The following is a 71,399-nucleotide window of genomic DNA, read 5'->3' on the forward strand; positions in this document are numbered from 1 at the left end:
GGTCTGGCCCTGGCCCGCACGCGGTCTGTGATGGTCTGTGATGTCGTGGTGGCACGTCACTGTGGTGGTCTGTGACGTCGCGGTGGCATGTCACCGTGGTGGTCTGTGACACGTGCTGCATGGGGGGTATAAGGAGGGCTGTGGCAGGGCCAGCAGCCCCACTCCCAGCCCCCCGGTGGGGTGTGGAGACCCACAGGCTTTGCGGGGGGCTTGGAGAGCCCCGGTGCAGGGGCCTGCCCGGAGGGAGGAGCGGATGCCCACACCGCGGGAGCCTGGGCTGGAAACACCCTGGTCTCGCTGCTTCCTCAGGGTCAGTGGAGGAGCGTCCGGAGAAGGAATCCTGGCATGACCACGGAGATGCCCACTTGCAGCTGGCCTTTGTGGTGTTGGCAGTGAAGCCGAAGGCCCCCAACCGAGGGAGGAGGGTGAGAGCAAAGTGGCTCTGCGGCTCCCGGCTGGGCGCAGGGGTTTGGGGTGGTCCACGTGCAGCTGCGGCTGGTGGTGGTGGGGAGGCAGGAGCTGCCCATGCAGGGCCTGTCCTCTCCTTAGCGCGAGGCCCGGAGTGCAGGGAGTGACATGCTGGGAGGGAGGGCTGCATGGGGAGGCGCAGTGCTGCCCGGGGCTCCCCAGGGGTGAGGGGGCCCACGGGAAGGGGCAGAAGAGGCTGGGAGAGGAACAGCGAAGGCAAGGGCAGGTCGATGGTGAGAGGCGCTGGGGCCAAGGAAGGAGCTTTCCAGCCTCCCTTTGGGTCAGCGTGGGGCTTGGCTGGGAGCAACAGGGGCAGGAACTGGCATGGGGAGGGGATTTCCGCAGAAGCAGCATGTGCTGTGGGGCAGACAAGGACCGTTTAACCAACTCGACAGCCTTGTATGATGAGATGACTGGCCTGGTGGATAGGGGTGAGAAATCGATACTGTTTACCTTGACTTTAGCAAGGCTTTTGACACTGTCTCCCTCCCATAATATCCTCATAGACAAACTGATGAAGTATGGGCTAGATGAGTGGTCATCGAGGGGGACTGAAAGCTGGCTGAACTGCCAAGCTCAGAGGGTTGTGATCATCAGCACAAAGTCCAGCTGGAGGCCAGTCACTAGTGGTGCCCCCCCTGGGGCTGATACCAGGGCCAATATTGTTTAACATCTTCATTAATGACATGGACAATGGGGCCAAATGCTCCTTCAGCAAGTTTGCAGATGATACTGAGCTGGGAGTGGCTGATATACCAGAGGGCTGTGCTGCCATTCGGAGGGACCTCGACAGGCTGGAGAGACAGGCAGAGAAGAACCTCAGTAAAAAGAGGAGCGCAGAGTCCTGCAGCAGAGGAAGAAGTATAGGGTGGGGGCCAACTGGCTGGAGAGCAGGTTTGCAGGGAAGGGCCTGGGGGTCCTGATGAACTGCAGGCTGACCATGAGGCAGCAATGTGCCCTTGTGGCCAAGAAGACCGATGGTATCCTGGGGTGCATCATGAAGAGTGTTGCCAGCAGGTTGAGGGAGGTGATCCTCCTCCTCTACTCAGCACTGGTGAGGCCACATCTGGAGTGCTGGGTCCCCCAGTACAAGAGAGACATGGACATACTGGATCAAGTCCACTGAAAGACCATGAAGATGATTAAGGGACAGGAGGATTTCTCATACAAGGAGAGGCTGAGAGAGCTGGGACTGTTCAGCCAGGAGAAGAGCAGGCTCGGGAGGATCTCATCAGTATACAAATAACTGATGGGAGGATGTAAAGAAGATGGAGCCAGACTCTTCTCAGTGGTGCCCAATGACAGGACAGGAGGCAATGGGCACAAATTTAAACACAGGAAATTTCATCTGAACATCAGCAAACACTTTCACTGTGAGGGTGGTTGAACACCAGAACAGGTTGCCCAGACAGGTTGTGGAGTCTCCTTCTCTGGAGATATTCAAAAGCTGTCTGGATAGGGACCTGGGCAACGTGCTTTAGGAGACCCTACTTGAGCAGGGGGTTTGGACCAGATGATCTCCAGAGGTGCCTTCCAACCTCAACTATTTTGATTCTGTAACTGGCTGTGAGAGCAAAGCCCCAAGCAGTGTGGGGACGCACTCTGACTTCTGATACCCAGAGATAGCCTTCCCCAGCCACTCTCATTGCTCCTGCCCAATTCGCGCCTGGACACCTGTTGTGACACATTTCTGCACTACCACCTTTCTCTCTAAAGCCACAAAGTACCCTTCCCGCAGCTCCAGCCCTGCCTGTCACCCAGCAAGGCAGGGACAGAGTGGTCTCTTGCGGGGAAAATCCCAAGGACAGAGAGGTGCTCAGTGGCTGTTGCATTTACTCTCCCTCTGCCAGTGTGTGGGCTGTGTCACTGGGCAGATGCTGACCCTGATATTTATGGGCAGAAAAGCTAGAAGGATGGTCTCTGCAGCCATGAGAATTGCCTGCTGAGTTTCCCTGGGGCTGCCCTCAGCTTTCCCCTGGCACCCCAGTCCAGCAGCCTGTGATCACCATCCCCAACCTGGCAGGACCACGGTGTGGGCGTGCACCTTGGTCTGTGCCTGTGGGAAACCCCATCCCAAGAGCTCTGTTCGTGTCAGCTCCTCCTCTGAGCAGAGCCAGCACACACACTTCCTAGAGACCCTTTCCTGAGCTCAGCTCAGGCTCTCCTCATCTGTGCCAGCATTGGCATCTGCTCAGCACAGCATGGCCCATTAGGCCAGCTCTGTGGGACTGTCCCGTCCCTCTCTAGGGCATTCTCAGTCAGTGCCTTCCCAGGCCACAGCACACTCTGAAGAGGCTCCCACCTCTCTAGGTCTTTGTGCTGCTTTTCTGGACCAGCTCGAGGGTAGGACATCCTGGATCTGCCTTATGCTGAGGGCAGAGGAGGCTCATGACCTTCTTTTCTTTCACCTGCAGAGAACCATCAGGGGAGGCAGACATGCCTTCACAGGCCTGTATCAGAGACACAGCCAGTGTGATGCCAGCTGGTGCCCTTATGCACAAGGCAGGAAGCAGGCAGAAGCGGGGTAAGTCACCAATGCAGCAATTTCCCTACTACCTGTGTGGTGGTGGATGCCTTAGTCCCAGTTTCACTAGATCTTGGAAGGCTTTGCTAAGAGGAGCACCCCCCCCCCCCCCCCCCCCCCCCCCCCAGGGATGAGGGACAGGGAAAGGGACAGCCCTGTCACATGGGGACGCTGAGCTGCCAAGGGAAGTGGGTTGCTCCTGCTAGCAACCCAAATGAGGACCAAATGGTCCTCAAAGAAAAAAGTGTGTGTGTGTGTGTGTGTGTGTGTGCGCGCGCGCGCGCGCGCACGCGTGCTTCTGGGGCTCAGCCCACACTCTTTACCTCCCCAGGGGCTCTGGGAGCAAGGACTCCTGGCACTCAGTGGGAGCCAGCTCAGGGAGGTCTGTTTAGGCAGGTTTGGCTGCCTCCCTGGTGTCACTGCCAGCCCTGTCTGCCATGGCCATCAACCCATTTGCTTTCCCAGACTGCTCCCTTTGCATCTTCTGCTCCTCGTGTGCTGCCAAAGGTACCTTCTGATGCTGCTCTGCCTTGAGGGACACTGCAGCCATGTCAGACCATAATGACTGTAGTGGCCTGGGCACTGACCTGGGCCCTCCTGGGTCTGCAGGTGCTCGGGGTGGTGCTGGCAGAGGCTCTGGCCCATGAGAGCTGGGGGCACTGATTTGGCCTCTCCTGCCCTGAGGCTGTGGGGCTGTGCTGTCCTTCTTGCTTCCTCTTACAGTCTCTAGCAGGCAGTTGGAGCCAGCCCACCCCAGCACCACCAGCCGGGCGGTGTTGCGCCACAGTTTGCCAATTCCTAAGAGTTCACAGTTAAAATGCTGGTCATGAAATCATTACTGTTGGCCCTGAAGAGCTAACACTGCCCAGCCCTGATGCACTGCCTCATCCAAGAGGGACACTGTCTTCTAGCCATGTCAGTAGATAGATACTATTCTAGTTTTGCGGCAAGAGCTGTGAGATTTAAGTTACAAGTTAGATATAAGGATGAAAGCCAACTTTGTCCTTTGTGTAGCTGGGAACATGCTGGGTACCCAGGACCCTAGGTGGCCCAGGAACAACTCCCCAGCTAATCTCTGCACTGGTGAGACAACGGCCTGATTCCAGCCAATGGCCCAACCTGAGACAAGGTCACTGACTRAACCCCTAGCCACTGGCACAACAAAGCCTTTGACAAATTGTTGTGTTAGCACGTCAGTGGGAATTTTGAACAGTCCTGAAGAAGCTGTGAACCTGTCCTAGGAGGCCACCAAGGGTGCTGCCCCCCCCTCCTCCCCRGGCCAGCGCACCTCCCCGTCATGTGCAAAGGAGAGCCCAGTCCTATGAGCTGTACTGAGAAGCCCCTGCATCCAGCACCAGCCCGCCAGGATGACCCTGAGGTGTTCCTGGGCAAACATTAGGTTTTGCATGGTGCTGCAAGATACAGGCAACACTGTCCATGAAAATGGAAAACCAGAACAAAATGTCAACTTCAGAAGAACATGTGCATGGGGCCAATAAGGAATCCCCCCCCCCCCCCGCCTCCAAGGGGATTCCCGCTCCCTCCCCCAAAGCCCATGTGACCCAGAAGACCTGGCCAATGGCCCTGTAACTAAGAAACTGTACTTTGAGGTAAATGTCACACAGAGAGGTGTTCTGGTGCTTTGGGGGAGGCGGGTGCTCTCTTCGTCCACAGCTGTGGGGGCTCTTACAGTACCTGTAAGCCTATTATGAGTGCAGGCTGGTGCCAGCTGAGGTGAGTACCCAGCCCACATGAGCAGAAGAGGGGCAGGACTTCTGGGCAAGTGGGACATGCAAGGGCCAGTAGGTGGAGGACTTCCCCTTGCTCCAAACAGCACCTGTTGCTTCTTTTCTTAAATAAAAATGTTGTCCTTACACTACTTAGGCCAGTTAGAAAATTTGACAGAGAAGTCACAGAACAAAAAAAAATTTTGCCTCATAGCTAGTGGCCTGGAGACATCATGGTCTGATTCTACTGCATTTGAAGTGCTGCATCTCAGTGAGAAGCTGGCTCCTGAAAATTTCAGACAAGAAAAGGGCAAATAGGCTTAATGATTTTTTTTTTTTGAGGAGTAGTATTTAATTTTTTAAAATCAGTTAAAACATTACATTAAACCAAAAATAGGCTTTTTGTTTGAAGTTAATTCTCAGGCAAAAAAATACATGCAGCACGAGGCGATACTATTTCCTGGTCTGTTGTCAGATTTGTATTTTTGTTTAGGAAGATCTGCCAAATACATTCACTCATATTTAGCTTCCAAATTAATTGCCTGTATTCTAAGCTTAAAGATTAGCTTCCCAAAGGCCTTATTTTGACTGTTTTAAGCCTGAAGCATTCAGTTAGGCTATAGCTTCATATTATACAGAATTCAGTGGCAACAGTGGCTTAGACTTTTAGAAGGAAACACTAGAAGCTAGCATTAAAGTATCTCTTATAAGTGCTTCCTGACCCATCTGCTTGCTCCCACATCTGCATTGTAGTTCACCTTCCTTCTCACCCACCATGCTGTGACTTGGACCGGGAAACTGAGCTCCGAAAATTAATTATTTTTTTTAATCCTAGATGTGCTTCCTGATTTCCTCAAACATTGCAGTGACGTGAGCCAAACATGCCACAGTGCTATAAGAACAAAACGCAAAACAGACAGGAATCTCAAAGCTGCTATATCCTGCTTAGAAAACTGGACAAGATCTGGTTCATCATCCCTGGTAGTCAGAAAGGGAAAACAAGTGGAGGACAAGGTGGGTTATTCTATTTTCCTGCTTGTAAAGATAGGTTACTAGTCCAGTAAAGTCTCACTCATACATCAGCTCAGCTTAATATGACTATTTCAATGCATAGGCTAAAAGCAGGACTGGATTTGTTAAGAGGCTTTTATGCATGGAAGCCCAACAGTTCAGATGGTAAGATGAGTTAAGTAAGTCTGCAGCAATAAATGACTGCAAATTAGCAGTTTTAGTGTCTGAGCATTACTTTAAAAATTTTTTAAGACACTAAAATAGGATAAAAAACATCTAATGACTAAGCAATCTGACCATAGGGCTCATCTCAACAGCATAAGAGTTCACAATTAGAGAGACTTATTTTTTAATAATATTCAACAGAAACATGGCACTTTACATCTTCAGGGCACTGAACATACAATGATTATTCCTCACAACATCCCTGTGAGGTAGGTGTTAGATTGCAGTTACTATTCAACACGTGGACAGTAGCAGACAAGTATGTAATCAATCTTGCACAATTAAGTTAACAAATTTCAACCCACTTAAACATGGACAGGCCCTCAATGACTTGACTGAAAGCATAGGAGTGGGGCAAAGCTGATATTTGATCAGCTCTATTCTTTTATCTTAGTCAGTTACAACTCTTAGAGTCCAACCCTGTTGCTCCCCCATATCACCCTGCAAAAAAACCCTTGTTAAACAAGATAAGCATGCAGAGATTTGTTAGAAAGTGAGATCTGTAATAGAAATAGGAAAAAAACCCCCAAACTTGAATTCAGCCTAAATTTGAATAAAAACAAGAGAGAAGTTTGCCTACCCAGTCAGATAGAGCAGTTTCAGCTTTAGTCATTTATGTCTCTGACACAGCATTCCAACCTTCAGCTCTGAATAAAAGTATTTGCTTGTCCTAAGAACATCTAGAGGAAAAAGTCTGGTAGACTGTGATCACTGTCTCACAGAAATAATGCTTATTTTAGGTAAATTCTTCTTCTGAAGTCTGAGGGATTCTTGAGTAGGAGGGGGAACTTTTGGGTTTAGCTCTAACTTTATGTTTTTAAAAAGCCCCATTAGTATACCAGTTAATCGAGTAAACTTCTCCTTTTGAGTATTTTTTGTTGGTGTAGGGCTACCACAAAATAGAATTTTTGTAAGCTTTAACATAATTAAAAAAAATAATCTAGTTTTTAATATAAAATTATTGATTCATTTTATTTAATARCATTCTACTGTAAATCAACTTTAGGAAAAAAAAAAGTATACCTGACAATATGTCTATTGTGATCAACTAATCTTCCTATCCCTTTCAGTTGAGAGATTTCTGAAAAGTTAAGACTCTTTCCAGGAAAGGTTCATATCCTCAACCTGTAAACTGTCAAAGCTCAGCTGAAGTCAATGTAGTTGTTACAATTTACACAGGCTGAGTAGCTAATCCATTGATTTCTTCATGTGCAGTATCTGTGATAAYGGTCTGTCTCTGAGTTGAGAGATGACAATGGCTAAAGAGCCTGGCTACACATACTCTGAAAACCAAAATATATAGTCTTCCCCAGTAGATAAATCTTCATTCTTGTGTAATGGAAGATTAATTCTGACAGAATAATAATTGTGCATTAAGATGGGGCAAGAGTAGAAAGGTGGCTTGTGGAAGAAACATCTTCATTTTGAGGAAAAAAAATGGGGAGGAAGTGTTGACACTATTAACCACTGGACAGATGAACTTCTAATCTGAGATTCATTTTTGCTTTTATAAATGAAAATTTTGTTACAACTACCCTCCCCCAGGGAACTTTAGCCTTGGTGAACATACAGAAATTTTTAATCCACAGAGCAATTGTAGTCTCCAGACAAAAAAAATGAAAGCTCAGAAGTGCACTTTGTATCTCCTGCCTCAAAGGATTAAAGTGCTAAGTTTGATATATCCAATAATTAAGCAGCTCTCCTAGTCCTTTATTTTTTTAAATGAAACTTTATCTTTGGTTTCCTGTATCTTCTCTGTAATTTTATCCTTTGTTTCCTCCATCTTCTCTGTAATTTTATCCTTTGTTTCCTCCATCCTATCTTGCAGATACTCCTTTACTGGTGGTGGTGTGGACATGTAGCCACTTTTACGTAGATACTTGACAGTGATGGATGTTCCTCCTAAAGTCACAGTGTATCTGGCAGGAGTTGCAATCTTAAAGAAACCAAAGAACACACCATATGAAAAAAAAAAAAAACAGGAAAATATTATCTAGGAAAAGGTATTTTTAATATTAAGAATTTATTTTGGCCAGCATCAATGTCACATACTAAAAATTCCATTTATAAGGAAATAAACCAATTTACAGTACATTCTCCAGAAACACATACCTTTTATTTAAGGTATCCTTCTGAAAAAACTAATGCAGGCATTATGCTTTCTTTTTAAAAAAAACAACTCCCTATGCAGCTTGTGGAAAGAGCATTAGGTATCTCAGAATGCAATTCAGAACAGGCAGCCTGTGCACATTAAGCCATCTAGGCAAACAGGAAATACTGACAACCGGATATGCTTTAAATTCCAAACTTCACAAGAGTATAGGCATTTACCTTTGGGTCCAAAAATAGGAACCACATATAGAAAACTAAGGCTAAAAGAGACCTTGTGAGGTCAGCTAATCTGAACACAGTGAACCAGGTTTGTTATTCCAGATAGATTAGACTAACCAGTTCTTTCAGAACTTCAAAGATAAAGCCTGCACAATCTTTCCTTTGCAGCCTATTCTACTGCTTCCCCATCTTGAAAGTTTCTTTCAATACTGCCAGATCTCCCAGCTATAATAAAATCTTTGCATTCAACCACATGTATATATTGGTTTCCTTTAGGCACAGGAATAATTGGCAAAATCAGTGCTTTCACATTTTGTTTGGGAAAATAATCCCTATAAGTAACAGATAAGAAGTACATCACATTTCAGAAACCAAATAGGATGTATTGCAAGTGAAGACAGTAGTTCATTTTGTTGCATAACATCTGACATTTTTAACGTCTCCCAAGCATGGACTGTGCACATGCAAAGTCAAAATGATACCCAAGCCTGACTGCAAATAATTGAATCAAGTGGACAGTGAAAGTCCTCARCAACAATTGAGAACTAAGGCAGAAAGAAAAACTAAAGAATCCTCAAGGAAAAAAAATACCTGTACTTTTATCTGAAAATCACAAAGTATTTAAAATTTACCTCTTTACCCCTGTTAATATGTAAGGGATATAGAGGAAAAACTTAATTGTAATTAAATCTCTGAGGGCAGGCAACCATTTGGCAGCAAATGAAACAGTTATTTTAAAAATACAGATGGGCTCCTTAAAGCTACACAGAGCCCATATCAACTTGCATGTGACTATTTTTACTACAAGAATGAATGCTGAAATATAAATTTATATCTATGAAAGGGAGAAAACAGCATTAATTCTTTCTGATCTAAACAAATGAACCCTGTTTAGTTCACTAGGCAAGATTTAGAGCTTATTTACAAGCTATTATTATACTTACTTTATACAATGCATATGCAGTTAGTGCATTTCCACTTTGGGAATTTTTCAGGATGTTTACTATGCTGTCTGGTAAGCCAATCAATTCTAGGAATGGAACAACATTCACTCCTCTATCAAAGAGAAAAAATTTTTTTAAATGAATAGGGTGGCATTTGAAACTTGAACAGTGATTTACAGTACCATATGCATTCTTATATTCAGTCATATAAACTTTGTAATTTGATAGCAAAATGGTCATACAGGCAAATCAAATTTTGTTTTCAGCATTACCCCTATAGATGAGCCATTTACGTTATCATTGTTGGGCTGAGCAACTACTAGCATAACTTGTGTCCCAGCTTTCTGTGTTTGGAGGTAAGTAGATATAGAAKTGGGAAGACAGCTACTTTGCGTCCAATTGTGCARGTTAAACTTGATGTGACGAAAGATCTGTTTTGCCTTAAAAGAACTTTTCTCTTTCTTTTTAAATTTTGGACTAATCTGCAGCATGCCCAGAAGTCTAGAACCCAGAGTTTTCCATTCCCTTTCCAATATATCAAACAAAAGGAATCTGGCAAGGGAAAGGAAGGGACTGGTATATTCACAAGACTTCAGGGCTCTTTTGCCCATCTGTTCTACCTGGTCAATACAAGGGGGCAAGATGGGCCAAGGGGGCTCCTATCACAGTTTCTTTCTACTTGAAAACCAGGGAAAGCAACAGGAACACCAAAGAAAGAGAGTCCTTCTTTACAGGAGAAAGCGACATGCAGTTATGGAAGACTTGACTTTCCAATATTCAGGAATGTTGTATTATTATCCATTTCTATCAAATATTTTAAGCATTTTAGTCTTCTGTGCATGTGATCACTTTATTATCAGAAACAACAATGGGCAGTAATTTATTAATAGCTACTAGAATCTACAAGCTAGATGTCTATCCTCAGAGCAGAAAACAAAATAAAACCTAACAAAATCTGAAAGACAGCAGTATTCAATGTTATTAAATAAACGACCATGGTTTAATCTTGTATCATGAGCAGTTATTCTGAAAGTTATTTTTCACTTCAAGAGGTGCTGCTCCTCTAGCATGACAAATTGAAGCTTTGTTATAATTAGTTTCTAATTAAATATTTCAGTTGCTTTCATTTGTCAAATATGTATTTTAGCAGCTAACTAAAATATTTCAAGAATAAACTATATACAATCTGAAATGTCTGGATGCAAGCATAAACTTGGATTCACCTAAAGCAAAATATTTTAATAGCTCAAGACCTTTATTCCTCTCATATGAGCTAAATTTAGAATGACATTTGGATTTATAGCTCCTAGAAAGGGCAATTATGCCAGCTGGTTAGAGTAACTAAAGCAAATACTTGTGTGGTAAGGCATTCTGATGTTAAAGCCCCATCCTTGCCACCACAAACTGCCATTGTTTCATGCTTTCTATTATTAAATATACAACACTAGCAATCCAGAGATAAACATTTACTCAGATTTTGCAAACCGTTTGCAGATGGATAAAATCTCTTTCATCTGAACTAACAGCTCATAGCTGATGTAGTAGTTTTTTCTAATAAATGCCATTTTCCAAAATGGCATCTGGCACACACTATAGCTGAAAGAAAGAAACTAAAATTAGAACTATGTAATATATATACTTTTTTTGCCGAATATTTAGATTTCAATTCAAAAGTGTGGCCTACAGTAGTAACTTCTTCAGTGGCGTAACAGGAAAGACAGGAAACAGAAATAAAAAAAAAAGAAAAAAACCACATGGCTAGTGAAAAGCTCAGAGTGAAGTGAAAGATTTGAACGACCAGTGATGGGGGCAGACTGAGGTTAGAGCGGAGGAAGTGGTGATATACCTTTCAAGTCCAAAGACAAAAAAGAACACACGGATCTTTGTCTACACAGATCTCACCTAGCAATTCATAATCATGAGTGCAAACCACTACCTTTACCTTGTGACAAGTTACTAATCGGTTCCATACTGTTTACATCCATGTCTATTTTGGGGGGATTTGCATTCCTACAAATGTTAACAAAGTATTTGGTATACAGCAATAACTGCATGCTAATAGTACTTATATGACACTCTCATGAATACTATATATTTTTAATATCAATCTTGGGCTTTAACTAAAAATGTAGCCTCCCTTCCCTATTACATATAGAGGCGGTTTCTGACATGTAATAATAATTTATATTGCAGAAATTCTTTCTTTTCACCTGTGAAAGTCAGTCTCAATTTAACAGCAGTATTGGGCACTGCAACAAAATATCAACTTACTTCATGGCTGCATAGTAAAAGGATCCAAACCATACAGTGGAAGTCAAAAGATGCACTGGAATCATGACTTTTCCATACTGTTTAAAAGTTTTCTTGAATCGCTGAAAAAGACTAATTGATTTGTCTTGTAATGGATCAGGGTCTGAAGAATCTGATTCTACAGGGCTCTGCTTGGGTATATCACTGGCTGAAGTCAAAGCATTTCTCTCTTCTGGTACTTTGTGAGGAGTGTTTGCTGGCTGGGATGAAAATACACTTTTCTTTGAGGCAAACAGTGCTGCACCTGCATGGTGACATCGTTTAGGAGGGCCCAGTGCCAAAATCGCTTTGCATCCAACATTAGATGAGACTGATTGTTCTTTTAAGCACTGTAAGATATTAGTGGGAGAAAAAAACAAACATGTCCCATGTGCCAGCTGAGATGCAGTTTGTAATACGCTCCTTTGCATTTTGATGAAGTGTGGCTGAAGTTCCTATAGAAAGGAAACAAGGACAGAGTGAAGGAATTGCATTTCAATAATCTTATTTGTAATTGCTTCAATACTACTTGAAAATATCATCAAATTTTAAATTGCTTTCTATTTCAGGACAAGCAGCGCTAATTCTTTTAACTATTTTAAAAGGTTTTCCTTATCTTGCTTTACAGAAATGCAGTTTCTTCTAGAATTAAGCACATCAATTCAGATCTCACTTCTTCAGTATTCTGAATTAAAATGGCCCTTTACTTAACACACACGGCCCTTCACAGTTAAAATGCTCATTCTGCTCCTCTAAAACCATGTTTAGATGTTCAGTGGTAAGTATTGCTTTCATTTGGTTAATCTGGCACAGTTGTTGAAAAGTTACCCTTGAAGCTTCACTTTTAGTAGCAACTGACAGTTCAAGTGATACCTCCAGCCTAAATAAATGTAGCRCGACCTCACTAAATTTTTCTAATAATTATGGGATGCTCTTGAAGACAGAATAGTATCTGTAATATAACTAAAACTAAATTTTAAGTGTCAGTACATTCTCAGATTCAGTACCCTTTTTAATATTCTATAATATTCTGAACTGTAAGAGTAAAAATTCACACAGTAAAATCAATGGAGTTTTAACAGTAACAAACCTAACAACAGCAGCCTGCTAGTATATATCTGTAAAGAATTGGGATGGTGCTGTTGCATGTCAAGCATTAACAAGAGCAAATTTACACTGCAATCTCAGAAATATTACAATGAAAAGAATATTTTAAAACTGCGGACAGCCCTGTTAGCCTTCTGATTTTGAGTACCTAACAGTTATTTCTGAAAGTTCAAATGAACTGTATTCCCCACAAAACAGAGGGAGGAATTTTGTTTGGCATGTATAGACATGGAGAAGTCATTTTCTTCCACAGATTGGCAAACTATGAACTAATGAACGCAATACTAACCCTCTTTCCTTTCATTTATACAATGACCACAAGTTACATAACTACCACATTTCRTTCCCTCCAAGAAAAGCACCACTGACTGATTTTGTGTAACAAGTGCTGGCTAAGTTAGTTACCTTACAACTTTCAAATCTTTTTGATGTTTTTAGATCTTTTATTACCATAACACTTCTTAAGCCAAACTAGAAATCATTCAAGTTTAATTCAGTCCCCACTATCATCTTCATGTCTGGCTTCCCCTTCACCAATAGCCTTGGCTATATGTCCATCAGGTGTTTTGATAGCAAATTTGTCTAGACTATTGAAAAAGATAAATACTTCATAATGTAAACAGTTTTCAAAAAAATATAAAAGCATACATACCCTTTATTACTTTACAGATATACAACAAAAAACGTACAAGTTTTTGATCTTTGAAAACTTTTTCTTCTTCTGCTAATTCTCCACCTTTCAAATATATTTCTTGAACATATTGAAGACTCTGCCAAAGTAGAAAAAGGCACATTTAGAGAAACAGAAACAGAACAGCAAACTAGTATTGAGAAGATTTTTGGTCAGCCTGAAACCTTTCTTCCTGAAAAGGGTATCAGTGTAATATCCCATTTGGATACTAGTAGGCTAATGGCAGAGTTTTTCTGGGTAGCTTAAAGTTCCTTAACTGTGAACTACTGCCTCTTTCCAAGTGATAAAAGTTGTATAATCCAAAAGCATTCTTGTTAGAACATTTCTGCCTATATGTTTTCTAGATGTATTTGCTACGATCACTATGCTATAATTGCAATGCTTGACGTGGGGAAAAGACTGGAAGAGTGGTACTGAACTCCCTGGAAACCTCTCTGTTCTGCATGTGAAGCACAGACACCCACTTTTGTTGAATTCACACCAACAGAGGAGGTATTGCCTCATGTGGGGGAAAAGTGGACTCTTGTCTCTATGTAAGGAAGCTGTTACTGACTCCTGCTGAATTATAAACTCAGTGGGAGCCAACGAATACTGCTGCTTATAGAGCAGTAAATCAACTAGAGGTACTGCCTCTCAACAAGTCAGTCTGTGCCAAGGTACCTGTAAGAATTCACTAGAAGTAAAAACTGCCTGCTGTATTTCTGTTTTTATGAGAAGCAGAGGTTTTTATTGTGTTCCTAGATTCAAATGCAACCATTTTTCAAAACAAAAAGTGATGGAAACGCTAACATTCAAATAAAAGCGTTAAGATGGTGATGCCACGCACCAACCACCTCTCTGATTTATAGAAATAACAGTAAACTGGGAAAAAGCAACCGTTACCATTTATACTACCTTCCTGGGGAATAACACTCTCCACAGAGGATTACTTTCCCCTCTCGCCTAGTAGTGCACAGCATTCTGAGCATTTGCCCCAAATAGGCATTCACAATATCCAGCCAGCAGACTCAGCAAGGATAACTATCCATCTGCGGAAATTCAGGAGCTCCTGAGTCAGACTTCCACTGTATCTCATAATTCACCTAGCTTTCAGTGGATGGTATCCTACCCAAAAATATCTGTTCCAAACAAGCTTTGGAAACTATCACCATACAGCATGGAAGAAATGATGCTGACCACTCTGATTCTGTTTCATTACTGTTAACAGGATTCTGCATTCCAACAGTCTTAGAAGATGGTGAGAATTGTCACTATCATTCTGTGTACAGAAATTGATGGCAAGAGGCAAGAAGAAACTGAACAGCTATATCTGAGTTTTCCCACCGTTTGCATTTCTCAGAGCACCACTTCCAGGTTTTGCTGTCCAGCATCTATTTGATGGTGCAAAGGTAATATTGTACCAAGCTGCTGATTAATTGCTACTGTTGCAGAACATTAGGATATGAAATGGTTCCAGAACGCCCACCAAAATTGTAAGAGAATTCCCCTTAAGAAGCAGCAGCAGGTGAGCATTACTATCTGTTCAACAGTCCCTAGTCAGTAGTTAACATACTGGTGACTGGTAAATGAGTTTCAAGGCCTTTGCTCACAAAATTAAGTGCACTATATCATGAAACCTAATAGTCAAAATGTCACTGATGTCTCTGAAGTAGGGGCATTACCAGAGTCACTGTAAGACTTACCATGCCATTTTTTTGTTCCTTTCTCACCAGACAGACTTGAAACTCATCAACTAAAGCATTTCTCCAAGATGCAAGACCTAGCTGGTCAAAGGGAAGATTCTAACTGTCGGGGGTAAATCCTGAAAAGATTCTGAACCTTAAAAGCATAGATGGCAGTATGATTCTAGCTATTATTATGAGAATCAGCTTATCTTTGTTTCTCTGCTTTAGAAAGCTTTTTGCTAGATACTTGATATATACAAAAAGGTTAAAATGCGAGTCAAAAGTGATAGTGCTTACATTTGGAAGAATGAACAGAAAGAGGTTTTTCATAACAAGACTGTAAATTTCCAAAAGATCCTAATGTATTTTATAGGTACTTGCTTTATTTTGCACATTGTAATGAACAAAGAGACTTTTGAGGTGTCAGCAAGTTGGAGAAGATGCTACTATTGAATAGCACTACTGACCTAGAGGAGGAAAGTGTTACATTTATAATGGTGACAGCAGAGTGTAGGAAAGGCAAATGAATAAAATAACAGATTAAAGTAACAGATTAATGTAGCATGTACTTTGTAAATCAATTTTATTAGAAATGAATATTTTAAGAGGAGATGGGTGCAAATGCTCAACTGTAACTTTTTAAAAATTACTTGGCAACATTGCAAGAAAATCTTAAACAGAACAGACAGCTCAAAGCACACAAATGTGGCTCTAGCTCACAAGAAACATGAAACACTCCATAGGAGAGTTCCCACTCAAAATCCATGAGCCTTTTCCACTCCCAAGGCACCATTCTATGAAGTCAGAAAATTAATTTACATTCTTGCCATTTTTAGTGTAAAATCAAGCAAACTTTGAGGCTTGGGTGTGGTATATACAATACAATTTTGAAAGGACACAAACCAAGTTTTTGGAAATCCATTTAAGAYCACCTTTGCATGAAAAAGTATAAAAAAAAGGTAGAGATCTCATCTAAGCTACTCAGTAAAGCTTAATAAACCAGACTTTATAATGCTTTACTAAGTATATATTTTTAAAATCTTAAAACTTGTTTTCATACTTAAATTTGTTCCTTTCAAGACCTTACTGACAGTATAGTCTTAAAAAAAAAAACTTGCCAAACATTAAGCTAATAAAACAAAACGAGATAGACATAACTGAACAGAAAACATACTTGGGTTGCATAAAAGCTGGGAACACATTTTAAAAGCATTTTAACAATAGTGAATACATGCAAAGCATCACTGTTTTTTGAAATTCAATGTAAAATACAACCAACTATAAATCTCCTAGTAACTGAAATGGTTTAGCATAGCATGCAGTCACTTTCTATGGATGTGAAAAGGTAATGTATTTGCATTTTTTATTCTCTGCATCAGTACCTCAACAGTATCTGAATGAGCATGTAGAATTCACATTTTGACCTTAGTTACATCTGCAATGTCCCTGGAACAATCTGTTACTTATTCTGAACTATGAAATTGGTTGTAATTTGAAGTTTTGGTACCACTATCTGTCTGATCTTGTCAACCATTCAGGGCAGTCCCAAAAATTATCACCCTACATTTTAGGCTAAAGGCAGTAATGCAAAATAAATCATGGCAAATTTATTAAAATCTTTGTCAGAATCATCTCATCAAAACACAATGCAAGGATAAACTCTTGTAGACAAATTATCCTAAAACATTAACCCCATTACACCCCCATCACATCTATTTTCTACAATAGCTTCACTTAGTAAATGCTATGCTATTATTTTTTAATTTCTGATATTACTACAGTACAGTACTGATACAAGAAGAGAAGCGTCAACCACCTTTTACCCTTATTTTATCTAAGCTACTCTTGTTCTTACTAAAACTTAGTCATACGTTTCTGGTAAAATAAACCTACTGAGATCACAGAAGTAGAATAAACCCTCAGACATGGTCCCTATGTACTTAGCAATCTTTACTACTATGATCTTCTGATACTTAAGTATTAGAAATAGAAAGCAGAACAAAAAGTAACTTTAAATAGAAGTTCTTACAGAGCTTTAAAAATTCTGAATGTTTAGATTCAGAAGGTAAATAAAGCAGGAGAACCTCATACAATGACTACGTGTTGAGTTAGAGATCTGGAATGCTAAATAGGAGGCTTGACAGCCAACCTGCTTCCAATCAAATGTGACAGTGGTATCCCCCTTTTCCTCTTCCATCTATTGAGCATGATGTAAAAGTATGAATAAGTTATCTCTCTAATTCTTCTAAAAGAAAACATCACAATTGTTTACAGTGCTTTCTGCTCTCCAGAACTATTTTTTTTTATTGACTGGTGCTATTCTATCTCATTAACTCCATATTCCAGCTTTGAAGTATTGAACATCTATGCTGGGTTCTTTCCTTCAGAAGTTCCATTCTGCCCTCTACTGATTTTTTACATAAATACACCTCATACACTAATACTACAAAGGTCTAATTAGCAGCTCTTCTCACCACAAACAGTCTTCCCAACAAGTGTAAATCTGCTGGATGATCTTCAACATTGGTTGCAGCTCCATAAAAATAAAAGGCAGATGTTGAGGGTGGGGGAAAAAAATCATCCTGGAAAATCCAAGGATGGATCTTAACACAAGTGACCAATTTTCCAAGCATATCAGTCTTTTAACAACTTAGAAAGGAATTAATTTTTAAACGAAGTAATAGGTGCTTTACACCAGCAGGGATCAAACAGAGAGGGAAAGGTGATAGGGCAACAGTACCTATGTTATTTCCAGTTACAAAATTTGTACATATCATTCTTTTTCTCAGCAGGAARAAACAAATATATGAGAAACACTGATAAGGGAATAGATCTACAAACAAAACAACCTGCCTTTTAAAATGTCATTCAATTGGGGTTTTTGTCCATTTGTCACTCTACACACAAGTGACTGTAAGAAGCGAGCTGGAAAGTTATGCTTTTAGAGGTTAATCGAGCCCTCCTCAAAACTAGGCAAACATGTCTATGCTAAAAAGGTTAAAAAACACTCTGTTAGGTCAAAAGAGGGATTGTACTCATCTGCTTATCATTTTGCCCTTCTGTTTATTACTTTATAATAATAAACAAAATCTTCCACTACTCCCAGATCAAATTCTATCTCCTTTCTACTCCCTTTGGTTGTATGTTTTCCCAAGCAACCACTAATAGCATCTTTCTTCCTTATATCTTTCAATGCATCATTAGTTCATTCCCCTCAAAACACCTGTGTATTTTGTTCAGAGGGTTTTCAACTAGAGGGCCATTAACATGGGGAGCAGGGGTGGCAAAGTAGTGGGAAGTTTCTACTAAATAACCCCAAAGGGCTGCAAAAGATAATTTACAGAAGCAAGCCTAATGCCAGCAGTTTCCTACATATGGCTTTGAACTCCCTTGGGAAAAAAAAAAAAAATCAGAACTGGTGATGAATAAATACAGATCACTTTTCTATACTTTACTGAAACAGATTATGATTACTGAAAACTGATGATGATTTCAGTTTTACCTGTCTCCATGACAGTTCATCCAACTTTCAGTTGGCAGATTCCTCACCCCTTTCAGCTTTCACCAAGTATCTCAGAGTTCTCTGCACTTCAACACGCATCGGAAAACATTAGAAACATGACTATTATTTCTATGTCCATGGTTCAGGTATTTCTTTTCTCAAGCTCTGCTACTTCCATGCACATCTCTTTCAACAACAAAGCCATCAATAACAATCAAAAGATTACAGTCCAAACTGAACTCCAGCTTGCTCAAGACTTCCTGCAAACTCATTTTTGAATTCATAGTTCAGACACCAGTATGCAAGCTCATTTTTGGATTCATAATATTTCCAATCAGTCAAGACTTCACTGACATATAAAATTTAGATTACAATACTTAAACAGCTCTTGGAGTTATAATCAAACATTTATTCCTGCAAGGAGTAATGAAAACTGCAGACACATTGAGAATATTGCAACTTTCACTATGACAACTTGTGCTAACCCTAACAGAGTTCAGCCTTTGACCGGACCATAAAATAAGAGCACAGGTATTCAAATACTTTCTCTTGACTAATTTTAGAAGGTAAAGCTAAACAAAAGAATTTGGAATACGCTTAAATTTAGACCTTAGTATCAACTTTGTGCAGCGTTCTCCCTTGTTTTGCATTGTGGCTTCCAAAACCATTTACTTTCTGGTCTTGGCAAATGCTATTTTGCTCCCTCAGGTCTTTGCATGTTGTCTTGTCTCATAGTTCTGTGTCCCTGACCTCAGTAATCCAACTGCAATCAACAGTACTAATTGTAATGCAATTGTTACATCACATATCTTGCATTTAAATTGTTACAAACCACTTAAAGTAACAACCCCCAGCAAGTTGACAAGTCTTCTACCTTTCAAATTCACTAGAAGTGCTTCTAAGACTTTTCAGAAAATGTGCTTACAAAAAACCCTGAAGCCTTACAAACTAGCAATATACATAAAACAGCCCCAAACCGCAAAAATATCAATTTCAATATGAACAGAATTCACAGTGGAAGCATTAGATTCAAGATTTTCTTTTATTCCCTCACTACATTTATTTCACATTTTCAAACACTGCAAAGCTGTCATTTATTCAGTAAAAAATGTTCAGCTTTCAGCAGAATCCTGTTGGCAGAAATCCACTTCCAGTATAAATCTTTTCTAAATATTCCAAAGCCAGTGTTGAATTCTCTGTTGTGAATTCAAACTTGCCCATATGGGGAAATATGTGTAGTATCAATCAGAAAATCTTGAAAAATTATGTGTGAAGAGGCTGATCATAACATTTACAGAACACACACATGCTCAAAAACACACTCTTCATCTAATTGTTTTGTAAGTGCTATTCCCCACATTTCTACAAGTGAATGTGACTGTTTTTATGAAAGAAGCATTATTGTTACTAAGGTCTTGTCTACATGGAATGGTATTTTTGATCGCTGAGTGGATAAACAATCTTGCCCACCACTAAATTTAGTACCTTCTACATCATCTTTTGCTTGGTGAACATGATTGCTAATATCCCCACCCATGTAAAGAACAAAATGACACAATCTGCAAGTGTCTGAAAGAGCACCAGAAGCACGGAGCAGTGACTTCAGACCAGAAGGAACTCTGACAAAATTTCAGTAATAGGACCCTAGGACCTCTTGCTCAAGTCTTACTAGGTATTTTTAGAATAGGCTACCAAACTCCTGTATGGGCTTCCTTTCAGCTTACAAAGGGGTGCCTCAAAAGAACTCAGACAATCCCATAAGCACCAGCAGGAGCCTTTCAGTCAATGAGGCTCTCTGCAGCTTTCTGACTTAACCCTTCCCATGCAACACCAAATCTTTGGGCCACTATCGGGACAGGAATCCTAAGGAAACCAGATTATAGTGGCAAAAACATTTACTGCCTTCAAGGTGGAAAAGGCAGATAGTAATGACATTTTAAAAACTAGGAATTAATTTCTCCAACCTAAAAGTCTAGTAAAAGATTTTATAAACTAGGAGGATAGAAGTAAAGCTGCAATGCTAGGAGAAATTACATCATCATTAACCACAGAGAAAAACATAACTTGATGTTTTGATTTTCTATCCATCTYAGTAGTATGGAAATTTTTAGAGAACCCAATATGAATAGTAAAAATACCTCCATGGTGAGTGGACTGCTTTCTATTGATATGTTTAAAGATTTAAAGGGAAAAACAGGCACATGTTTAGCACAGGACTCTATCAGTGATTCCACACCATTCAGAAACCCTACCTGTTCAAATCTAGAAATAGAGTCAGGCTGTGAACTCTATACAAACTTCAGACAAAATTGCTAACGATTCCAAGACAGCAGGCATTACCTTTTGCCCTCAAAAAGTGCTAACTGCAGAGCCAAGCGAAGAGTACATGATACRAAGCCATGAATATGGTCCTCAGGATTAATTCCTCAATGCCATCTACCCAAATCATCTAACTTCACAATGAACTACTGTTTCTATGAGATATCTTAGAAGGTTATGGCAGACTTCTGACAGGGTAGAGTAGAATATGAACCATGAGATACCTCCCTAAGCGCTGGATAGTTACTGGAAAACACCACATGTGCCTGACCTGGAGCTCTGTGAATTCACAAACTTATGACTGACACAGCTTAAACTGATGAGCCCTATTCACAGCCTACATATTGCTACTACTATTGCTTAGGAAAGAATACATAGTCAAAAGAAGACTTTCTAGTCAGCATCTGCTGCATCTAAAACACCTCTTTTAAATCATTCCTACTAGCTATGGAAAATAAGTTATTCTTGTCCTTGTATGGTCTGCTGCAATACTTACAGGTGAGACTGTACATCCTCCTTGTTTCTGTCTCAGATACTGCCCTCCCTCTTTTTAAGAGCAAGAATTCTTGACAACAGAACCAAGGAAAATTGACTTCCTATGGATTTTTGTCACAAGGTTAAATTTGCTGGTGTCAAAAACCCAAGAAATTCAAGTGAGGTTCCTTCTATAGTTAGGGCATGCACAATACCTCTCTCATGCATACTCCTGTGTTTGCTAAAGACCGAATTTAAGTTGTAGACATTTTTTTCAGAAGCATCACAATAGGATCTCTTTCTTCTACTTGACTACTTTCATATAATGTCCATAAATTCTGTGATTTCTACCCCTCTGTCAAAACTATTTAGTATTATCTGCTTGCCCAGTCCTCCTAACTTTCCCTCCTAACTCTGGTGACCACATATGCTTTATGTTCCTAGGAAATTATGCTCAAAATTAAAATTACCATCCATCCAACTTCATACCTACCTCTGCTGTCCAACACTTTCAAATGCCTTATTATTTACAATCACGGAGTAGCATAAACTATGCAGAGCTGTATACCTACCAGCACAGCAGAATAAAAAATTTATCTTTTGAATGAGGAAAGTCTGCATAAGTTTGTTTTTGATGAGTTATCTCTGTAAACACAAATTCTATGACTTAAATATTTTTGAAACAAATTCTAAATAAATTTGCTCACGTTTCATTCAAGGGAAGTAACAGCAAGCAAATTAATTTTCCAAGTCCTGTATTATCCATTCTCAATTTTAAGACCAGATCAAAGTAATATGGATGATGCTAAAGACATAAATCTCAGAATGTTTTATACACAGTAGCAAGATCTACTAGCGCTACAGAAAAGAATTAAGCAGAGTGAAGCCTCTGTTTACCTACCTCTTGAAAAATGTTTGCCTATCCTATATGAAGGGACATAGAGACAAGTTCAAGTTTACTATGTTACTGTACTCAGAAGAATCCCTTGACTGAGACACTGTATCCTTTGAAAGCACACTGCATTCTAGGAGTTGTTATCAACAAAAGCCAAGGCTTGTGTTTCAATACAGAAAAACCTCTTCTTCAGAAAGAATTATCCTATGGCCTGGGATAGTGGGAAGAAAAAGATGTCATCTAATTTTATGATTAGTAAAATCAGCTTTTAAATCCACAGAACATTAGGAAGAGCAAACAGCTAACTGACTGGCAAATCCTGGGTCAAAACACTACCTTAACAGTTAAAATAAAAGTGCCTTCACATTCTATTAAACTCTTTCATCAGTCACTTTTGGAGGAGACTTACAGAACAGATGTATAGGTATTTATTTTATTTTTACTTAAAATCCACAAAACCCATCTATCTAAAACCCTCCTGTTGTCTCTCATAATCTGTTCATGAGGATTTGACTGCATAACCACTGTTCTCTTCCCTCCCCCTACTCAATGTTGCAAGAGCAGACTACCCAAGTAGTTTGAGAGAAGGGGGATTATCTGTTACAACTCCCCAGAGCCACAATCACTGCTATTCAACTTCTGGTTTCGTTTGTTTACGTAACAACTGTTACACATGGTCAAGGGCAGTTTTGGACAAGATCAAATAGCAGATCCATGGGATTGAAATATACAGCCCAGCTAAGTGGCACTTCTATTTTTCAGTGCATGCAAACAGTCAAGACCTTTTAATGACTTTGTTTAGAAGGAGCAGCATCATCTCTGGAAGCATAACAAAGTTGTTTTCACTTTTTGTTGAATCATACTATGGTAGCTCGTTTGAAGATGACTGGGGGAGAACTGAGTGATGGGGGAGAATGGGGAATACATCTCCCAGAAATGCAAAGTTCATGAGAGCACAGATCACTACTGTTTGCGCTACAGAAGAGTCTAGACACCAACCTGGCCAAAGCCCTATTGTATAAACCCAGTGCCTCAAAGGAAACAATTTCTCTTTTGAATTGCCTGCTTACCAAGAAAAACAGACAAAAGGTGGCATACATAGACAAGTCAATGTGGCTTGCTAACATCCATTAAAACCAGAATGTTCCTGAYGGTTTGAAGCAATATACTCTTGATTTAATAAGATGATGTCATGTTGAACTGATCACACACATGCATGTGTTTTTTGCCTTATCAAATTCTGAAGCATTCTTACTGTCCAGGAAGATTTCAAATATTTTGTACCCAGGTCTCAGTGATTTTATTCCATTCTCAATACTGAAGTTTCATTGATGTTGAATTTGTTTCAGCATGTAATTTTCAAAATACATTCAGCTTTAGCTATTTGGGTTTAGAATATATCAACACCAACTAGAACTCTATGTTGGATCTCCCTCCCAACATGCAAAACTGACTGCACGGAATATTATGGATTCAGCCAGTAGTTTCACAAACATTTTAAAAAACTATACTCCTTCTGCTTCTGCCATTGTTCTAGTTGTGTCCTTATCTTGAAGGCCAACACTGAGGTCAGAGCTCCATCTAGGAACATGACAGATGCAAACTGAGGCCAGTTATCAGAGATAAAGGGACATCAGGAACTCCCTGTCTTGCAAAAACAGACCTTAGTTTCCTAATGTGCATATAAACAGAGCCATGTCAGCTTATTTGGAGAAGAAAGCAACTACAGCAGAAAAAATTAAATGGATTCTTTTAGAAACAAAAATCACATCACACCTTTTCCTGTCAGCTACTATGGTCTGCAGGGTAGATTTGTAGGTAGTCATGACTAGACAAATGTTTTTAAACTTCTTACATGCCTTACACACTCAAATAGTCTGAATTTGCCTACTCAGTTTTTGCCAAGTGCAAGCCAGCTGATATTCACCCACCCAAATCACTGAGTGATTGTTTTTCCCCCTTGATGGAAATACTTCTCAAAGTGCAGTGAGCGCACTTTCTCAATGCTGCCACAGAGGCCAGTCATGTCCCTTTTACCTCAAACAGCCCTGAATAGAAAGGGAGGTAAGCACCTGCTGTCAGCTCCATTGGAGGAGATGGGTGGTGGGGACATATCCTCTGTGCATGCATTTCCCGCACAGAAGCAGCTGCAAGTCAAAAAAAACCATTGGCATAGGCAGCAATATATATCCTAAATTAGGAACCTGCTCCCTGCATCTCCCTAAACTAACACGTAATTTTGGCAAAATTTTAAAGTTTACACTTATAATAGCAGAAACACCTTGGGGTTTAAGTAAGTTGAGCAATACTTTCAGTTGGAGTCTGCTTAATGATTAGGTTCAGTAAGAATTCTGCGACATGTAACATGCTGCTTTCCGAATTTATGCTTCTCTTTTGGGCCAGCTTATAGAAGGCACTTCAAAAATGGACATGAATGGCACTGAACATGTAGGTTCTTTGTTTTGTTTTTTAAGTCTGGCATAAATCCACATCCTATCTAAAAGTCAAAGATGATTTAACTGATCTAACAGTTTTATCATAAAGGCTTATGATTTTTAACAATGTGATTCCCTGGATAACTCCCCTGGCTGATTACCAGTAGCAGATGCACACCCTAATGCACACAGAATCACAGAATTGCTGAGGTTGGAAGGGACCCCGGGAGATCATCTAGTCCAACCCCCCTGCTCAAGCAGGGTCACCTAGAGCACATTGCACAGGATCATGTCCAGGCGGGTTTTGAATATCTCCAGAGAAGGAGACTCCACAACCTCTCTGGGCAACCTGTGCCAGTGCTCTGTCACCCTCACAGTGAAAAAGTTTTTCCTCATGTTCAGATGGAATTGTCTGTGTTTCAGTTTGTGCCCGTTGCCTCGCGTCCTGTCACTGGGCACCACTGAAAAGAGTCTGGTCCCATCCTCTTGACACCCTCCCTTCAGATACTTGTACACATTGATAAGATCTCCTCTCAGCCTTCTCTTCTCTAGGCTAAACAGGCCMAGCTCTCTCAGCCTTTCCTCATTAGAGAGATGTTCCAGTCCCCTAATCATTTTTGTAGCCCTTCGCTGGACTTGCTCCAGCAGTGCCACATCCCTCTTGTACTGGGGAGCCCAGAACTGGACGCAGTACTCCAGATGTGGCCTCACCAGGGCTGAGTAGAGGGGGAGAATCACCTCCCTCGACCTGCTGGCAACACTCTTCCTGATGCACCCCAGGATACCATTGGCCTTCTTGGCCACAAGGGCACATTGCTGCCTCATGGTTAAATTGGTGTCCACCAGCACTCCCAGGTCCTTCTCAGCAGAGCTGCTTTCCAGCAGGTCAGTCCYCAGCCTGTTCTGGTGCAGGGGGTTATTCCTCCCCAGGTGCAGGACCCTGCACTTGCCTCTAAAGCTGTGCCAGTTGGCAGAAAGGATTCTGTCTAGTTCAGCCAGCCACTGTCTCCTATGGATTCAGAGACCTCCAAAGCTAATCCAGCAAAATGTAAGAGAAGGAAGTGCTAAAGGCTCAAGATGGTCAGGGAAACAGAATTCAACTAATGAGCAGATAAGAGGAACAAAAATTTGAAGATTTCTCAATTCTGAGGCTCCCCTACTGGGGGAAGGCAGCCCTTTGCTTGCACTAGCCACATGCCACAAGTGAATGACTAAGAAACGTGCAAAACATTTATTAGAGAAGGAAATCTTTGTACAAGCACCTTAAGCAGAGTCTAAAAAGTCAAGGCATATGCAGATGCAACTGTCTCAGGAGAGAAGCATCCCAAGGAGTGCAAGCTAACTACAGACCTTTAACAGTACAACTGCCAAGAGACTCGCGCCTAACATTTTTCACGCAAGACAAAGCAGCCCTAGAGTCTGCAGGAAAAAAAAAAAAAAAAAAAGCAGCGAGGAGGACGACGCGGAGCTCCGACTAGGGGCATTCAGGCCCGGCGCCTCCGAGAGGACCGTCCCCTCTGGACATCAGCGGCCGCAGATCAGTTGGCCCAATGCCCCGCCAGTGCGAGGGCAAAATCGGGCTCGGGACCCCGTGTGCGGCGGGGGAGCCTGCCCGGCGGCTGCAGAACTTGCCACCCCCCACGGCGCCGCCAGGCCGCGGCTCCCCGAGCGCCGGTTGCCCCCGCGCAGCGCGGGCGGCCCCGCCGCGAGCCGCTCCCCTCTCCCCGCCGCCAGCGGCCCCCCTCGGCACCCGCTCTTCGCCCGCGGTCGGGCGGCGGCCCCTCCCCCTCGGCCACACCAAGCGGGTACCTTGTGGCTAAGCCACTGCTCCTCCTCACGGGCCCGGAACACCAAGCGGGTACCTTGTGGCTAAGCCACTGCTCCTCCTCACGGGCCCGGAGCCATGGAGACGCACTGGGCGGCGGTTGACCCAACGGTCGCTGCTGCCGCGCGCGCGCGCTCGCTCCCTTCACCTCCCCCTACCCCCCTCGCGCGCGCGTCAGGGCAACGTGCAGCAACGCCCGTCCCCACCATCACCTTGAGGCCCAGCGGGGCCCGACTGCGCACGCACGCCACCGCCCCCCGCGCAAGGCCTCCTGGGGCTCGTAGTCCTGTCATTCCTCAGACCGAGACCGAGGGAGAGAGAAGTCACGTCCTAAGCGTGCGCGGCGTCGCATTCTCTCTCCCCTTCCCCGGATATGACGCGACAGCCCTTCCGCCGCGTTGCAGGAACGTCACTTCCGCAAACAGGATGGCGGAGCGCTGTGCTCGGTGAGTCGTGCGCGCCCTCCTCCCGCACGGCCTGGCGGCGAGGCCGTGGGGCGCGGACCGGCCTGGCGGCGCGTCGGAACGCAAGGCGGCGACGCGGGCAAGCCGGCGCGGGCCCCCACACCCGCCTCGCGCCGTGGGGCCTCCGCAGCCGGGCGCTTGAAGTGGGCGGGGCGGGACAGAGGGGGTGGGGCAAGCCGGCGCGGCGCGGGGGGGCAGCATGCTGTGCGGAGGCCCCCGCCGCCAATGGGTGGCAGGAGCGCCGGAACTCGCTGCGTGATGTCGCGGCGGCTTGTGCTTCTTCCATTGCTGGCGAGGGGAAGGCCGGTTAACGGCCCCGAGCGGCTCCCCCTGAGGGGAGGTCAGTGCTCGCTGCGCGTCAAAACCAGCTCCCTCGCTCTGCGCAGCCGCCCCCCGGCCTAGCGCGGCCAGACGTCTTCAGGGCCCAGTCCGTTAACGGGGCGCGGGGGGGCCCCGGCGGCTTCCAGCTCTTCTTTGTCCCATCCGACTTCACGGGCCGCGAGTGCAGTTTCCCCCCGTTGTTTGCCTTGGTGATTTGAGCCCTTCGGCTTTTCTTCTGACGGGGTCTGATGCAGCCCCGTGGGCACTTGGTTAATTTAGTGGCAGTTTTAAAAGTTTTGTGTATTTCTGAATTTAGGTCAGAGAAGCAACTGGTATAATGCTTGGAACAGCTGAGTGAAGATAAGAAAGAATATGTTTCTTGGAGAGCATTAGAAATAGATATTTCTAAAAATTGTGCTTAGAGGTGGTGCATTTTGAGGAAAGCCTTTCTGAGGCCTGTTTATGACCCACTTAATAGGTCTCTTGTGGCCCTAGTTGGGAGGCATAGGCCTAAAGACAGTGAARCATGCATGTCCTTCATTAGACTGAAATAGGTTACTGTTTTATAAATGGAATGGCCAAATTATCCCCTCCTATGCCCTGCTGAAGAGTGGGTGCCCTGCTTCCTCATCATGGTAGAAAGAAGGCTGGGATGTACTAGAGCGTAAATGAGCTTCATACCAGTGGTTTGCTGCCATACAGAATGTATAGATATTCATAAAGTAGAGAAACAGAAAGGCAGTTACAGCTGAAGAATCTTAGTGTTAAGCTTGAGACATAGTGGTTATTCCTGGCAAACTTGAAAATCCAGAATTGATACGAAAATTTGCTATGAAGAAAACTTGATTTTTTTTTCATCTGTTTGTTTAAGGGTATTCCCTTTGAAAACATACCAGATTAAAAGATGAACTTGAGGTATTTTATCAGCTTGTGCTTCTAAACAGAAAATGATTTCTAGGTTACATTTTACTGGGGGAAAAAAAAGGAGGGAGATTGCAAATTCCAAAAGACAAAAAGCTTTGCAGGTGAATAAATAAAGATAGCTATGAGAGACTCAGACGTGAAGAACAGAGGTATATCTTCATTGGTCTTATTATAATGAGAGTACTTTGAAATTCTGTGTATTTTATTTGGCTATCTATTAAATTTGGAGTCTGTGTGTTATATGTTATCTATGCCAAAGGCCTGTCTTATTTTTTCATAATAGTATTATTATGATTGAAAATCATTACAGTAACTGAAACTAAGCTAAATTCAACAGTGAAAACAGTATTTTTTTTCTCTGTAGATTTCTGTTCTGATCAACGAATGAGGAGATTAACGTCTCAAAAAATGGCTGATTTAACCAAGATAGAGGAGGAGGAAGTTGAGAAGAGTTTGTCTGAAGAAGCAGAGAGAACATCTCGTACTTTAGAGGAAGATTCAGGTATCAGTTTGGAAGGCAATAGCTCAACTTCAGGTACAGGGCACTCCACTGAAAATGAAAAAGAAATTGCTAGTGATAATCAGGACAACAGAGCGAAAAAGAGGAAATTAGATCCTGAAGATGAAGCTCCTAGGAAAATAGTGAGTATCATTTGTTTTGAGCTATGTTCAAATTCTTGTTTCAAAGCCTTGGCCCAAGAAAAGATTGAAAATATTTGCACTAAGCATGTGTGAACAAGTGTGAACCACCAGATGTCAAAATTAATTCTGTGGATAGCTTCCAAGYAAAATAACAGATGCAGAAGTTATGTTGGACTCAACAAAAGAGAAAAAGGGGTAATAATTAGAATGTTTAAAAAGTCTGATCTCAGGACATGCTGGAGATGGAAATGAAGTCTAATTCTAAAATTATCGTTCTGTCCTCTATGTGGTATCAATCTGGTAGTGTAGCATAGGATTTACTGGTCTTAGTCCAAGTCATGTATCTTGAATTAGTATGTCTTGTGTTTTGAGTTATCCTGTGTGTTAGTGTAGTTGTCTGTGTGTGGAAGATTCTTCCATGAGATATTTTGTCCTTAATCTCCTGAATAAGGTATAATTTAGAAAACTCTAGAAAGTGCATCTTCTGTGGTATAACTTTAGTATGATTTGTTAAGAAGATGAAGGACTGAAGGCTTTACGGGTACCTGATATTTCATTTTGTTTAAAACTATGTGTGAGAACAACTGAAAATACTTCTCCTTCTAACTGGGAGGGTGAAAAGGGAAATAAGGAACAGTTTTATACAAAACATTATTATGTATGCACTTGTAGAAATTGATGTTATAATGTCCAGTCTAACTCTGACCTTTTGGGATGTTTAAGTAATTAATTAATTTGAGAATGTATTTGATCTCAAGATTTGTTGAATTTATGGCTACATAATCTGGTAAAATAAAGGGTGCTTTTTGTTGTGGTTGAAGCATTATTAAATCTTGTATCTTTCTAATAAAGAGCAGTTTTGGGGTCAGGTTTAGAAGATCAAGAGAAACATTTTTTTTGTGTAACTTAAGGGTGTAGAGAGGTGATTACTTTGGATGCAGCTGCCTGTGCACGTTCTGAATGTTACCAAAATTATCTGAACCACTGAAGAATTAATGTAGTATATTAAAGCCAGTCAAACCTTCTTTTCCCTTGAGAAACTGCTATTTTAATGATAAGGTGTCTGGATATTGACTTCTGAAGTGGATTACTGTTGGGGATACTGTTTAATTGTGTGAACTTGTAGTGGCTGGACCTTTGTGGGATGCTTGTGAGTTTTGACTGATGAGAAGCTTTCATTCCTGTTTGTACTGTTATTTCAGATGCTTTAGCCCACCTCGCACAAATTGTGTTGATTGATTGTCTGTTCTGTTACTTTGTAATTTATGTATAATTTACTTTTATTGCATATTATGCATAAAACTGACAATTATTTAAAAGGGGAGAAAATCTTAAGAGGGTAATACCCAGGTACAGAATGCTTCTCTATATCATATGGGGCAGAAATCTCTTGGACTGATTACATTTATGGCTAAAATGGAGACATTTCTACAGCTAGCTGTTGAGTATTGAGTGGAGTACTGTCATCAAGCTATTGCTCACATTGGTAAGGCAGAGAAAGTAAGGTAGTTGGACTCTGGAGTTACAAATGGTCTGTTCAAAGCTTTAGCATTGTGATCCTTCACTTAATGGCTTTGAATACACAAAATCAGCAGACTGGCATTTTGGATAAATTGGCAGTGTGTACGCTTCTGTTAGATGTAAATACTGAATTTCAGATGCAGGATTTTTGAGAAAACTTAAACCTGAAAGAGTTCCTAGAGAAGGTACATCCTCCTCTTGAATCCCTGGCTTTTGGGTGAACAAAACTACTTATCTGAGAGTGATGGGAGTATTGTTAAAGACCTGAAACTTAAATATTTTCTGTGAATGAATGATGCTGGGCATCATCCTTCAGAAATTACTTGAACCAATGGAAAATGAAATTAAATTTTTAAGGGAGTTGTCTCTGCTGTAATTGAACTACTGAGATCAGTACCAGGGCAGATACAGGAGATGTTTGTATGCAAATAAAGCTGGTGATCTTCATGTCATTACTTGTTTACTTTCTTAAATCCTTAAAGTGAACATATTTCTTTTGATTACATGAAAAAATAATAAAAAGAAATCACTTTTTTTGTCTGTTCTCTTCCTCATCTCTACAGCATGAGATAGGCCATGGGCAAGCTGTAGCTGCACATTATAATGAACTTCAAGAAGTTGGATTAGAAAAACGCAGCCAGAGTCGCATATTCTACCTCCGAAACTTTAATAACTGGACAAAGAGTGTCCTCATTGGTAAGATTCCTTAACTGATTGCATTAGACTTTAACAAAATGTACCTAATGTTTGTACAAAAATGTAACTATGTTCTGCTTTCTGATGCTGATTGTGGCACTTACTTTATGTGTGTTAATACAGTAAGATCTTAAAGTGGAATAAAATATCTTTATTTGGTTTTATTTTGCATCTTTGTGATGCTGTCTTATATTGCTGGAGTGCCAAATAAATCCTAAAGTTTCAAAAATCAACTGACCTGAAAACTGGAAAAAGTTCATATTGGAAACTGTTCTTCTTTCTGCCTTTTTTAAAGAAGAAAGGGTCAGCTTGCTTTAAACCATAAAGAATTTGTGTGTGTCAGATTGAGCTGTTCTTTTTATTTAAATCCATCCGAAATAATTTCTTAACATTTTTCCCAAGGCAATTTGTCTTCAGGTCCAGGTTAAGCAGAAAACTTGAACACACATTTTCTATGTTACCCATAGTCAATGGTTTAAAAAGATGAAAAAAATAGAGAATATAGTTCTTGAGGAAGAAGATATAGCAGCTTTTTATAAAAGACAACATCTACCATCCCACAAATCTAATTCCAAAGTGAGGAAACAAAGCCATCAGATATCTCCAAAGAAAGAAGAGAATTATTGGCAGAGCACCATAGACTCATGAAGAGGGAGCTGTGCCAGGAGATGTTGGCACCATTTGTCTTAGCATGCTGCATTTTGCTGTGTGGTATCAGAGCAGATAGAGGCAATATTTAGGTTTATATAAAGCCGTTCACGAAGCCTGTGTTGAAGCCTTTTAGTCGTAATGAATTTAAATAGTGTAGCATTATAGTGCTTGTATCAAAACATATTTCATGTCTCTTACTGTGAAGAAAAGTTGCTAGCATGCTGATATGTTTTGCATAATATGCCAACATCAGTCAGAGCAGAAATATCTAGAGAGAGTGGAGATAGAAGAGAAAATGAAATTAGTATATGTAGGATAAAAAGACAGCAAAGGAATATCTAGTTATTGCAAGGCCTAGGAAAGACTGAGTGGAGAACATTCTGCACATCTGTAATGTGACAGCAAGAAAAGGTTGCACCTGATACGTTGTTTTGCTCATGTTTCTTTTGTGTTTTCTCTTCTGCAGAATGCTTTCTCATACTTTTAGGTAAAATCTGCCTTTATTTTAAGGATAGTGAAAGGGAGCCCTGCTCTTTGCTCACACACAGGTTGCTGTTAAGCAACTGTAAAGTTTTGCCTTTTTCTGCCAGGGAGACAGTTCAGAGCTCAAGTCACACTACCTGCAAAGCACATTAAGTATGGAAAGTATTCATTATCTTTTCTATAGTTTTAGGAATTTGTAGTTGTTGTTTTCATTAGTGAACTGTAGAAAGAGAGATTTAAGTCTGTAATGCCAAGAAGGCTTRTAGGCAAAGTAGATTCTGAGGTATATTAAAATTCTTGAACCCTTTAGGGTTCTCTATACAGGGCCCTTCAGGGATCTCTGTACAATAAAAGTGAATTACAGAGGCCTGCATATGTATTCTCTCTTTTTATTTCCATAGGTGAATTTATAGACCGGGTACGACGGAAGAAGAGTGATATAACTGTTTTGGATCTAGGATGTGGCAAAGGTGGAGACTTACTTAAATGGAAAAAAGGCAGAATTAAAAAACTTGTCTGTACAGGTAAGAAGACACAATAACTTTCTAGGAAAAGTACACGAGTGTTTTATGGAAGAACAAGCACATCTCAGGTCTTTTATTCCTTCCTTTGTTAATAAGTCCAAAAATGCGGTGACATACCTCTTGTTGCAAAGTGGGTTTTTTTTGTCTTTTAACCTGAAAACCTCAACTTTATTGCCAACATAAATATAAGAACAACCGTTGTTTTTTTTTTCTGTGTAATCAGCATTCATTTCAACTCAACTCAAAGTTCGTATAAGTAAAGAAACACAATTGCCAGCAATTGTCTTTTTGTATTTCGCCATATCTTTTCTCCAATGTCTAAACTTTTGCAATGTTTTTACCATTCTGAAAATAAACATGGAAGAGTTGCATTAAAAAGAAAAAAAGCTGTGTTATGGAAGAAAAAACAGTGGTCTTGGATACTATCATCAACTAAAAATTTTCAGAATCAGAAAGGGGAAGAGCTGAAAGCTAATGAAATAATCTTTCGCTCTTAAATGAATTGCATGGATGTTGGGAAGGAGACACCATCTTCCCCTCCCTAGACAAAAAAGCACTGTAAGGGTAGTCTGGGGAAGCAACAGTTATTAAGTAAATTAATTGCTCACTGTTAGTTTTAAAATTATCTGAACTGTCAATATTCAGTGAAATGAACGCATGAGATAGGAACAGTCTTACAAGAAAAAAAAAATCCATGAATATATCAGCATATATCACAAATCATTGCATTTCAACATTTTTTATATTTGTAAGACTATGAAGAGCTTTCAGTACCATTTTGAGAAACTGGGAACTGAACTGTTCTAGCTAATTCATATTAGACAATTAATGCTAACTGCACTTAATCACCTAGTATCTATCACTTCAGATTTTGGAGGCTTTCTTTGCACCTTTAAGGATGGGAGCATTTTAAAATCTTCAGGTTATGACTTTTGTCTGAAATAAAGACAGAAAACTACATAAAGAGTTACAGTCCCAAACAAATTAAATTCTTTTCCTGCAAGTTGTAAATAAAACTTCCTATCTGAGTGTAACTGAAGACAACTTTTATCCATGCCCTAGCATGTCTGCTCTGCTCAATAATCTTTCCAGTTTTCTTGTTTGAGGAGAAATTTGCATATTTATTTATTTATTTATTTTTAATAGATATTGCTGACATTTCTGTGCAGCAGTGCAAGCAGCGGTATGAGGACATGAAAGCACGATGTCGCTATAACGAACATATTTTTGATGCAGAATTTATACAAGCGGATAGTACCAAGGTACAGTTGCCATGCTTTATAATACTTTGGAGATTTGACATTCTTATTTTAAGCAAGTATAGGAAGTGATGGTAGTGCTGTGATGTTTTGGGTATGTTATATAGTTTTAAGATCAGATTGTTGCGCTAACAGGAGAATCAACCATATTTTACAGTTCCATAAAGCATAGTTATATGTGTTTGGCTATTGTTTTCCAGTGTAACAGTTTTGCAGCTTGAATGTCTACTTTGGTTAACAAGTCTAGTGCTTTCAATTCTTTTCACCWGACAAGGGGAAAGGAAGGAATACTTTTTTCTGGAATACACCATGAGATGTTGGCAATTGGTCAATGTATTTTTTATGCTGGAGTGAAAAAAGGACATCTTGTGATTTGACTTGTACATTTTGCTTATCTCAGTAATTTTTCTAGTAGCATTTTAACTCCTGTAGTACATATCTTTAACACTTGTGTGGTAGAGCAGATTTCTTAGACTGTATGAACCAGTTGTGGAATGCATTGCTGAGGCTTAGGAGACTGTCTTCTACCCAGCACTGCCTTTGCTTCCTGGAGATGAAGTCTGAGCGTGCCCTTCTGTCACAGGCTGAGCGGCAGAGCCTGGCTGGTTCCAGTGTGTTGATGGAAAGGCTGAACCTGTTCTTCCCAGCCCTACAGAAGGGGTCTGTGGCTTGAATTCTTGGTTGCCTCCCCTTATGAGGAATCCAGTCAGTTGCAGGCTTCCCATATGATCTCTCCCTTGACTTGAAATTGCAGTCAGGGAAAGGGGAGAAAGCCTTGGACAGGAAGAAAAGGGATATTTTCACATTGCTCTCACAGCTCAGTCTTGTATACAAGTGTATTGTCTGTTGTGCACTCTGTTCTGTCTGTACACACACAGGTTCATCTCCCTGACCCTCCCTCCCCCTCCCCCCCGGGTTGTACATTTTATGGGTATTTTCTGAGCAAGAGAAATGTCACTTCTGATTACAAAGACTTGATAGACAGAAATTTCATTTTATTATGATATTTGTTTCCAGCTAAATTGTGGCTGGTTATAAACCCTGAACAGCAGAATATCTTTGGAGACTATTAGGTAGCCATTAGTTTTATTTTTGACCTCTCAGGTGTAGAGATGCAGTTACTTGACCACTTTAAAATAATGTTGAGGAAATGATAACTTTGAAATGTATATGTGTATTCTTGTTGTTCCTGAATGTTGTGCATGGTTTTCTTGTAGCTCTGGGCTTCTTAGTCTCATCTCTGATTGTATCGTTTTTGAAGGTGTGAAGGTGTGGGGGCTGAAAGGAAAAACTTCAAAGAATKAAGTGAATCGTGCTCGTTTCTTTAGCTTCTGGCACTTTTTTTTTAATCCATTTCAGGATCTCCTGTCTTCCAAATACAATGTTCCACATATGTGCTTTGACATTTGCAGCTGTCAATTTGTTTACCATTATTCATTTGAGACATATGAGCAGGCTGACATGATGCTTAAAAATGCTTGTGGGAACCTCTCTCCTGGGGGGTATTTTATTGGCACGACTCCAAATAGCTTTGAGCTTGTGTAAGTACTTTCATTTTCTATTAGTCTTTCAAAAGTGTGTGAAGCATTATTAAGTGATAGTCGTTCTTACAGTGCTCTGATATGTTTGTGCAAAAAMCCCCCAAGTTTTTCTGCAATGGTTTTGGCTTCTAGTCAGGAAATCTCACTCATGAACTTGGATCAAATAGATGAAGCTGTACTAACCCTTGTCTTGTGCACCCAGGGCTCTTTTCGGTTGAGTCTAGATCCTGTGTAGACCTGCACTGACTTTAAATAGTGACAAAACAGCCACAAACTGGAGAATACCTGTTAGGGTTTTGCTATGGTAGTTCCAAGAAAGCCTCTTCCCTATAAACTGCCTGAGCTGCAGGTTAATTTCTGGGTCCGTTTAATCCTTGGTACATTGTGTAGGAATGATGAACTGTTAAAACCTAGTATGCCTCCTTGCTTAATTTCATTGTTTTGACGTCTTATTTAATAAGGGGGCTGGGAGAGTACAGAGATCACTGAACTCCATCCTGTGTAGCACTATGAAAAATACTTTCAGGTCTCTTATGGATTATTTCTCTGTCTGTAAAATTTAAAATCTGGTCAGTCAGTTACTATTTGTTTATATCTCGTTTTATAGAAAACGACTTGAAGCTTCAGAAACAAACTCATTTGGGAATGATGTTTACAGTGTAAAATTTGAAAAGAAGGGAGAATATCCCTTGTTTGGCTGCAAGTATGACTTCCACTTAGAAGAAGTGGTTGATGTTCCTGAGTTCTTGGTTTATTTTCCGTTACTGGAACAGTAAGTTAAGTTTTTAATCCATTGTATAATGCGAACAGTGAAATGTGAATAAGCAGTTGTTTAGCTTGTGTATTATTGCACAATACTGTCAGAAAATAAAAACATTTTGACCTTCTTAATATATTTTTCTCTCCTTCCTCATTTTTGTTGTTGTTGCTCTAATTTGAGAAGTTCCTCACATTTCTATCCAACAGTTCACGTAATCTGGCTTCTGACCATTTTACTCAATTGAAGGTGTTCTGGTCAGAAGCTGTGAAGACTTACACTAGATTTCACATAGGAATTTCAGTACTTGTTGGGCTTGATACGCAGCCAGCCTTTAATGCAGTTATCTTTCTCTTCCTTTAATCTTAACTTTTTTGGTTTCATTCTACCTCTCTTTAGTCCTTTAGAAAGTCCTCTTGTGTATCCTCTTCATTATGGTGTCTCTTTCTTGTCTTCCCCAAGTTTTTTTTTTCGGATGTTTAGGAAGGATTTTTCCTACAACTTTTATTTTCCTTCCTCTGCATTTACTTCAGCTGTGAACATACTTTTTTTTCTATTACCTCTGCATGAACTCAGATTTGGCTTTCCCAGCCTGCCTCCTTCTGAGGTATAGTCAGATGTTTCCATGTTGTGTGTGTGGTTTTTTTTTTTTTTTTTTCTTTCCTCCCACCGTTCAAGCTCAGGATGGATGTAACACCAACACTGAGCTTTCTCTTCAAAGCTGTATCTTTTCACCCACTTTATTTCTAGATCACTATGAAGAATATCAGCATCTGTCACTGAGGCCTGTAACTTCAGTGTTGTTTGACCACAGTGCCTTTACATGTAATTTAAATGTAAATCTAGTAGAAGGTGGGAGTCTCAACATTTCTGTAGTAGCTAATGTGGCAGGATGGTGATACTGCAGGGGCAATAACTTTGTTTATGTGGAAACTCAGATGGAATTTATGAGCTTGTGTGCGTTGGGAGAAGAGATGTTTTTCTATTGAAATGTTTGTATTGAGTTCTTTGAAGATTTTTGTTGACATAAATCTAAAAAGTACAATTTGCAGTAGTAGTGCAGGCTCTTTTCATCTAAGTTCCTTTACTAAACAAATTATAGAGAGATTGTAATCCTAGTGAATACCATAAGATGTCACTGTGGCTTAAAACTGGTCCTTTGTAAATAAAAACGTAGTAATTTTGTGGATTCCCTAACTAAGCATATTATTTTGTCAGAATGGCGAAGAAGCATGGTATGAAATTGGTCTACAAAATGACATTTCGGGAATTCTATGAAGAAAAGATCAAGAATGAGGAGCATAAAATGCTGTTAAGGAGAATGCAGGCCTTGGAGGTAAATACAGGGTTAATTTGTTTCATTTACGTAGTGGTTTACATCTTGCTGATTATTTGTGCAACAATTGAAATTCTTGTTGTGAACATTCTGCAATTAATTAAAGACTACCAATAGAAGAACTAAGCTCCTATGGCTGAAAGCACAGTTCAATTTTGTAGGTAAAATTTCAGTTTTGAGGGAAATTTTCATTTTTATTAAATAGTAGGCAGAGGAGCACATTTTTTGCTTTTATTAGGCCAGGCATGTTTGCTTCTATTTTTTTGTATGGAAACCCAAGAATCATGTCTGATGTTACATAGCGATAACTGTAATACATTTCTCTCTCATCAGAGGGAGACTGAAAAGTGGATCTTTGTGCAAGAAATATTGATTGGAAAGACAGAAACTAATTTAGTAGGAATAAAAGGATAGGCTGTATTCATATAAGAAAATGGCACTTAATTGCAACTGAATTTATGTTTTTGCCCAGTGCCTCAAGCTGTTATACTGGATGGCTTTAGCAGGTTTAGGGAAGCTTTCCAACAACATTTCTGAGACTTGTTTTCTTACTTGCACTTCTCTCTGCTTCCCTCCTCCCTCAAACAGTAGGTGTTTTTGGCATAAAACTATCCAGTTGAATATCTGTTGGCATATTAAACATTTGTCATGTGGGCTGCAGGTGGACTTGACTGTCCTCTTTGACTCTGAAAGGAACAGTGCTCTATATGGGCTCATATTGCCAGTAGCACAGTGACACAGCCTCTTACCTATCAGCTTGTTAGAAAAGTGAGAATTGTCTTAAATTAGCGGCCACTTACTATTGAGGACTGCATTGGTAAGTACAGACTATTTTGTGCTTGTATATAGTCTTGAAAAGAATTGGATACTTCTGTTTATAGCTCCAGTGTCTCATTTAGCCATTTTAAGCATTCTGCTTGAAATCTCAGTTGTCTAAAGCTCAGTTCTCTGTACTTCTGCTTAAGAAATGTCATTTTGTTCAGTTGCTGTTCTGGAAGAGTTACATGAGGATAATATTCGTGATGAGCTCTACAAGGAGAAGAATTTTTCTGGCTTATTCCATCTATCATGTTTCAGAGGCATAATTAGAACTTAATTGATAAGTCCTAAGTGTCACTTTTTATGGGAAGTAGGTAATATCACACCCAATCATACGGGCTTTTTAAAGGAGGCATCTAAATTTAACAACCTCCTTATAAGTTCTGACCTCCATTTTGGGCCATGTCGTGATAAACCTTTGATTGATCTGGTCAGTGTATCTTACTACCTAATCAGTATTTTTTCTTTCTTTATTTTTTTTCCTTATGTTCTTCAGCCATATTCTACTTTTGGTGATTCCAAGCTTGTTTCTGATAAACCTGATGATTATGAGCATGCAAAAGAGTTTATCAAAGATGGCAAGGCAAAGTTACCATTGGTAAGTTCCTTCTTACTTCACTCGAATGAAGTGTGTTTAAAACTTAGGTCCTAATCTTGCAAACTTTTGGTATCTTCTTGTTTCAACTGCAAAACGAAATTGGTGTGATTGTCTCTGTGCATGTGAAAAATTACACAAGTGCAAGGCCAAAGAGTTTGTCTAATCTGTACCCCTTTCTCAAAGAATCACATTCACTAAGTTGTTAGCTATTAGAGACTTGTAACAATGCAAAAGGATGTTTTGCCATCTTCCTTGGCAGCTGCTCTAACACTCCTTATTTTGAAATACTTTCTTTGGTTTCTGAATCTTCACACTACATATTTAACCCTTTTTTTTTTTTCTTCTTTTAATCCTCTGACATAGAGGTCAGTTGAAAATTTTCTTCATAATGTTGTATGTATTTGAAATCTGGAAATGTTTTTGTGCATTTCTCCTATTTAGCCAACTATTTCTCTTTTTGAATGCCTACACTTGGTTTATGACTATAGAAATAAAAGAAATATGATGCCATGAACTATTTTTAATGGAGGTCATACTAGATTTTAAATCATTTGTCTAATGTAATAAGACCTTTTTTTCTTTTTCTAATTCTAGTCCTGTCTTCAAGAGGACTTACTACCTTTCTGAGCTTGTTGTCTTTCTCAGATTTTTATAAAGCGTTTTTCTTTCTTCCGTAGTCCTTAGGAATACATGACAATCTTGGAGTCCATTGGATCCATTTTTAACAGTTGGACCCTATTTTTAACATCCTCACAGTTAGACATTGAACAAGCCTCTCTTTGCTTATGACTTTTCAGCCAGCTCTGTGTCCTCCTTATGTGGTCTAGTTGGGAAGACTGTGTCAGTTTCTGAGAGTTTCATAAGACTAGGGTAGAAGTGTTGAAGGTAAGGTAATGTGTGCATTGCTTCCTTTTATGTCATGGTCAACAAAAGTAAGTTTGGATTGCTGTGATTATTCTTGATTAGCTCCATTTGACTTTTTCTTACAGTGTAGATGTTTTGGTGCTTATAAATTCTTTTATTTATTTAGATTTTTAAAATTAGGGTTTTTTATTTATATTGGATCTTGGACTATAATCAGCTTTTTTAAAAATAAGTGTTGTGCTTGCCCTTCTGCCTTCCTGAGACTGAAACAAAAAATAGGAATTAAATGTTTCAGTCTTTTTTTGTACTGTTTTTTTGTTTACAGTCCAAGTTAGGAAATAAGGCCAGTTGTTTACAGAATTTTTTATGGGCTTTTGTATGCTTTGCAAGAAAGAACCCAAACTGGAGCCTTATAGTTTTAGTAAAGTCATAAGCGGTTACTCCAAGATAGCATCCTACTTCATTGTGATGGATATAGCATGAGGCAAGTCAGCTTGAAATTTTTCACTTGGAGTGTGGTTTTTTTTGTTTTTTTTGTTTTTTAACCATTGATTATTTACTGTTCATGTTCGGAATTCCTGAAGATACATGCCTTTTACTATGTGTGTATATAAAAATCCTACACAAAGAGAGAGAAGAGATCCACTCTCAGTATTTGAAATCTAGTAGTTCTAAAAAGCAAATTGCAGCTTTTAAGAAATATGCTTAAGAACATGAGAATGAATGAGTTGGATGAAAGACTTCTTTTGCCTGATTTTTGTTCTTCAACAGTTGGCGAGTAGGTGTTGCCTAGGAAGAAGTGTAAGACAGTGGTGTGTTGCCTAGGAAGAAGTGTAAGACAGTGGTGTGTCCCCTGGCAGAATAGAAATCTGCTTGAACAAGCCTTTTTTTGCTAACTTTTAAAAAGATAAATTATTTGATCAGGATTGGCCAGTGGGTAGTTTATGGGCTAAATCATGCCCCCAGCAAGGACACAGGGGAATGGGATGAAGTGGCCAGAGCAGAAAATCAGCTTGTTGTTTGTCACCTCATGCTTCTTAATTGGTAGGGTAAATGGCAGTAGCTTTTTATCTTGAGTGCTTCCCTTGCTGCCCTGCTTGTGTCTGAAAGGCTGGGCTAGGAGTAGGTTTCTTAGGGCTGTAAGGCAGACTGTTGTTCACAATGTCTGAGCTGGGGTGGGAAGTGGCCTCCTACAATGAGAGCTTTTGTGGGCTGCAGGGAGATGTTAGGTCAAGGCAGACAGCGCTCCTGGGTAGGGTGGGTAGCCCTGTGGCATATGGTCTCTTCCTGACCTCTGCACGAGTGTTGGGAAAGGGGGGCTGGAGAGTGGCTTGAGTCAGCAGGAGTCACACTGACATGCTGTAATGGACCCAAAGTGCCTCTGAGTTGCAGTCCCACAAGCCTGTTGGCTCATTTTGCTATACCTATGTAATTCAGGTATTTTCCATGATCTGGGGTATCCCAATCCCCTACCATCCTAGATGTCAGAGTCGCAAGCATATGTGGTCTACAATAATGCTAATCTAGTCCCTAAATAGACAGCTAGTGTGAGTGGTTAGAAATTGGTCTGTAAAAGATTGATTATCCCTGAGTTAAATCTGTGTTTTATTTTTCCCTTGTACTCTTGTTTATACTGCCTGTTGTGTCCTCTTCTAGGGAACCTTGAGTAAATCTGAATGGGAAGCAACAAGTAAGTATTGTTTTGAAAACTCAGTGTTGACTGAATGGCTGGGATGAAAACTATGTAAAATACATAGGCTGCAAATTCTAAATAAAATGAGATATTTTGTGTATGTTATTCAAATGCCCAAGTATGGATTATTTAGTGTGCATGTTTCAAGAAATAGGGGGAAATGCATAAAAGAGATTGAAACTTTGCTATACTTAAGTAGCTTCTAGCATGCAAACTTTTTGAGTATAAATGTAGTTTGGGGAAGCATTACTTAGAATGTAGGAGAAGGGAATGCCAAACTTAAAGGATTATTTGGCCAGAATTAAAGGGTTTAATATAATACTTCTACGCTTTTGTTTGGTAAACTTGGGTATTATACCAACTAGAAACTATATCAACTAGAAAGCAAACTTCACTTGGAACGTGTGTTCTTCAAAAAAATATCAATCTGTATTGGGGAGACAGGGACTGAAGCTTTGCTCGTTGCCTGTAGTGATTAATACACTTTAGGAAGAAGCAATTAAAGCATAGCTAGTGAAAAGGTATTTAGTGGTTTGTTTATTTATTTATTTATTATTAAAAGTCAGTGCCTCAGACACTGAAAAGGATTTGATATTGTTAAATACGTTTTTGAATGCTGTGCGCAGATGTGTTACTTTTGACATTGGGTTTTTCTACTGTAAATTTAATAAAACACAGATATAAGGGGCTGAGAAGACTAAGGGTAAAAATTTTCTCGCAGAGAGATGGTTACTAACTTCTGTGTAACTGTAGCCAACCAGGATTTGCATTTTTACAGATAGTTATACCAGTTGTGCTAACAATTTAAAACAAGGAGACAAAAGTGCTGTTTGATTCGTGAATGAAAACATTTGGTTAATTTTTTTCCTGGTATAGAAAATTATTAGCTAATTTTTAAAAAGGTGTGAATCATAAAGGTAGACATTAATTCCAGCAATATAAAAGTGTTACCTAAATCATGAATTTAGTTGAAAGGGGCTTTTTATACCTTTAAAAGATAAATGATTACTGTATTTCCAAAGTGGTCTCTTTCTGGAGAGATCTGGCATACGGTGCTTCTTATGTTTAGGGCGTAGACTCAGCTTGCCCATTAAGTGGAACCTCACTTTGCTTCACTGTTGAAGAATGTATATCAGGCTTGTCTAGATGGATTTTCCATGTAGCTATGGCACCTTATCCATTAAAACAAAAATTGGTTCAACTGGAAACCTGTCAAACTGGCCTCATGGTCTCTTAACAAACTAGTTAATTTAGCTGTCTGGTATGAAACATAAGAGCCTCTGACATGGCTGGCACTGTTTATATGCCAAGTAAGCATCTCCCAAAGGTGCTGGAATAGACTGAATATCAATTTCTAGAATGATGTATGTTTTGGACTTGAAAAAATGCCATCTAGTGTTTATAAATATTTCTTCTTTGTCCCTGATGCTTTAAAAGAGTAAAATTTCTTACCATGAGTTTGTTCACTTTTTAATTAAAAATGAAGTTGATCATTCCAAACCTAATTATCCTTTAATGCGTGTATAAAGGAGTCTTCAACTTAAAATTGTATATGACCTTTTATGCACCAGTGAATGTTAATTATGTGTGGAATGGCATAGTTATGGTTGCATGCTAATTTGTGAATTGCATTCACATTTCAGTAGTGTCATTAACTAAAGTTAGTGTTACATTAACAATATTAACAGTATTTAAAATATTTTGCTTTTATGCATGGCTAGCTCCATCTTGAAAATATGCCTACAAACTGAATTACAAATATGTTTGAATTGAGTCACTGTTAGAATTCTCTTTTGTGAGTTTGCTAGAATTGCTGATTAGAAAAGCATAGCAATTTTTATTGTTTCAGTAATCTGTTAATAGATTGTTTGGGTGAAATATCAACCTGTTTTCATTTTGAAAACTCACATGAGTGGCAGAGGAAACTGTAATTTTAAAAACTTCATTTTCTTTCTCAGGTATTTACTTGGTGTTTGCCTTTGAGAAACAACTGTGAAACTTCATATACTGGATGCAGCAAGAAGAGATCATACCCATGTGCAAGTTGGAATGGTCTAAAATCCATTGTGGCAACTATTTTTTTATTTTTATTTTTTAATTATCAGAAGTGTGCAGGGCACTACCAAAAAATGAGAGCAAGCTCATGATTCTGAGTTACATTTGCCTGTCTGTGACAGATGGACTTGTGTGTGTATATATAAGAAAGATTCAGAACCAGTCTTTTTAAACATTTGTAAGTAGTCTGCATGCCCTCAGAACTCGTGTTTGAACTTGACACAGCTTTATGTTCCAAACAAACGTATTGTTAGTACAAATATGTTTGTGATTACAAGCCTGATCCTGCACTTCCTGAAGTTAATGGAAAATGACTGTTGATTTTGGTGATGCAGAATGAGGGCCTAAATATTGTGCTGCAAAGCTCAATTGATTCATAATGAGATATATTCAGACATATAGGGTATGTCTACATTGCATGCAGGGCTAAGTGGCAAATAATACCTGAGTCAATTTGAGTACCTCTGTGCTGTGCTCTGACCTGCAGTGTAAATCTACCTTAGTGGTATTCAAGGTGTAGTTTACATGGTAAAGTTCCATGCTGTTTTTGKTTTTTGTGCTTGCTGATATGTAGTGTCACTTTGTGGTGCTTTCAAGATTAAATTGGTTCGTTCTGTACAAAACTGCTTTGAAAAAACTGATTTTCTAAAGGTTTAWATCTCCAAGTCATTCTTCTAAGTATGACTGTGCAGTAATCAATAACAACTGCTGAACCTAGATTACTGAACATTTTCTATTACATTAAAGACTCTCGTGACTCTCTTTGTAGTTTTAATGTTTCCATTGTTCGTAGTTTACCACTGAAACTTCCTAGATGGATCTTTTTCCAATATAGGCATGTTTCCCACTTGTTTCACAAAGTTTCAAATGGTCTTCTCAGCAAGATGAGCTGTTGGTGGTGGTGGGATCCTCAATCCAGTCCTTAAGGCATTAGGAATGCACTCAAGTAATGGATCATGAACTAAAAGAGGAACCTGTATAACATTCGAGGATATTGGTAATTCACTCTGGGAGGGAGGGTCGTGCATGTGCGTGCATGCACACAACCCTGGACATATGGATAACGATCCCCAAATTACAGCCAAAAAAATTTGTTCTGGAACATAATCTAGACGTATCAGTAAGTAAAATTGCAACTAACTACAACCCTACTGCTCAAGTCTCTTAGAGCTGGAGCAGGGATTTCCGGTGTGATGTTTGTTCTGCTTTCAACATCCCTGTAGCAGCCCAGTAGTGGGTGGGCATGGGTGCTTTCTTCAATTCTCCCCTCCACCCAACTTGCTAATAGTAGCTTTTTGCTGCTGTTGCCTAGTGTAGTTTACATACAGATAAAATGATAAAATGTTGATGGTATGTGGATATTTTGCAAAACTATAATAAACCTAGGAAAGAACATACATTTCTGTTAGAATTAAACATTCAAATTATTTGAGCTTGTAGTTGGATAAGCTTCCCTCTCTAATCAGATCATATTTTTTCCTTGACGGTTCTTATATATATATTTTTAATCCTATAAAAGGTCATCTGTAAACTTCACCAGGGCAGTGCAGTCACAGTCAGTACTGCTGCTGAAATTAAACAAACAACACTTTCTGGGCTGCTAGAAATAGTACTTATAAAACTAGCTGAAAAATGCTAATGCTTTAGAAGTGCCGAAATGTTTCATTGAACTTCATGTGTGCATCAAAACTAGGTCTGTTAGATTTCTTATATCAAATTTTATTTGATAATATATTATTGTACTATTTTTGGAAGAAATCATAATAACAGAAGCAGGGAGAGGGAAATACAGTGAAGTGTCTTTCCTCTTTTAGGCAAGTTTCAACAATTCCTGATATAACAGTACCTACCTTCCGAGTAGAATCAAGTGCAATGAATCATGGCCCTAAGGATTGCTGATGGATAAAAGAAGAGGGGAGTGCCAAGGTCCTCTCAGTTGGATGATTTTCGCAATAGAACGAGTTGAGGCAACCCATTGAAATAAGAAAGACTAGAGGAGCAATGCATGAAGGGTGCTGCAACTTTTAAGAAGTGGTTCAAATTCACTTTACACAAAATTAGAAGGGGCAACTTCAATTCCGTTTACCAATTGTCACCTAGATGCCGCGACATACGTGTTGGGAACAGGAGCTGAAAGATCTATAACCTTTTCCTCTAACTCCTGTGATGGCAGACAGTTAGGAACTGTAGTGGAACCCAGTTGTTCAGCATGTAGTTAATGTGGAGAGCCAGTGTAAATGAAAAATTGTTTGCACTTACAGCTTTAAATAGGGTCCCTGCCTTAGGAAAAACCTCAATTCTCCCTGAAAGTGGTATGTGAAATCCTGTTTTAACTAATTTCTTGATATGTTCAAGAGAATGGTGTATCTGTATATCATTAGGCAAGACATTTTCCCCCAAAAGCCTTATTACTTTGGCAATAAGTGGATTGCAGAAGTGGATTTGTTATCAACCCCTTGATTACTCTGCAGATGTTTTAAATTTTATTGCTTCTGAAAGATGTGTTTTTTGAGGTAAGGATGGAAGACTTCAGCTTGTTCAAAAACAGGTATGTGTCTCGCACTGACAATTTGTCCTAACTTCTTTTTTTTCCTCCTGTCTGTCTATACTTTTGAAAGAGACCTTTCTGTATTTTATTTTCTTGTCTTTTAGTTAAGGTTGTCAGGGTGGTTGCCCTAGCAATCTACAGTACGGGTAATTGTTCCTTATGGAGCTTAGAATATTCTGCAACCTTACAGCAAAACTCATGAAATTAAACCTTATATTTGTGCAGCAAGTGTATCATGCTTCAGTGGGTTGCTGCTACGTTAATGCCGGATTGTAAGGGTTTGCTTTAATGAACTACACACCAGTGTGGTAGAAATTGCTGCAGAGGACGTAAGCATGTGCTTTGTTTTGTACTTAAATTTTAAGCAAGTGCTTAAGGAGGCTTGTTGCATGGTAGAATGTACTTGACTGATGTAAGAAGTTAGGCTTGCTTCAAATCTTACATGTTTTTCTGTTACAATATTTGAATAGTTTAATTTACATAATGAACATCTCATTTCTTTGACTGAAACAAAGTGCTTTCCTTTTGAGTCATAGTCTATTTAATAAAGCACGATCTCATCTAAAATYTATTTTTATTAAAAAGTAATTATATGCTGTCTTATAATTGCTAAACCGTGTTTGTAAAGACTTTGAAAATAGTTAATTTAGGAAACATTAAGATGGATAGCAATAAATTTAAAACATCTGTAGAGTAATCAAGGGGTTGATAATGAATCCGCTTTTGCAAYCCACTTATTGCCAAAGTAATAAAGCTTTTTTGGGGGGTGGGGAGAAGGGGGGATGGTTTGCCTAATACTGAGCAGGAGTAATAGTTGCCTGGTAATCTCAGTCCCCAGAGTTCATTGCATGCTCCAGATGGGAGCCTCCGCCTGTAAGAAAGTGAGGAAGCAAAAATCTGTATTGTTATTTATGAACATAAATAAGTGTCCTGATTTTTCGGAAGTGCCAAGCACAAAAATCAGGTCATTTAAGTGCCAAAAAACTTGGAGACAACAGTAAGTGGTTTTTGAAAAAAAAAACCTCATTTGAGATTTAAAAAAAAGTGTCTTATGAAAGCTGAATCTTTGTGCTGATGACATTATACATACTTTGTACTGGACTGAAAAACRGTTATCCTGTAGTTTAGTTTTTTGCACCTCCAGTGTGTAGCATTTTACATTTGTGTACTAGTGCTGGTGGAATGGCTTTCCCTCAACCTTTCTTGCAGCATGCTTTTTGAATGTTGTATCACCGTCAGATTTACTGTACTGCCTTAAATGTTTCTGCTAGTTAGGGATCAGTTGCAAGGCAGAACACAACTAACTTGATAAACAGGGTTTTGATAGGTTAAAGGTTTTCTGATGGTGCATAAATCCTATTTTGATGGAAACTGACGTCCCTTCTTCATTTTAATAAAGCTGGATCTCAAAACTGTGGTCTTCTGTTTGCTTTAATGTGTTTTCCAGCAATTGAAGTTCACTTTCAGGGTAGGGTATTTGAATATATAAAGGCCGATTGATCTGCACTATTAATATAGTTGAAGCTTAAGCAAAGGATAATCTTGTAGTTCACAGGCCATACTGTTTCAATAACCAGCTTTGTAAGAGTCACACTACCTTTTACAGTCTTACAGTCTTGTCTAAGTTCATGCAAGCAGTTTCTGATGTCCTGTGATAGAAGAATGTGCTTTTGGTCATGTCTAGTAGGAATTACTTTGCAAAGACATGAATATAAACTGTGATTAAACTGGAAATTTGCTGCTCTTTACAGTGGAATGAACACATCTACCAGGTTCAGAGTAACAAGGTTTTAAGTTTTTTTAGATCGGTACTTCCTCACCCCTGCCTGGATGCTTGGATTCTTTTCCTAACTTCTCAGACTCTTACATAGCTTCTCAGTAAGATTACTCAGCTGATGACTCCTACTTGCCCCCAACTAATAACGGCTTCTTTCTCAGTTTGTACTGCGTTTATCTAATTTGACAGGTAATTGTTCTCAGTCTTCAAGCACAAGAATGGTTTTTGTTGGTTGGCTTAAAATTTTACAAAAAGGTGCATGAAGTAGTGAACACAATCTTGGTTTATATGTAAAATACAGTTTAAAAATCTCTAATTTTTATAGTCCAAGGAAACTGCTCTACAGAGTAATAGTTTTCCAGTAGCAGAGTTATTCTGATTTCTTTGGCCGAGGTAGTCCATTTCTTTCTTAAGTTCCCTTGCTTCTGACATCTGCTAGTGTGTATCTTTGCAACAGGCAACTGGAACTGAAGCCTGCTTCTTCATAAAAAGAGCTGTGAGTGAGCTCAACAAATAATAATTACAAGGTTGGAAATTGTTGGCTTCCTTGTTTAACTGAATCTTTTATGAATTATGCATTTCTTGTTCAGCTGGAAGCAAGTCACTGCTTCCTCTTGAAAACAACATTGAGAAAAAATTGGATTCCCTGAAGAATGTGTAAGGCCTCCTGCACCTTGAGTATAATGGTATGGACTGTTGGACCTCTGAAACTGGGGGACCAGAGATGGTCTGCGCCCAGGCTTTTGGGTAAAAATATGGAACCTCTAACTGATAACCTAAGGCTGATTACATAATATACAGCCTGTTTAATGCCAGTTTAAGGTGATTGTGTAATAAGGAACACAGTCTGAAAGGAAGACATAGTCCTAAGGCTGCCCTAAAGACGTGTATCAGTGACTAGCTTGAATTTGTCCCTTTGCTTGTGATTATATTGCTTATGTGTGGTGTGATAACATTTGCAAGCCAGATGCTGTCCAGACACGCAAAACATACAGTTTCTGCTCTGCAGAGCAGTCTTTAAATCAAAGGCAAATTTTTTTTTTTTTTTAAATTGTCCTGCCTGAGTGGACCTTTGCCTTTGATAAGACCATGGATCTACGCCTGAATAGAGGTGAACTGAGGTTTTATTGTAATTTCGTAAGAATATTTTGGCAATTTATAGCAAGACAGCAACATTTTATATTATGTTGGTATTTAAGAACATAAAAAATGAGTGTATTAATTGACACTTTATGTAATTGTTGACACCACATAACCACATCATTAACCAGGAGCCTAATACGACAGAAAATAAATATGTGCATTAGCCCTCCAGATCAGGGTTTTAAATACCAGAGCAGCAGCTGTTAGCCCAGCATCTGAGACAGGAGGATGAGCAGGAGGCAAAGAAACCCTGTAAATGGCTGAGGAAAAGCAGAATTTCAAGTCTCCGGAGCTGTGTCTCTAACACTATGAATGAACCATGCCTTCACTTCTGCATTTGCATAGGCAAGACCTTGCTCTCAGTCAGAGCTCTATAGCAACCAAAAGTCTACTGCTAAGATGCAGTGTATGCCAGTACGGTTTTGTACACTAAGGTCATATATGGTTTTTTGAAGAGCCTTTAGATAATAATTCTAGTTTCTATGGAGTCTACCTAGGACACTTAATGGGTGCAATAACCCATTTGTTTGCTGAAGATAACTGTCTGAGTAAGTGCATGTTATTTACAACCACTTTGACATCTTTGAAATATTTTCTTGTTCTTGCCATATTTTCATCCCAGTCAGAATACAAGTGATAAATCACTGTTATTTTATGAAATTAATTCATTGACGAAGATTGGGTTACTGTTTTGCTAAGCAGTAGCGCAGTTTTTGAAAACAGGGACAGAAAATGCAGGTTTTATGTTTTTCCTTTTCAGAGGTTTCTGTTGACTCCTGAGGTAAATGGAAACTAAATGTACAATTTGGCTGCCTTCCTGAGGATTTTTGTATGCCAACTAAAGTTGTATCTCTCTTTTTCTGAGGAGTGAGGAGAGAGGGAAGGATGTCCTGCTCGTAGAAGTCCATTCATTCTTCAGCACCATGACCTGTTATTCTCACAGCATTATCTAGGAATCTTGAAACAATGGGGATTTATAGAGGAACCACTTTTAAAAGACCAGCTAAAATGTGTGCTAAATTTATTTATTTATTTATTTATTTATTTATTTTTAAGCTGACTTTCCTCTACAGTTGGCCTGACAGGAGTAGTCACTGTATTAAACTGCCTGCTTCCATTCTGATGTTACTTTTGTAGTTCATTTTTTAATTTCAACTGTCTGTCCTGTTGTCAGTGTGTCCTAACTCTAAAAATGAGTTAGATGCATTAACTGAGAGCATCTGCAATGTAAAGAGCAGGTGAGTCACAGCTGGAGCCTGCTGTAGAATTATTTGGCTTGGCAACTAGTTCCACTGGTTAATGCTTTAAAAATGGTTTGTACCGAGTAGGGCACTACACTTTAAAATAAACAAAAGAGCAGATAAAAGGACTTCTTTTTGGTGTTTTCTGTGTTTTCTTTTTTTCCTCATTCTCTATTCTGCTGTTAAATGCTGTTCTGAAAGAGTGTTTTTCGCATTTCCTATGGGAGTCGATCAGTTCAATTATTGTAATCAAGAAATTGTATGGAGAATACTGTGGGCAAAAGGACTTTTTTTAGTCAAATGCATTACTGAGCTTTGCAGGATTTTCGTGTCTATTCTTTCGAACTGTAGTGAAGAATAATCACTGTTCATTTACATTTGTTTCATGTCCAGTGAATCTCAGTAAGTGGTGATCACTGCTTTAAATAATCAGTTCCCATTAGCTGTATGAAATATTTCAATATTTCATGTGTGAAAAGGCCATAGGTCTTCAAGTACAAATAAGCTTTTGATAGAAGTATGCATTAGATAGCAATATAAACATTCTGGGTCTAGCAGGCAAGGAGTCTTTCATAAAAAAAAAATCCACAGTAAGGAAAATACAACTTTCTTCTTGTAGATTCTTCAGTTGGGCCAGAAACAGTTCACAGAACTGAGAACATGCCCTTATTGTGTTTTGCTTAGCAATTTCTACTTTAAAATAACAGGTTAAATCTGGTGAATATTTTCTTTCATCCTTTCTTGAACATGCACTTGTCTCTAGACAACATCTGTGTTTTTGCTTGTCATGTTTTCTCCTCTCTCAGCTGCCCTTTCTAGCAGTAATCTAGCAGTTATAAACTGAAGCGTATCTTACCAGGGGGGAAAAAAAAAATCTTTCACAGGTGTGGGTTTTTTCATTCAAAGTGCTGAACCTCCTATAGAGACATGAAACTAAAATCCTGATTATGTATTAATGTTGCCCACTTCATCTAGTATAAAAACGACTGTGTTCAGTGTGGTGGAGAGAAACTAGTTCGTATTCAAGCTTTCTGTACTCAGTGGGGCTAACTGCATTTCTCCTCAACCGAAATAGAAAATGGCATATACTCCCTACAGGACATAGTAATTTTTCTTTCTTTCTTTCAGTAAGAAATCAAGCTGGATAATCTTGAATTTGCATTTATACAGAAAAGTATGTGTTTCACTTCTGTCACCTCGAAACTTTTCTTGGATTTAAGCTTGTTAGCTCTAAAAATATAATCCAGTTTTGATCAACTAAGGTGATGATGTTTATGTAGAGAGCAATGACAGGGTCCTTGTAGAGCATTCACTAAGACCACAGTCTTCAAGCAATTCACCTTGTGCTGTGAGGCAAAACTTTGTGCTGTTGTCTGGCTTGCTTGACAGAGGATTATACAAAGAGCTAGTAACAAAAAAAGGTCTCAGATCTCTAAAATTGGACTGAAGAGGACTCTAAGTATTTGGACTTGAAATTATGATCCCGCAAACCTGCTCAGCAGATTCAAAATTCCTGTAAGAACCTCCTCCTCCTCTTTTCCCCTCCTCTTGTTCTTTTCTTTTCTCTTAAGTATAGTTTTGTCTGTCTCAGAGTCCCTGAAAACCCTGACCCACTAGGTTTGCTAAGACTATGTCCAGTAGAATCAGCATTGCTTAAAAGCAGTTTTTTTCAGGTAGGCTTCATTGCCATCATTTTCTGCCAAGGGAAAGGACAACTAGAGACCTAGAATAAAGGGGCCAGGGAGGCAGGACAAGTATGGAGGCAAAGTGTGTTAATTCGTATTTGTACTATAAAACTTACACAACTTTAGCTGAAAAGTAATTTCTCTTTTAGTCACTGGAATCAGCAATTAGAAACTAAAAGGGGGACTAGCTCAGATTAGAGTGAACATTTATTAAGAAGTCAAATAAGCAATAAAAGAATTTCTCAGACTCTTGTTTACCTGAGCTTAATAAAGTGTGAGGTAATGAGTTTGGATAGATTGCTTGTTAACAGGCTACAGCTTAATCAAGGGGATCTGTTGTCATGAACTACCAGAATGAAGTATAAATGTCTATAAAAATGTCAAGTTCAAGCTGAAGCCAAAGTTTAGAGATTAGCTTATAATCACTTTTGTAATATACAGTGAAGAGCTTTTACAAGTAAATGATATGCCATTCAGTTCTGCTGTAATTAAAGAATGCTAATAAGACATGGCAGGCAGTACTGTGCTGGGCAATTACACCAATTCATTTAATGACATAAGGCAGGCAGCAGAATGAATGCAGGGTAGACCTACAGACTAACAACAAAAGCTCAGAAGTCTGGGAAATGCTGAGCTATACAATCACATAGGACAACCCTATGAATAAGTAATTGAATTCTGATATCTATTGATATTCTGACAGACACAGAAAGATGCAAAGTGACTAAGCAAAGGCTTTGAGGAATATTGCACGCAAAATATTTCTGGTCTCCTGGACAGTTTACTGATTTGATCAGAAACTGGTTCGCAAGCTGCAACAACATTATTCTGTGGTATTTTAGCACTGTTGTAGATTAATTTAAAAGCTTCTAGGTTCTTTTTCAGGTGCTGGTTGTGTGCTTCTAGGTACATAACATAGATTTTTTCCTGCCTGTACCAAACATCAGTAGTTAATGGATCCAGGCTGGTTTGCTTGTCTTGCTCCAATGTATTCATTTACGTTCATATACAGTACTGATAAGATGCTCTGTCTGTGAAATTTCACCTTGGTCTTTGCTAGAATGTCATTCTCTCAGGTCCGGTTTTCCATCAGGTAGAATTGGGGCTTGTCTTTGTTCTTGTTTTGCCAGGAGCATGGGTCTGAGAGTTAATTCTTTGGACCATGCCTAAATCGAGAGCCAGAGCAAAAAAAGTCTTTCTTCAGCCCACTCRTTGTAACCCTTGACCAGAACCTTCACTGTGACTCCTGTACCCTCTCTGGCTCAAATCCACACTAAAAAGATCTGGCAAACCACGGTCTGTATAGATGATCAGAAATAGGAGCAGGGCAGGGAGGGAAAGAATGAAGTCAGTAAAAATTTCATGTGTACTTCCCACCAAAGTTTATTCCCAATCCTCTTCTAAGTTCTCATAGTTATTTCCAGAGGCCAGAAAAGTCAAGAGGAAATAGGTCAGTCAGTTCTATCCTTATGAATCAATTTAGTCAGCGCACATTTTTATTGAATGAAGGATGTAAACTATTTATGATTGTGACTGCTTGGGAGAAAATAGAGCTGGGAAAGATGCTCAGATCTTCAGGGAGCCCAAGCTGTTGTCATCTGTGATTCTCTGTCACTGTGGGCTGGTTTGTACTTACTGTACACCCCAGCCACATCTGTACATCTCCAGCTTGTTGATGAAAAGTGAAGTAGCTGCTATGGAACAGTCTCCTCAGCCAGAAGCTTGCTCATGCTCTCGGAGGCGGTCCCTTACTTAGGCAGGGCATCCTCAGATTGCAGTGGTGGCAGCAGCAGGATCATCCTGAAATATGGTGAGAGAGTATTTCCTTAATGTTTGGTATGTGACTTTCTCTGTAGTCTCAGGTTTGGAGGCAGCGTTTCTCATGTCAGATGCTGGCAGTAATGAAAGTTGTATGGAGCAGAAATAAACTGAGGTCTAACTTGATTGATATGCCCAGTAATTAACACCATAGAAAAATATGAGCAAGGTACAGTTTTATTGAGGGAAGTAGTGTAAACCTCTAGATATTTTTGAATAGATCTGTGCCAAAATAGAAATTCTGTTTACTTTCAATCTTAAAGGTATGACAAATGTGAAATTCCTTTTTTTTTTTTTTTTTTAATCTAATGAGTCCATATTTGAACTCCCTCAGGCTTTCTAAAAACCTTGGGCTAGTGCCTGCTACTAGGATGAGAAGCTGCATGGAAGGGACATCAAGTTTCAGTCTGACTTCCACTGCAGTCAGAGGGAGTTTTCCCATGGTCCTCTGTAGTTTGCACCTATTTTGCTGAATATGTCCCACAGCTATGCAGGAAACTATGGCTGTATCCAATTGGTGCACTATACCTCCATCCAAACTAAAAACACACTTCATTTTATGTAGTTAGCTATCTTCTTTTAAAAGCCAGTTGGTCCCTTGCCTTGCTGGTTTCATCAGTAACTTTCCTTTCTATTACTGGAAACTAAATCATGTCTCAACACTTTGAAACTGTTTACCTAAATCATGTGGGAACTTTAAACACTTTCAGAAGCAGAATTTGCCTAGGGCTGTAATGCAGAGACAAACCCATTAGTGACACACACAAATTACAGGCTGATGGAGGAAAAGAAGTCAAGTATAAAATAACTGAGATAGATGCTCTGATGTGATTAAAGAACTACCTAACTGGAAGGGAACAAAAGGGTACATGGTTTTATTAGTAGATGACATGTTCAGCCATTGCGGCCTGTCTACCTTTAAAATCACTTCCAACATATCTTTAAATTCTGCTTTTTTTGTTCACTGTTTGCCTTTGGTGATACATTTGTCTTCAGCTGCCATCTTTGCTTAAAAGCATTTTGGCATTTTTCAAATGCAAATCATCAGGGTAATTGTGTATTATATGATGTCTGTTCTGGAAGATATTTTATTTAAAAACATGCAAGTATGTCCTTCCATTTGGATTTACTTTTCCTTGCACAGAAACAGCAGTACTGTGTGCATTGTACATTTAGGCTTGTGTATATGTGCCCTGTTGTATTGTAAGTATGATAGTTTTTTAACATAATAATGTAAAGACTCTTTAGACAGGAATCATCTTTAAGATCTTTTTTAAACTCCCAAAATAGCATGGACTGGGTGTTTCCAAGGAAGTTACAGGGAGCTGACTTTGGTTCAAAAGAAATTGTGATTTTTGCTCCTTTGGATGTTTTAAAAATTGTAACTTCCGCCTATTTTCATTAGAGGCCGGGGTGTAAAATACTGTGAAAAGAGTAAAGTTCTTATTAGAGACTTAGGGGAACTAGGATTATGTGGCAACTGGGACTCATTCATACCTTGTGTTTAGAAGTATCATTGCCCTTTCCAGTTTCTGGTTCTACCAAAGAAACACATGTGAAATGCTGATGCAATCAAGGCTTCTTGTGCTGGAGCTGGTCTATTTTTGCTACTGTTCAAACCCTAAATGTTAGAACCATTATACCTTCTCTGGGGTGGGAGTGGTACTCCAGGGAGGTGATCTATAATTTTCATCTTTTTTCATCAGTCTGCACAATTATTCCTTAAATCTAGTTCACAGTTCAACTTGATCCTTAGTGTTGATTTTGCACAGATGGGCTGTAATGACAGTATAGGCTTGTCATATGGTTCTGTTAATTTTGAGCAGTCTGGTGGTTACACTGATGTGAATGTCAAATATGATATCATTCCTTTGCTGGCACTTGCCTTTTTCCTTTGCTAAGTGGTATCAGATGTCTGCAAGAGGTTCTGTCAGCTTCCTAGTAAAGGAAAAAACAGTGGTGCTTAACCTGGGAGTGCCATTAATGTGCCTATGTTCTTTTTTGTTTAGCCCCTTATTTCAAGACCAAGATCAAGGTCAAATTTCCTCATGGCAGTTTTGCATTAGGAATTTACACGTCAGAACCTGAGGCAGTGGCTACATTCTCCTAAGGCAGTGTAACTTTTTCTTTTCTCCAAACTGACTGTACCAAAAAACTCCGAGCAATCCAGGGCACTAGCAAGGCGAAGCGTACTTTTCCAACAGTCAAAGATTGCTCATTAAGTGAGGGGGGGAAAAAATACTTGTAAACATGCGTATAGCCTTGTGAGGGGTAATGCCCATCCTAGCAAAAAGCTAGACACTCTGCTATCACTCACACAATTTATTGCTTTTCTTTGCCTTTTTTCCATACAGGATGTGTTTTCTGAGACCAAATATATATGCACAGGCACAGTTTTAGACACGTTTCCCCAGTCCCTCTCATAAATCTAAATTAGTGCCTGTTAAGAATTATTCATTCACAAGTGATAAGTTGGGTACCTTACCTTCGGAGTACATCCTTAGTTATACCACACAGAATTAAAATAGCATTGCGAAGGGACACTTGATGGCTTACTTATCTTCAGAGTCTTTGATAATGATGTATGAAACTGATTCTTGAGTGTAAAATGGCCAATATATTAACTGGACTTCAGACTGAGTTTCCAGGCAAATACACTGATAGCAGAATCAGTAAAGCACACTCCGGAAGAAAGCTGTTCTTCCTATTTTTCTTGTACTGAGGGAGCAGGTCTTCCAAGATTTTGTTCTACACTGCCAGAATCCTAACATTGATCAAGTCCTCTTTATTCACAAAAAAGGTCCATAATATCCTGTTTCCTTGACAAGTGTAGTAATCAAATAGCAGGGATAGCTTCTTCCAGCCCTAAATCTCTTCTCAACCAGTACTTTAACAGAAAGCTTCTTCTTGGCTCCTTTTCAGGTATTTTTGTGTATCTAATATATAATTGTTCCCTCTCTATGTTCTGTGTGTATGTTTCTGCCTCAGGGCAGACATGCAACTACAGTCCAAATTTGTCTGAATTTCGTCACAGGCAACCTGTCTTTGAATAGACGCTAAATCTTAACAAAACACATTTAACTGGTCCCTTGTTTAACTGAAATGAAAGGAACCTCTTTTGTGGCACTACCCACTCRCCAAGAGATTTCTTTCAAACATTGCTCGAGACTTCTTTATGTCTATGACCATTTGCTCAACTCCAGTAAAAGTTTTCTTTGACAAAGACCAACATAGATGAGGTAAAGATTGCTGTCTTTCCCTCTTCATGTAATGAAGTTTAGCCTCTGATTTAAAGTGTAATAAAGTCATTTTGGCTTTTTCTTAATTGTAGAAATTCAGTGTCTGGTTGTACAGTTAGGCTGTGGTGTTTAGCATTTCAACACTTAGTCTGAATTTGTATTTAGGTAGTTTCCAAGTACAATGCTGTAATAAGGTAACTCTTAAGTATTCTAAATTGTTTTACTATAATCCCTCTTCCTCACCGGCTGAATTCTGAAGGCATTAGCTTACTGTTCACTATAAAATAGTTAGCCTCATTGCCCAGTGGACTTATAATCAAGATATATGTTAAAAATAATAGATGGAGGATGTAAACAGTAACTAGCCAAACCAGTACTGTCAGTAATGAGTTTTTAAAGTTGCTTTCATTAGCTGCTATAATGATTTGTGTGCACTGGCGTTTGAATGCCAGTATGTAGCATATAACAAATGTAATATGGTAGTAAGACCTACAAACTTAGGGTAACTTCTTCCTCTTACCCCTGAAAGCAAAATAAGAAGCTACCAGTAGTTACTTTTATGTTATGCATTTGTCCTCCATCTACCGTGTAGCAATACAATATGATCATTTATAACTTTTTCAGTCTTGTCTTTTCTCTAGTACATCTAATTATTAAAATGGTCTACTTTATTGCAGACACACAACATAATTTGCTGCTCTCTTGAGACCTGGTTACACATGTACATTGAATATTGAAGATTCTGTTTATCACTATACTTTTTTAAGTTTCAAAATTTGGTGGCTGCACAATTAGTCTGAGCAAGTGAGTCTGAGCGCAGCATGATTACGCCTCTTGTTTCTGTGCCAGACAATTAACAACGGATGGTAAAGCTGCTAATTGCTGTGGCCAGTCGCAACAGGCTACCTAGTTTCTTGTTTTTGCTAAGTTGAATCAGTGCAGGGGATCTTTAGAGAGGAATCTTAGATGTTTTTTAGTGATTTGGCAATGAGAGTTCAGTACTGACTTTAGTGGAGGAGGCAGTTTTGTAGCAAAATTCTGCTCAGTAGGACTTTGCTTACTGTTCTTTGAACTCCAGCAATAGAAGGTGCACAACAGTTAGTAGCCTTTACTCAGTGCTGARTTTATAAGAAGCAGTTTTGGGGCAAGGCTGGGATCACTTTTTATTAAATTTTACATGTGTTACACATCTGGAAGAAAAAAAAACAACCAAGAGAAACAAGAAGAAACCAATATTTTTTCTTTCACATTCATATACTCATTAGAAAACACTGACAAGAAAAAATTTGTTTTGAATTGTATAATCTAAAAAGGGGTTGGGGAAGAAAACAACCTGCCATTGAAGAGAATACACATCTGATTTTACACTTTCACCCTGTATGTAATAATGGCAGCCACATACATTCAAGAAGATTGGGCCTTAAGACATCAGTAGGATTTTGAGTAACTTTCTAAAACTCATGGTCAAAGCAACTTCCAACAAGTTCCATGGGGAAAATCTTGATGTAATTATCTTTGATAATAACATAGGAACTGGGAGCAGCAAAGGGGTGAATTTCTGGACAAGGCTGTCACCACACCTGAAAGTCACACCAGCCTGTTCAGCATGACATTCAGCTCCTATCTGTTTGAATCTGTTCCTTGAAACTTTTATAATGTCCTAATCAGTGGTCAAAATGCCCTTGAAGAGGAAAAAGTCATATGAGAAAACAAATTGTTTTGAACTACTTGTAGCCAAATTTACCACCATGTGCTTACGAGATTAGGTAGAGAGCTCTTGCTAAAAGCTAGAGGCTGGACTTTTCATTAAAGCAGTGTCCTGTTGATATTCTGAGAGCTCCCAATGCTTTCTCTGAAATCAGTGAGTATTTCTGTGYGTGAGGATAGGTCACTGTGCCTTCTCTGTCAGTAACAGTTGAACTAGGCATGCTATTAAGTCATAATTTAAGATAAATGTAGAAGTATGTTTATCTTACATTGCTCATCAAAGTTTACCTGAAAGCCTTCTAAAATTTTTGACATCACTTTAATGGTAAAATTCCAATGTGACTATTTTGGCTTAAAAGAGACCAAATTACTTTAATTTTGTATACTTAAATATGGTATTTTCTCTCCTGACTGAAAACAAAGGGCAGAGTTTCCTCTAATGGAATCAGCAAAATACTATTAGTGTATCACTTCTGTTACTAAGGAAAAAGCCCACTCATCTTATGGATTTAGCAGAGGGCACTAGCTTCCCAAAGGCTAATTACAACAGAAATGATCATGAAGTAACTTTTTAATTTGGGCCAATGAAGAAAAACTGAGAATGGTGGAATATATTTCTGTGGCTTCCCTTAACTTCTTGCTGCTGCCCGCCAAAGGCAAGTGACCCTGTCTCACAGAGCGTGTCCCAGCCTGGGATTACAGCCTTCTCCTGGTCCAGCTCCACTGTTTGAGAGCGTATGAGACTAAGACTAATCTCTCCAGCAGACTGTGATGATCAGCCCTCAATGTGTGTGTCTACCCTGGGCACAGATCCAGCAGTTCCACCTCTTCAGCACCTCATGTATCTCCTCTGGGGAATAAACCACTGCTGAAATGAAAGTTCAGTGCATGTGACCAGCATCTGCTGGGGCACCTGCCATTGCCTGCACACCGCAGGCAGGGTGAGTCTTTCACTGTGATGGGCAAAATGAATGCCTGAACTGAGAAACAGCTACATTAAAAAAAAAAAAGAAAAAAAAAGAAAAAAATCTGACTGAAAAACAAGACATGCTTTACCAGAAAGGCTCAGGAAATGTATGATTTGACAAAAAAACAGGCCTCATATCTGTAAGGGCTTGTCTGCATGGTTGGTTTAAGGGAAAAATTTTAGAGTACAGCTTTTCCAAAATCCAACAGCACTGGGTATTTTAATCAAGACTCTAGCATCAGGCTTGCATCAAGGCTTCTACACTCATTAACAAGGGCAGGGATTACCTTGCTGACATAGTTGCTCTGGCTTTTTTCAGACAGCAAATAAAAATAGGCCGAACAAATATGTCTTCTGTCCTTTTAGTGGTTGTGTGAGAGCCTTCAAATGCTCAGTTTCACTAAGGACTTCCCTATATGCCCCAGCTGTTTTGCACTAGCTTCACCAGTCAGGTGAAACTACAGCTTCCAGCTGGAGGTGTTGTTACACTGTTATAGTTCATTCACACATGGGAAGAGGCATATGCTATATAAGAAACATTTCTACCCACATTAAGTACAACAAGGCATGCCAGCAAAACTATTCTAGTAAAGATGTCACACCTCTAACTGATATAGTTATATCTTTCCTAAATTAGATGAAGCTTTCACTGGAATCTGATCTTCCTGTCATGAATGTGTAGGTTTCCAGCCTTCAAGGCAGAGCTGTAAAAAGATAATGACACAACAGTATATTATTTACAGCTTTCTGTTCCTGGTCCTGCCTCCTGTCCAGCCAGCGTCACTCACCCTGAACKTGATGCCCTGTGTCAGAATCAGAGATGCTCCTTGGTTGAAGAAACACCAAAGTAAACTCTCTGGAGCTGGAAAAAGAGCAAGCAAGAGGCAGCCACACTCCCTTAATAGTAGCTGGTCATCAGGACCCTCATCTGAGAGAGGGAAGGCTGGTATTTCTCACCTTCTTCCCCAGACTAAGCCTTCCTCCTCTCAGATGAATATCTGGTCTTCCAGGCAGCCAGTGGCTGTGATTAGGTCCAGATCAGGGGAGGGAGGAGCAGACAGGTACCATCATCCTCCTCCTGCTAGAGGAGGCAACTCACTCCCTTCATCTACTAATTGCCTCCCTCCAAGTTAAGTAAGTTTTTTCTGAGCTAACTCCTATCCTCAGTAATTGTGCTATGCTTCAGTAACTATGAAAGCTATTTGCTATGCATCTGTATTCCTATTAGCAGAGTTTGTTAGCAGATGCACATCAACAAATAAAGTCAGTCATATTTATTTTATCTGTGTATGGAAACRATTTAAGCTAGCAGAACCATTTTGGTTTCCGAGGCTGTGGTTTGACATGTATTTCTTTTGGCAGCACTGCTGGCTGAAATAGTTTCTGTCTCTCGTCCCTGCCTCGGCCACTTTTCCCTCCCCCTTACTATTGCACAGATCTTTATTTGGGGATATACTCTGGAGCCCAAATCTAGCAGAAAAATAGCCATCCTTTTGAGAGGTTACTTTTTTAACCCAGAACTGTTCCCTGATCTGGTTTGTCATATGGCTCCCAAGTATTCCTGCAAGCCCAGCTGCTGTGGAGGCCGGAGTGGGAAGTTAGGGCTGTTTAAGGGGCCTCAGCTATGGAAATAAATGGTTATCCAGTCATGCTATTGTGTATGCATGCTTGTTTCATGGTTTGKTTTTCCAGTGTTCAGTTGAAAATGATAATTTTCAGATGCCAAAAGTGCCAAATGATTCAGTTATGCCAAAGAAATAGCAAAGGAGCAAAACCCAAACAGCCCCCCTTACACCAATATATCTTCATAACTCTGGAAAGGTTTTCTAAAAATATGTGCTTGGAGTTAGCCTTTTAAATCAATACTTAATGACCTGAACAAATGTCCTGAATTGCAAAAGTGCTGACCATGCTACTGTTAATGAAAGGTTATTTTAGAATGTTTTTAGGAAAAAGCAGTTCAGTGATTGCTTAGTACTACCTCAAGAAACACAAATAATCAAAGATTAAGCAAAATAGTATAAACTGCCCAAATAACAAGTGGTCTGAAAGACTAGGAAGGCAAATTTTTAGAAAGGGCTGAAATATGACCCACTATATTTTGGTTTTATTGGCTGTGTGTGTAATGGACACACATTGACGTGGGAAAAACTGTACTACCATGATTGCAAGTAGTTAGCCCATTGCCTTGCAATGTTAAAATTGGTGAGGACCTGAACTGTAAGGAGTGTAGGGACTATAGTCTGAAGCAGCAGTAAACTTAATGTTTCTTCTACTCTGTCCAAAAATGTGGCTATGTAATGTAAAGGACTGATACAATACAAACTCATTCAGTTGGTTCAAATTTGTTTAAACAATTTTGATGGGTTGTTACTGGCATGCTTTATGGCATTGAATTGCCTGTCTGTCCCATTCTAACTCTGTAAGAGGCCAAGTGTTGAATATCCCTTTGCTGGGCATAAAGTCCATATTGTGTGCTAAATCTAGTACAAGCCTATGGGTAAAAAATACCACATCCACTGAATCAGGGGGCCTGGACTCTTCTCACTGTATTCTCTTACTCATAGCAGCAGTCCTTTGTAAGAAATTCCCATGGACTCCCTGTTATTCTCTTACACTTTGCAAGCTCACTGTCTTAATCTGAAAATAATGTAAAAAGAAGGCATTAAAATGAAGCATTTAGTTACTGACAAATTTACTGTCTTTTAGGAAGACTCTAATGAAGATGAAGAAGTGGAATTTCCATTAGCTGATTAAATTATCTCTGTTATATTAACAATTCTGTAATAGTATTAAACTTTCATTTTCCTTTGTATTTTAATCAATTGTATTATTTATAACTGTGAAGTGCTATAATTTTTTCCTAGTTTTGTTTAGTCTGTTAAGTACAGACTTCTACAAATCTAAAAAAGAAAACTATGGCTTATTTTTATTTTAGTTTTCTCATTACTATTGTCATCTGCAATGTAGCAGTTCATTTTAACTCCCAGCACAGAAAGCAGTGTTCTTAGTTGTAAACCTCAAATTAACTTGACATGTTCTATGAGATAATTGATTTTCTCTAGTTTGCTTCTCACTGTGTATTAGGACAAAGCTCTAACTACCCTACAGCTAAGGGTGAATTGGGGTTTTATTAGGAAGTATACTTTCTGTTTCCTATTTTTCAGAAGTGATGGTGTCATTGAACTTGATATTGTTGGTATCACAGGACAACATTGATTCTGTTACTAAAATTATGATGTATACTAACCAAGTGCATTTCTTTCTCATTTACTGGAAATCAGGCTCCTTTTGTTTCATCCTGTTTTTTGAATGAATGCCATTAACCTGCTTTCTCTTCTCTTTGTCCTGATTCTTCTAATTTGTCTGAAACTTTGGAATAACTTGTTTGTCCTCTTCTCTTGAATAAAAGATATTTGCACATATTTAAGATGGCCACAGAGCTATTACTTTCCCTGAAGCCAAAGTAACTTCTCTGCTACTCCTTTGTGGGTTCATAAGTAGGTGTTTGGATCTCAGTTGTTTCCCCACTGGTTTTTAGGGAATTTTTTGTATGAGCTAGTCACTGACAGGACACAGCTGACAGCGTAGGATGTACTAACAAAAATATACCCTATTTTGAGAATCAGAGACACGTTCTGTAGTCATGTGATGTTGCTGACATTAATGGAGTTATGCTAGTGAAGAAGGCAATCCTTGCTGTTTAAACTTTGATAATAATGCTCTTGGTGGCTCTGTATGACAAGGACTGACTACAAGGAGTACAAACATAGTCACTAGAACTGGACACCATGGTGTTTTTGTGGTATCAAACTGCTGGTCTATGAACATGTCTTATATGAACATTTGGAACAACAGCTCCTGTCACGGCTTTGTTCTTCCATAAGCTTTACATGGTTGCATTTTGCCCCCCGACACCACAGTGATCTTTTCAAAGAGCACTTGAGCTTCCTGCCTGTCAGCCCTGGAGACCATGAAGGCTGGCAACTTGCACGTGAATTCATGGGCAAAATTTAGTTTGATTTTCCCCCACTCCCACCCCCCTCCTTAAGATTAATATTTCATTTTTTTCAGAGTTTTGAAGTGTCAGGTTTTTATCCCTCAAATGGAAATATTTTAATTCCTTTCTTCTTTTATATACTGTTCCAGCTGCATTTCAGGCATTCATCATCTTTCATAAGCACAAAGTTCATTTTTTCAAAGACAGCTTTTTACCACTTAGAAGGCTGTGACTTTTAGCCAGCACTGACCTCCAAATTGCAATAATTGAGGAGCCCAGCAGGAGGAGGTAAGAAATATCAAAAATGCCAAGCAATTTCTTCTTTTTATTTATCAGCAATTAGAGAGGGTATGAAGAAATATAATTCAGTTGAGAAACTATGGAATAGTCTAGCTTAGCTCTCTCAGAAATTGATTTCCCAACTGATTCAGCAGCAACCCATTTTTTTTAGACACCGATCTGCTATCCCTTTTATCTGGAATGACTCACCTGTGCACTGGGCTTCCTGGGTTATTTTCATTAGAACTGGAGCTTGATCTAGAGACAGCTGTCTCTTTGAAGGCATGCTAGGTTTTTTTTTGCAAAAAAATGTGCACACAGTCTGTCTGCCTATACACGGTAGGATTAAGAGCAGAAAGTATTTTTTTTGCTCATAATTCAAAACCTGCCATAAAGAAATTCTCTTCTGGTTTTCTTTTATAGCCAGACATTTTGTAAGTCCAGGAAAGCTGGAAAGTTGCAGCTTATTTGCAGCCTTACAAAACCAATATGACAAGAAGGTTCTGCTTCACTCTAAACAGTGGCTTAGAAGCTGAGTACAGCATGGTACATAGCACCTACTTTTGTGAGAGATTAATGCTGACTGAAATTTAAAATGCCAAGAATTTTGGGGGCTCATGAGGATCACTTGATCTTTGCATGTCGCTGAACTGGACCTAAGGTTACTGTGAAGACAATGCTTTAGCGTAAACTGATTTAGGCTCTCACTGATACAGCTGAATCCACTGGTAACTTCACTGAAGAGGATGGTCTTCTGAGTTCTAGCACACTACTTGGCTTCTTTCCTTCCTCCAAATCTATTTGTTTCTAGCTGACATCTGTGTGTCTTTTCCTTTGCTATGGCTGGGAAACCAAAGATGCCAAATCTCCACATATTTATTCCTGAAAAGGTAAATGCTAGAAAAGAAGGAGTTTCTACTCCTCAAATAACCTGGTTTCCATTCTTTTTTCTTTCAAGATACATTCATTAAAAAAGTCCCATCCTGACTTTAAAAAAGGATACTGTACATTGGAAGCCTGTGTTGTAGGAAAGCTCAGAAAAAGTAGAGTAGTAGGGGCTTGACAGAAAAAATTCAGTTCTGAGCTAAATGGTTAAGATTTAATTCTCTTTTATGGTGCCTTTATACACCTCATTAAATAAGAAGTAACTGCATGTGTGTCACCCCATATATCAGTATAGAGAGTGAGGGAAGCACTTGTATATCAGTGGAGTGAAGTTAGCAACATCCCTGAAAACTACTTCTAAAGAGAGAAATGTTGATGTTGCAGTCATAGCATTCTTGGACGTTGCCTAGGTAGGATGCGTATTTACATCTAGTCAGCATGTGTACACAATCAGAGAGATCTGTCCCTGTCTGAGTAGGATCTGCGTATGCACATTGCCGTGCCTGCAATTTTGCTTGTGTAATGATGACTCTTCATGGGTACAGTGATTTTGTGCTTATTCACACTGTTTGTATCTTCTCTAAGTTGCCCTTCAACAACTTTGTCATCTTTCCACACCCATGTTGGGCTAATATACCCCGAACAGACCACTCAGCACAGGATGGAGAGACACTGAGCTGTTACGGCTCCCCGTTCAGGGACAGGGAGAGCCTCAGCCCCACAGGAGGGTCCACGCTGTGGTCCTGTGCTCATCTGATGGGAAGGAAGAGGGAAGGGGTGGGAAGAGCAGCTGTTCAGGGAATCTCTGTAGACCAGAAGTTTATTTAACACCCCCCCCCCCCCAAATCAGATTTTTTCCCCACTCATTTTAAGAGATTAGGTGGCTTTTCAAAATCAGAGGATATGCAGGAAACTGCCAGGGATGGAGGACCTAAAGGAAGGGGCACTGAGTTTAGAAGGTTTGCTGTTTTCTAGTAGTCAGTAATCACTTGCTTTTTAATCTGTTATGTAAATGCAATGCTGTGCTTAGACACTCTGTGCAATGCCTGTTTGTGCATGAATTTATTCACATTTGTTTTATGAAGAAGATGCAAACTCTAAACCAGGGAGCTCACAACTTTGATGAAATTCAAGGAAAGGTATGGTAAAGCTGCAATTCTGAATATAAAGACAGGATATTATATATCAGGAAGGTAGGATATTATATGCCAGTATTTACTAAATTGCCTGTGATCACTCTAACAGGGCTAGAATGTCCAAATATCAAAGTCTCACTGAGGAACTGAATTATACAACAAATTAGCTGCACTTTATACAAAAAAATGATTCACATGTGCAAGCATTTCATGAAACAAATGAACAATGTGTATTAGCTCTTAACATTTGCCTTTACTGTATTCCAAGAAAGGTTACAGAAAGGAGACATGGAATAGCTCATAATATATAATTAAAGTAGCATTTTTAATCACTTATTTTTTATAATTATAGTACTGCAGAAAGATATATTAAGTATTAAATATATTAAGATATATTTAGCCTAGCAAAAATACTCTATTACTGCAGGAAATACTTTCCTTTCTCTTATAGAAAGTAGTATCCAATAAGAACCTGTTAAATGTTCTTTTTCAGTCTGTTAGTGAATACCCACTCCTTTCTGTCAGACTCATTAGTTTCTACAGTCCAGCACTGGCCATCTGTGCTTTTTTGAGACTGTAGCTAGCGCCTCTGTATTATTCACCAGGTCTGTACTGCTGACCAAWGCCCTCACAAAATGTTAGGGGATCAGTCATTATTGGAACTGGCTCCCATTAGAAGAGACATAAGAACAATTATTAATAAACCTCTTATTACCTTTTTACAGTTTAGGAGCTAGGTAGGACATTGTCCAGTTTGGGTTATTAGGATATATCTTTCTAAAATGCCTTTTACACTGACTGTATGGCATCCTTCTCAGCTTTCTGTTGTGCTGTGAGAAGCACCACTGATATGTGGTACTAACTGAGAGTGGCCAGAGATTATCTCAAGCCATTCTGAAGCACTCAGGTGAAAAGGGGCTGATGGTTACAAGTGCTGGAGCAGTCATATTCTCAGTAAGTATGGCTGATCCTACCTTTTGACAGGGCACGGTTTATATGGTGTTTTGATATCTCTTTTGGTCCTGCTTTTCTGTGTTTCTTTTTGCAAAATCCTTTTAGGCATTGATATGAAGATTAGGGCCAGGATGTGAAAAACAAACAAACAAACATATTCACCGTACCACTGCCTACTGCAAAGCCTAACTTTTATGCTTTCAGCTGTCCCTTCCACAGGGGAGGGGACTGAACTACCAGCATGTGTTGTTTGTTTTTTTTCTTTAATTGGGGATTTTACTGGCTGTATCACCACCTCATCCATCTCTTTTTCATTTAAAGAAAACAAAGTTTGCTGCTACCCCCCCTCCCCTTTTTTCTTTTGATCTGGATTAATTGCCTGCCTTTATTAAAGGTGAACTGGTTCTTTTGGTAGTATTGTGGAGGTAACAGTGGGGGCCTTGATGGGCCTCAGCAAAAGCTGCTCAGAGCAGAGATCAGGAGAAACAGTTTTCCCAGTTTCGAGAAGTTAGAGAACATATGTTATAATATATCCAAATGCAGAGAAGGCCACAATCTCCACTTTTGTCCTGGGTCCATGGATTATCTCTACAAAGCAGAATGCAGTTTGAGATGACACTCTGTGGCTCTGAAATACTATGCTAATGACAGTGCAGACAAAGAATAGACAGAAGAGAGATTTCATAAACAGGCCAAGAGCACCAATCCAAAACTAAGTTATGAAGGACAAATAGCTACAGAAGGACACTGGAATTAAATTGATTTAATGTATTACCTCTAGACAAGTTGTGTAGATTTTTATTGGCTTCAGTAAAACTGTACTCTGAATCCATTAGAATTAGCATAGATTAATACCCAAATTCATCAGAGTGTAATAAGCTCTTCCTACAGAAAGATTTTTGGGGGCACATTGTACTGTGGGCCTCATTTCAGCATTCATTGGTAAAACCAGTATCTGGCTGTGATGAAAGTAATATGCAATTTGTCTTTTACCCTTTGCAAAAACACATTCAAACAATGGGAGAAAAGGTTATCCCAAATTTGGGGTCTTATATGTGAATTCAGTGAGAATGCAGATAAGTGATACAGACAGGCATCTGGGGTACAATTCTGTTTTAAAGAGAAGACGGTGCAAAGTCTTGCTTCCTCAGAGCCCAGGTCTTAAATAACTGGGAACGAGTTCACCTGATCACCCTCCAAATCTTCAGCCAGCACCATGGCCCCAAGGATGTAGCTCCAGGCCCGCTCGTTTCTACGCTGCAGCGAGACCATGCATCCCCCCCGCAGGCTCCTCAGTCGGGCCTCCCTTCCTCTTTCCATTTGTGGAACGGAAATGTAGGTTTGTGGGCTGCACAGAGGCTTCAGTGCGTTCCTCCGGGGGCCAGCTCTGTGCGCTCAGGGATCAGGCCCTGCGCTGTGTCAGTACAGCAGCCAAACACCGACACAGGCTCTGGGACGCACAAAGTGCTGTCTCCCCATGCTGGCTGTCCAGACCTGACCTTTGTGGCCTCGGAAAGCACTGAGTGCCAATGTGTCTGGAAAGACAGAGAATTTATTTAACTGAATAGACAAGGGAGCYGAACACCAAGATCATGAGCATCTGAAAGACTAACATATTCGATTAGGAGTCCTCCAGTTGGAAGGTGAAGCTGTTCTTGGACTCTTGCAATATCCTTCTTGATGCAGTTCAAGAGAATCAAATGGTCTTTTCCTGTGCTGCTTTACTTACAGCCCTGACCACTTGCCTGTCTGCATCCACTGACTGCTTATTGTGTGTCCCTTTAGCTACTTGCTTGTCAAACTTTTATGCTTATAGCTGTTTGCTGCAGCGGTATAACCATGAAGCTTATTTTTTTAAAGAAAGAATTATTTTCCCATTTCATCCTGTAACATAAGCAAATGACATCTACACCACTACCCCGTTTTACAGGCAGCTATTTTTTTCCACAAGCTTTGTAAATAAGAGAGTTTCTTCCCTCTAGCACAGTCCCTTATATCAGGGTTTAGGCTTACTGTGYCTGGCGTGTGAAAGAAGAATCCAAAGGCTGATTCAGAATTTTTATGTGAGAGACCTCGCGTTGTGCTAAGGGATAAGAGCCAAACCGTCCAGTCTGATGCATGACTGATTTCTTGTAATCAGCTGGTCTACTGAGTACTAGAAACAGCAATGAGAACAACTGTAAAGGCAGCTAAGCTGAGCTGCAAAGAATGTCATTAACAGTAAACAGAATGTACAGGCAAAATTGTATATGAGAAGATGAACAGAATTTAAAGAGAGAGAAGATGTCATAAATAAACAATTAGTGGACTGGAAGGGAAATAACTGGAAAGAGCATAGTGTCTGCACAGTTCTTGGTAGATATAGGAACCATGAAAGAAGAAAAATGTCTACTTTTTAGGTGTCTGATTTCCAGGATTTGCAATGGAAGGATTAGAAACTATGCAAAATTCCTAAGAAAACTAAAACATACTGTACATGAAAAAACAGGGAATTGGAGATGGGTCTATTCTTCTATTGGGTCTATTAATGCATTCTTTCTTTTTGGGTATGGCATAAAAACTATGAGTTCAGATTTGGCACACAAAGGAGTTAGACACAGCAGAGAGTTTTGTCTGTTTACTGGCACTGCTCAGATTTAGCAGCTGCACTTGACAATAGTTTGCTGTCTCCATTTTGTGATAATCAAAATTCTCTTTGGCTTTAGTGGGGAGAAGGGGCATGCAAAGTTCATCTCCAGAATATAACTGCATAATGCTAGAGAAACTGTTTTACTCAAATGAATCAAAATGTTTTCACTGTCTCCTTTGGTGCAGGAACTATTCATATATGAGTACCTTTCATGCAATGGCCCAGGTCTCTGAATGTTCCCCTCGTGAAACTAGCAATAGCAATAAAGGATGTTTTCTGTAGCATATAATAATCRGACACGTGGATTTAGCTCCATTATAACAATAAACTCTATCATTTGTAGTGCCTGGACACTGAAAACTCCAGCATGGTATGGCATATAGTTTGTTAAAGAAATAAAGTTTGTGCTTGTTGGTGGTTATTCTTTAAGAAAACAGCTATACATTAAAAATAAGCATTTTAAGCTGTTATATACCACGAAAAAGACCCTGATTCCTGGAAAGGTGGTGGTTAAGAGAAGCAGAGACTTTTTTTCTCAGGCTAAATTCAAATCTTGCATGATACATTTGACTGGCGGATTAGCAGATATCATGCAGGGCACTTGGTAGTGTCAGGACACTGTACACTCTGGACTCCCATCAGCCTGAGCACAGGAGAAGAGCCCATTTATTAAAGAAAAGACTACCATTGATTTTGCCACCTTTTGGGTAAGGCCCAGATGAGCAGGGACAGGCTGACTGCTAGACCCATAGAGGTACTCTAGATGTTGCAACACTAAGCACTAAGTTTCCTGACTCTTCAACCCCGTGGATCCTGGGGGAATTTACATCTGGCTCAGGGAGCCCTGGCTCCCTGCACAGTGCACTGTTTACTCCATCCATGTCCACATCAAAATCTCTATTCTGGATCTAGCCAGAACATAATTGTTTATTTGTTCTTTTTAATTATTATTTTTCTGTGCATATTACTTGGCTTACATCTTCTGTTGGCAGCATGAGAGCTTGATTGTGTGCTCTTTTCTGAGTTTTGTGATAGCATGGATCTAATTCCTCCAAAATTATAACTGAGAATATAAGACGAATGCTTATAACAAGCCTTCTGCTTTAATAAAGGTCTTCTGGATTTGCCTCTTCTGGATTATGATTACAATACAAATTTATTGTCAGTCAGGACTAGCAACAGCAGAGAAGTAAAACCAAAACAACATGTGAAATGTTTTTGAAAAAGAATGTGCCTACTGCATTTTCCCCTTTGATATCATTTTCCCCTAAGGATATATTAAAAAGTAAGAATTTTAAAAGGCTTCATCCTGAATTTTAGATCAGAATCACTATTAAGTTAAAAAAAAGACAACAAAAGACCACTAGATGGTGGTAAAAACCCAAGCCTTTGCTGACAGAATCTGTGAAAACACAAGTTTAGAGGGGCAAAGAAGGGGAGGAGGAGCCACAGTTGAGTACTGAAGTCATTATGGCTCGGGGACTATAAAAAGGGAGTTGCACAGTAAGTAATTTATACGTGGTCAGCCTTGACTTTATGGATTTGCTCATTCCTTTTCCTCTATAATGTCATCAGTCCCCACCAAGGAGTCCCCAGCCCCAGATGCTGGATGAGGAGAGGGGATGAAACTTCTGCTCTCTGGTGGAAAGGTTGCAGGCGATGAAGAGGAAGAGCAACTGAAGGAGCAGCGTTGATAAATAGGTACAGTTACTTCTTGATTGCAAATGAAAGGTTACTTTTAAAAACTGAAAATGTTTTAGCTTGAAAGGCTTTAAGTTTTATTTGCACTGAGTCACTGACAATCAGCTAGAA

The 71,399-nt window shown here is 39.6% G+C and overlaps 3 protein-coding genes across 9 annotated transcripts in view; 2 read left to right on the forward strand and 1 right to left on the reverse strand.

Moving 5' to 3' along the window:
* Nucleotides 1-6,055: 6,055 nt before the first annotated feature.
* FAM210A (family with sequence similarity 210 member A) lies at nt 6,056-26,810 on the reverse strand. 4 transcript variants are annotated; one of them, XM_026092249.1, is made up of 5 exons: nt 26,644-26,731; nt 13,279-13,396; nt 11,502-11,974; nt 9,231-9,342; nt 6,056-7,891 (listed from the first exon to the last, which is right to left on the reverse strand). In XM_026092249.1, exons 3-5 carry the CDS (start codon nt 11,948-11,950, stop codon nt 7,658-7,660), a joined length of 795 nt encoding a protein of 264 aa, XP_025948034.1. In that variant the 5' UTR covers nt 11,951-11,974; nt 13,279-13,396; nt 26,644-26,731; the 3' UTR covers nt 6,056-7,657. The 4 variants fall into 4 exon arrangements, with proteins under 4 accessions (XP_025948034.1, XP_025948041.1, XP_025948049.1 ...); XM_026092256.1 differs by lacking the exon at nt 26,644-26,731 and adding an exon at nt 26,469-26,637; XM_026092264.1 differs by lacking the exon at nt 26,644-26,731 and adding an exon at nt 26,416-26,637.
* Nucleotides 26,721-44,341, forward strand: RNMT (RNA guanine-7 methyltransferase). 4 transcript variants are annotated; one of them, XM_026092212.1, is made up of 11 exons: nt 26,721-26,877; nt 28,505-28,782; nt 30,867-30,999; nt 32,535-32,657; nt 33,804-33,919; nt 35,276-35,457; nt 36,065-36,229; nt 37,433-37,550; nt 38,866-38,967; nt 41,488-41,521; nt 43,483-44,341. In XM_026092212.1, the coding sequence occupies exons 1-11, from the start codon at nt 26,805-26,807 to the stop codon at nt 43,518-43,520; spliced, it is 1,362 nt and encodes a 453-aa protein (XP_025947997.1). In that variant the 5' UTR covers nt 26,721-26,804; the 3' UTR covers nt 43,521-44,341. The 4 variants fall into 4 exon arrangements, with proteins under 4 accessions (XP_025947997.1, XP_025947991.1, XP_025948013.1 ...); XM_026092206.1 differs by lacking the exon at nt 26,721-26,877 and adding an exon at nt 27,109-27,235; XM_026092228.1 differs by lacking the exon at nt 26,721-26,877 and adding an exon at nt 27,269-27,425.
* A 24,196-nt stretch (nt 44,342-68,537) lies between these two features.
* MC5R (melanocortin 5 receptor) overlaps nt 68,538-71,399 on the forward strand; it is a 4,650-nt gene continuing 1,788 nt past the window's right edge. Inside the window, exons 1-2 of the mRNA XM_026092196.1 lie at nt 68,538-68,601; nt 71,163-71,288. The gene's annotated coding sequence lies outside the window, so the exon portion shown is untranslated. The remainder of the gene's footprint in view (nt 68,602-71,162; nt 71,289-71,399) is intronic.

The sequence above is a fragment of the Apteryx rowi genome, unplaced genomic scaffold (assembly GCF_003343035.1).
Source record: "Apteryx rowi isolate R43461 unplaced genomic scaffold, aptRow1 scaffold_1227, whole genome shotgun sequence".
NCBI classification, from domain to species: domain Eukaryota; kingdom Metazoa; phylum Chordata; class Aves; order Apterygiformes; family Apterygidae; genus Apteryx; species Apteryx rowi.

What these genes read in the sequence shown, in the direction of transcription:
- RNMT (XM_026092206.1), top strand. Translation starts at nt 27,121, where the DNA reads ATGGGTGGCAGGAGCGCCGGAACTCGCTGCGTGATGTCGCGGCGGCTT. An exon ending in ATGAAGCTCCTAGGAAAATA is followed by an intron (nt 28,783 to 30,866) that starts GTGAGTATCATT and finishes TCATCTCTACAG; the next exon opens with CATGAGATAGGCCATGGGCA. An exon ending in ATCTGAATGGGAAGCAACAA is followed by an intron (nt 41,522 to 43,482) that starts GTAAGTATTGTT and finishes TTTCTTTCTCAG; the next exon opens with GTATTTACTTGGTGTTTGCC.
- FAM210A (XM_026092242.1), bottom strand. Translation starts at nt 26,724, where the DNA reads ATGACAGGACTACGAGCCCCAGGAGGCCTTGCGCGGGGGGCGGTGGCG. An exon ending in TTTTACTATGCAGCCATGAA is followed by an intron (nt 9,343 to 11,501) that starts GTAAGTTGATAT and finishes TCTCTTTGATAG; the next exon opens with AGGAGTGAATGTTGTTCCAT. An exon ending in CTGCATATGCATTGTATAAA is followed by an intron (nt 7,892 to 9,230) that starts GTAAGTATAATA and finishes GGTTTCTTTAAG; the next exon opens with ATTGCAACTCCTGCCAGATA.